General features: G+C 33.4%; 4 protein-coding genes and 1 pseudogene across 6 annotated transcripts; 2 read left to right on the top strand and 3 right to left on the bottom strand.

The window, feature by feature from the left end:
• Positions 1-39,167: 39,167 nt before the first annotated feature.
• Positions 39,168-39,789, bottom strand: LOC18593056 (Cytochrome P450 superfamily protein). The gene is made up of 2 exons (XM_007020089.3): positions 39,602-39,789; positions 39,168-39,461 (listed from the first exon to the last, which is right to left on the bottom strand). The coding sequence occupies exons 1-2, from the start codon at positions 39,782-39,784 to the stop codon at positions 39,168-39,170; spliced, it is 477 nt and encodes a 158-aa protein (XP_007020151.3). The 5' UTR covers positions 39,785-39,789.
• A 54-nt stretch (positions 39,790-39,843) lies between these two features.
• LOC148761330 (beta-amyrin 28-monooxygenase pseudogene) lies at positions 39,844-40,884 on the bottom strand (annotated as a pseudogene).
• A 2,620-nt stretch (positions 40,885-43,504) lies between these two features.
• Positions 43,505-46,063, top strand: LOC18593055 (UPSTREAM OF FLC protein (DUF966)). Its single transcript, XM_088809289.1, has 6 exons — positions 43,505-43,643; positions 43,742-43,811; positions 43,966-44,081; positions 44,174-44,759; positions 44,855-44,965; positions 45,907-46,063. Exons 1-6 carry the CDS (start codon positions 43,505-43,507, stop codon positions 46,061-46,063), a joined length of 1,179 nt encoding a protein of 392 aa, XP_088665415.1.
• Positions 46,064-46,087: 24 nt separating this feature from the next.
• On the bottom strand, positions 46,088-53,643 carry LOC18593054 (uncharacterized). 3 transcript variants are annotated; one of them, XM_018126192.2, is made up of 15 exons: positions 53,441-53,643; positions 52,942-53,108; positions 52,698-52,819; positions 51,267-51,490; positions 49,609-49,678; positions 49,210-49,406; positions 48,803-48,878; positions 48,644-48,727; positions 48,482-48,561; positions 48,259-48,385; positions 48,098-48,157; positions 47,947-47,997; positions 47,704-47,862; positions 46,649-46,781; positions 46,088-46,448 (listed from the first exon to the last, which is right to left on the bottom strand). In XM_018126192.2, the coding sequence occupies exons 4-15, from the start codon at positions 51,419-51,421 to the stop codon at positions 46,276-46,278; spliced, it is 1,365 nt and encodes a 454-aa protein (XP_017981681.2). In that variant the 5' UTR covers positions 51,422-51,490; positions 52,698-52,819; positions 52,942-53,108; positions 53,441-53,643; the 3' UTR covers positions 46,088-46,275. The 3 variants fall into 3 exon arrangements, with proteins under 3 accessions (XP_017981681.2, XP_017981682.2, XP_088665250.1); XM_018126193.2 differs by lacking the exons at positions 52,698-52,819; positions 52,942-53,108; positions 53,441-53,643 and adding an exon at positions 52,565-52,675; XM_088809124.1 differs by lacking the exons at positions 52,698-52,819; positions 52,942-53,108; positions 53,441-53,643 and having other exon boundaries at positions 49,210-49,402; positions 51,267-51,338.
• A 15,475-nt stretch (positions 53,644-69,118) lies between these two features.
• On the top strand, positions 69,119-70,880 carry LOC18593053 (beta-amyrin 28-monooxygenase-like). Its single transcript, XM_018125538.2, has 3 exons — positions 69,119-70,067; positions 70,200-70,387; positions 70,529-70,880. The coding sequence occupies exons 1-3, from the start codon at positions 69,119-69,121 to the stop codon at positions 70,820-70,822; spliced, it is 1,431 nt and encodes a 476-aa protein (XP_017981027.2). The 3' UTR covers positions 70,823-70,880.
• Positions 70,881-72,089: the final 1,209 nt, after the last annotated feature.

The raw sequence follows: 72,089 nt of genomic DNA, 5'->3' as shown, positions 1-72,089 counted from the left end.
ATGTGAGGATGAGGTTGACTTTATTTTAAGAGAATTGGGTGGAAAAATGATGAATTATGAGGTTGGAAATTAAATGAGAATTTTTAGTGCAATAAATTGAAATTTTTACCCATTAGGGGTAAAAGCGTAATTTATAGTCTAGACTGATAAATTAGACCAAATTCACAGTCATTGAGGTATTGTGGACATAATTGGATAATTGAAATTGAAATGGATGGAATTGGAGTTGAATTGGGGATTTTAGGAATTTACACCCTGTATAGGCGAGTTAGGTCGGACACTGCAATTAAGCGATTGTCTAGACATTTCAAATCCTATCTAGTGCATACGCATGGATAAGAGCCTGAAATAATTTATGATAAATTGACACAATTTATTGAATTTTGTGTCATGGATTATGGATAGGTGGTGAGTCAATTGTTTCGGGTAAGAGACTGGACTCGAAGGTGGAGGATAGGAGTATTTCTACTCCTAATACTGTGAGTAAACTTATTATCATTTAATTTATCTGAGGTAGTTTTTATGAAATTTTATAAATTTTATGAAAAATGGATTTAAAAAGGATAAATTTCTTGTTTTATAAATAAATGTGTTTTTATAAAATGGTTTTATAAATTCTTTGAAATTAATGATGAATGTTATTTTTTTAAATAGAGTACATGGAGACTATGGTTGTTAAGTATGAATTGTATTTTTAATTCAAATGGTTTATGATAGTGTGAACATGCTTGGTTGGTTTATTGTATTGAAATTACATGAATTATGGTTTGCCGTGCAAATTAGTTATTATAAAAAAAAATTACCTTGTTATGCTATTAAACGATTTTATAATTATGATGGGGTTGACCTACACTGCAGTGGCGGGTTTTCGTGGACCATCCTATTAGAGGGGCTTAGTAAACTCAGCTAATTTATTTTACCTCTGTGGGAGAGGCGCGTAGGGTAACTCTTGTGGAGGGGTTTGAGTCCACTTCACGCTTTACCACCACGTGAAAGTGAGATTCAGGCAACGCCAAGGGACGACTGTTTTATATGAATAAGTCATTTTAACTGTCTTGGCGGACTCGAGTGGATGCTTTGATGACGATCAAGTATCCCCGATGATGAGTTTTGGCATAAGCCAAATTTTATGAGAAACATAAGCCTTGAAAATCATTTTAATTGAATTATAATTGTTTTCATGGGATGGAATAAATTTCTAAGTTATGAAATGCATATTGGGATGGGATATTTTATTGTCTCCATTTACTCGGCTTTAGATAGTTTAGATGGTATCTGTTTACTCACTGAGATTATAAAATCTCACCCCTTCTTCCTATACATTTTTTAGGCTCAAGACAGTTTGTAGATAGTTGAGTAGGAGGAGAACTAAGCTCGAAACTGCATTATAGAAAGTAAGAGTTCACAATCTTACATCCTCTTGGTCAATTGGGGCCCACGTGTCATTGCAGATCAAATCTTATATTTTGGTTATCTGTATTTCTATTCATACAATTTTTACTTTACCTTCATGTGCGAAAAATTATTTACGAATATTTCTGTAAAAATTTATTTTATGAGAAAATAAAATATTTTATTTATTATTTTTTAATAGTACTAGTTGTCAACAATTTGCTTTTAAATGAACGTTTTAGATATCAAAACTTATTTCTAAGTATGAAATATGCATTTTTCACCTAATTATTACATTTTTTACCTGTCTCGAAATTTTTGACGAAAATGATAAAAACGCCCCTGTGAGGCAAAAATTTAAATTTTATTTTTTTAGACGAAAAAAATGATCTGTGTTGTTTTAAAACATGATTTTTGTAACGGTAAATCACAAGGTAGGTAAAGAACTGATACGAGAGCCTTGCGAGGTCTCGATAGGGTACTCGGAAGATGAGTGCCTATCGGGACATCACGGCGGTTGTCACAGACTCAAAGGTGGTTTCGGGTCGTGACATATTCTTTACCTCTACCTAACTTTTCCTCCATGTACTTACTAAGCAAAACCCACCTTTTAGAGGTATTGTTTACTATGAGCTTGTAAGAAAGAAAGGTTAAGCCTCAACCTTTGAAGGGTAGTGTTGTAAAGATTTTGTTTAATCCTTGAAAAGGCATATAGGTTCTGATTGATCCTTGAAAAGGTTGAGCTTATGCTTGATCCTTGAAAAGGCATTGTGTGGGCTTTGCTTGCTCATGTGAAAAGGCATTGTTGTAAAGGTTATACTTGAGCATTGAAAAAATATTTTTCATAGTGGATTATAAACTCTTTGGTGAGACAAAGGAGTGGATATAGGCACTTATGGAGAAGGCCAAACCTTTATAAATGATTTTTGTCTTTTCTCTCTTCTCTTTACTCTTAAACTGGTGCACTTTCTCTTTACTCTTCACTGCTTCTTACTTGTGCATATTACTTGGCTATGAAGAGATTTGAACATTTGTTTTTAAACTTACATCTTTTTTAACTCACTCTTTAAATCACCTTTAATTTACTTTGAAATACTCATGCATTTTACTTTGGTTTGAAGAGCTTTGAAAATATGCATTTAGCTTGCTTTATTTTTTTATTTAATCTTCAAGTTATTTTACACTTTTGGTTTATTCGCTTCACTTTGAAGAGTTTTTAGAAACTGTTTTCAACTTACTTGCTCATTTGATTTCCAAATTGTTTTGACAAGGTTTAAAGTGAGTGCAAGTTTGAGAATTTCCCTTCTTTTCAAACTCATGCTTTTTACTTTGAAGGAATTTTTAAAACTCACAGCTCACTCAATCTTCACTTTTATACATATATGTTTTCACTTTATTGTGAAGAGATTTGAATTATTATTTTCAAATTTGTTTTTCAATTCACTTTTCAAAGGATTTGAATATTTGTTTTTGAACTTATTCTTTTACTCACTCCTCAAATCCTTTTTGACATGTTTGCATATTTTATTTTGAAAAGTTCTAAATATTTGTTTTCAAATTGTTTTTTCATTTCTTTTGGTTTATTTTAAAGAGAAAACAAATTTGAAAAATTTGTCATTAAGCTTCAAAGTTCTATTTGTTTAGAAAAAATTTTTTTTCAAAAAAAAATCTAATTCAACCCCCCTTTTGGATATTTTCCTTATTATTATTGAGCTAACACATTCCTAAAAGCAAAGATTATGAAATATATGTGATGATATGAAATTCATGCTTATAAGTTATATATGATATAATTTTCCATGTACACTACGTGCTAAGTATGAAAAGGCTTAATAAGTATGATTATATGATCATGAGAAAATCCAAGGTAGTGGGGATTTTGATCATTATCCACTTAAGTTGGGGTGGGCAACACTCAAACGTGTGGGTGAGACGAAATGCCACATACAAAGAGCTCAAAGAATACAAGGTAGTGGAGATTTGATCACTATCCACATGAATGGGGCGGGCACCATTCACAATTATTAAATGTTTATGATTAATATAAAGATTCTAAGGATTTGATAATGGTATAACTATGTGTATGTTAGACAAATTAGCGTGATACATTAGAGACTAGAAAATGATTAATGAAGTCTTAGCTTCAGAGAAATTTAGCCTACAGGATAGTTCCTTGAATAAATGGACTTAAAGAACTGTTAATTGCAAGAAATTTCCCAAAAAACTAGGTTTATGCTTGATTTATCGCTACATGTTCTTCATGTATCGATATATTTGAATCTATATGCAATCTATAGATACTTTTCCAAGATCTATTGATAGACTGTTAGGAATTTGAGAATATAGTGCCTTTGAAAGCAAGTATATTCTCATATTTAATTCCATTTATTTTATTTGTAATGAAAGAATATTTTGATAATAAGACGAAAAGTTTATTTTAAGTAAGCATTTATTATTTAGTTATAAAGGTACCAAGATTCTATTGAGATATTAAAATAAATTTGTATGAAAAGTCATACATAAATGACATGTATATTAATTGAATATAAAAAAATTGTTCATAGCCATATAATAAAGCTGGTCACTTCATTATGTTAAGGTTGTAGTGTTCAGATTACTTCTAATGTAAGGAATATGATTCACATTAAGGGAATGATAAGTCCTAAATCAACAGAGTAGTTGACTTCGAGTAATGACATTATAATTTGAACTGGAATCACATGAAAATCAAGTTTAAGTTTAACCGTTACTTAAACCTTGATCTTACACTTATTTATTCACTTATGGTGGAACCCATATCATGATAGATAGTGTACTTATGTTTTATCTTCTTATAATCTTTGATACACCATGGGTATGATCATATTAAAGCGTTGATCTAGACTCCATCTGTTGGGATTATAATTGAGATGAACATTTAGGAACATATATCTAAAAAGTGGAGTTCATAGCATTGACATCACTTCTAGTGATTTGAGAAAAATTGGTGATTAATTTAGGCCTAGTGGACTGATGAATTAGCTACTCGTCATATTTTAATACTCAAAAGATTAGATTTAGAGTATTGGATTAGCTATGGGATGAAATTTGAGACTAAGAGACAAATTTGACATAAAAGGTAAAACAATAATTACACATTTTGTCATAGTATGGTTATAAAGGTTTACAACATAAGGTTTACAATTTGGACAACTAATATTGAATATTAAATATTGGATTATTTCTTCTAATTGTAGTTAACTTAAGAGTGCAACCATGAATATATGGTAGAATAATTTTATGGTTAATAAATTTAAATTATCTTAATGACATTAAGAATAATATTAAGTTTATTGGAGTTTTGAATATCTATGTAACACCCCGTACCCTCATTTAATCGTCAATAAGATCTTATCGATATGACGAAGGGTCAATTGATGTAAATTTAAGTGTCGAAGAGCGGTTACGGGTGAGAAGAATATTTTAGAATAAAATATTATTTTATAAATAAAATAATATTAAAATATTAATATTTTATTAATTACGGGAATTAGTCTGGACAAAGGATTATATGATCAATTCAAGTGGAGGAGAAGAAGTACGAATGAATTTTGGAGATAAATGACGTAAGTGAGAACTGCATGTTTTATTAAATCGAGTTAGCGCGGTTAAGTAAATATTTAAAATGTTATGGTGACACCTTGTTGAAATGCAATTTTGATATTTCGATTGTATACGTGTAAAAGAGTAAAAATAGAAGAAAAATAGAATTTTTAAATGCGTCGAAAGGATAGAATTTTAAATACGAAAGTTGGAGGGTTATTTGGTAAATAAAATAAAATCAAGGATTAAGTGCAAATGTGCTAATTGAAGTTAATAAAAAAAAATATATATATATATATAATAATATAAATATATGGGAAGAAAGAGCAGCCGCCCATGTGATCAATATGCAACAAAAAAAAAATAATAAGAACAGAAGAGAATGATGGGGGTCGGCCAAATAAAACAAAATGGTAAAGTTGATGGGCAGCAGTCCATGTGTGCATTAAAAAGGGTTCTAAATTCATTTTTAATTAAGTGAAGGAGGTAGGGGCTGGCCTAAAGGAACATTGAAGAAAGAAAGAGAAGAAATGATGGAGGGGCCGGCCAAAGAGAGCTAAAAGAGAAGAAAGAAAGAGAGAAAAGAAAAAAAAATCTGGAGAGTGAGGAACCCGAGAGAAAGGGAGAGCGGTGGTGCCGGCCAAGAAGAAAAAAAAATGGGACAAGACAAAGAGAGAAAGGGGAAAGTTGAAGAATAGAGGAAAAAAAAAAGATAAGAAGCTGAGTTTTTGGGTTCTGCCGGGGGTGAGAGAGAGAGAGGAAGGAAGTGCAGTTGGTTTGTGAGTGTAAAGAAGGAAAAGAAAAGAAAAAAAGAGATAAGGGAGGTGCCGTCGACTGACGGGGGAAGAGGAGCAGAAGAGAGACAAAGAATCGGGAAAGAAAGGAGAAAAAAAGGTAAAAAAAATATATTAAATATAAAAAAATATAATAATATATATCTATTAAAATAATAATAATAGAATAAGATGATAAGAATAAAAAAATAAAATAAAATAAAGTAAAGTATATATATATATATTAATGGGTTTCAATGTATAGGAGAAATAAGTAATGGTGGAACACTGTGGTGGCAGGCTGAAGAAAAATAACGAACGGCCAGTAGGAAGGAATAACTAGGTACGTTTACGAATTAATAGCGACGTAACATCCCGCTATTGTGAGGTGAGTAGGGGGTGTCTATTTTAAAATTTTCGTAAATATATACCTATATGTATGATTTATTTTAAACGTGAAAATTGTGGATAGCATATGTTGGTAGCAATCTTAGGAAATTGTGGTTGCAAATTATGTTTAGAAATCGTTTTGAATATATATATGTATAAATTATATGTAAAGAGTTTTGAAAATCGAGAAACAAGCCCTTCGCACTGTTTTGCCTCAAAATCTGTGCCTTATATTTGTGCAATGTGCATCCATGATCATAATGCTTATTCACCATGCAAGTTGTTGTTTCGAAATTCATGCACAAATTTTATTTTATGAAAATGATAATAGATTTTATCATACCCTGTGTTGAATACTTTGGAAATAATTTTGAGACGAGCTTTTAAGGACATAACACAATTTCAAAATGGTTTTACAAACTGAGAGATTCGAGAGTAGGCCAGTTGTCACATCGGTTAAGTGTGACCCTCATGCACGAGTGAGCTCTAGCTAGAGAACCATTGGGTCACCAACGGGCGATTAGGAGTGGCGGGAGCCACGACCTGTGATATATGTATGCGTGGCTAGGCCACCAGTAATTTATGTGGTTGCGACCGTCGGATATCTCTGATGTCGACCAACATCATGAGATTGCCATGGCATGTGGGATCCGGTGGAGCGAGGCTCCCGGAGGTTATTACGTGGTAGTAGGACCATGAATTTTATTTGATTTCCTACTCGAGACAAAAATCTCTTTGGGTTTTCAGACTCTTATTTCTGGCATGGTGAAAAAAAATTATACAGTTTCTTGTAGCTCCCTCGCATTTATTATTGTCACAGTCCAAAACTCCCCATCGGGCCCGTGAGAACCGTCGCGAGGCCTCGACAGACATTCTTCACCCTGAATGCCGATCGAAATCCCGCAAGGCTCTCGTATCAGCTTTCGCACTTCCCCGGTGAGCAATAGTTATCAAATATCATAATTCGAAGGATTACGAGTCATTTTCAAATCAAAACATAACATATTGTTTTTTGGCTCACAAGGGCATTTTCGTCATTTTTCATCAAAAATCTCAAAACTTGCTAAAAACGTAGTAGGTAAGTAAAAAATATATATTTAGTGATTTAAAAATAAATTAAGTATCTAAAACGTTCATTTCAAGTGAAAATTTGACCATTTGAATATAATAAAAATATTCAATAAAATAAACTATTTTCTGGTAAAATAATTTTCATAAAACTATCGGTACATAATTCTTATAGCGTAAAAGATAATTATATTCATATATACTGTAAAACAAATAACCAAAGCATAAAATTACTTTTACAGTGACACGTGGACCCACATCTAACCAAAATACATCGAAAGCTGAAAACCTACAGCTTTTACCGATTCAAGTCCAAATGAAGGTCCTTGTCAAAGTCAGCTAACTATGGAATTCCCCGAGGTTGAAATGTGAGGAAATGAGGGTGGTGAGATTATAAAATCCCAATAAGTAAACAGACACCATCTAAACTATCTAAAGGCGAGTAAATTGAGACAATTAAAAATAATTAACTTCAGCAAATTTTTCACATCACGAATATTCATTTCAACCAAATAATCAATATGGCTCGTGAATTACTCAAAACTTGGCTCATGCCAAATCCTGTACTCGGGGACACTTGGACCAGGGGTATCCAACCGAGTCCGCCAAGGCTGTGAAAAATTTTATATACTCATAAAACTTGTTTTTATTTTGACAACATAGCTGTTCCTTGGCGTTGGCTGAGTCTCACTCTCACGTGGTGGTCCACGTGAAGTGCACTCAAAAAGCCCACCTCAGGAGATACCCTACGCGCCTCTACGACCGAAGTAAGAATATAAAGGAGTTTACCGTGCCCCTCTAATAGGCTGATCCACGAAACCTCGCACCAGTGCAATAGCTAATCTTTTATCTACCACCTGATTTATAAAATCTTTTTCTGCATGACATGGCAATTTATCGCAACCTAGCCTATCAAGGCTGAATACACAGTACAAATAATTCTAACACCAAAAATCAGTTTAGCCATTCATGCTCATATATTGTCATAAGCCATTCAATTTAAAATCATAAATTTACAACACAAGCAGGCAGTCTCCAATTACTCTATTTTCAAAACCAATATTCGATTTTTCAGAAAATTTATAAAATCATTTTATAAAATCACAATTTCTCCTAAAACATAACAATTTACCATTTAAACCCATTTTCCATAAAGTCACACAATTGTATAAAACTACTCTAGATAATTAAAATGATGATAAGGTTACTCATAGTTTTCGAAAACTAAATTCGGGTACTCCAACTATTACTCATCGGGTGCGATTTCTTTGCCCTTGCCAGAGGATTCGTCACCTTGACAAATTGCACAATTAAGAGGTTTACTACTTTGGTACTAAACCAAAATAAACTAATTTATACTACTAATGCATGATATGAAGTGCAAAATGTCTAAATTTTGCCTAAACACGATGTTAGCCTATTTCGGTCTTTTACCCGATAAATTGATATACGCGTCCGTTTAAACTCCAAATTAATTTTTTTCAGTTTTTATACCTCAATTGCACCTGAATTGACTTAATGTCCCCCAGTGTGGTGCAAATTATCAATCCTGATAGTAAATTACGAAAATACCCCTAGTGGGTAAAAATTTGTATTTTTGCTCCGAAAATTTTTATTATTTTTCTAGGCTCATAATTCATCATAATTCCTCAAATAAACATCAAGATCAGCAGCCAATATTCCCCTAGAAAATTCGACCAATAATGGTAATGAAGGAAAATGAATTCTTTTCTTGTTGTTTTTTTTTTTCTAAATATGCTAAACTAATTTAAAACACTAACATAACTTAAAATCAAATTAATCTAACTTCATTCTCTCTCCATACCCATTTGGACAACCATGAATTCACCATGAAAACATGAAATCTAACCATGGAAAATAAGGAGAAAAGCATGGGATAGGTAGATCACAAGTCAAAATCAAGAAAATTTACCTTTGATTGCTTGATTCCTTGAAATCCACCAATTTTCCTTTAATTTTCCCACCTAGTTTGTCACGACTCGGAACTCCCCATCGGGCCCGTGACAACCGCCGCGAGGCCTCGACAAACATTCTTCACCCCAAATGTCGATCGAAACCTCGCAAGGCTCTTGTATCAACTTTCGCACTTCTCTAGTGAGCAATAGTTATCAAATATCAAAATTCAAGGGTTTACAAATCATTTTCAAATCAGAACATAACATATTGTTTTCTGGCTCACAAGGGCATTTTCGTCATTTTTGTCAAAAATCTCGAAACTTGCTAAAAATATAGTAGGTAAGCAAAAAATATATATTTAATGATTTAAAAACACATTAAATATCTAAAACGTTCATTTGAATATAATAAAAATATTCAATAAAATAAACTATTTTCTTATAAAATAATTTTCATAAAACTATCAGTACATAATTCTTATAGCGTAAAAGTTAATTATATTTATATATACTATAAAGCAAATAACCAAAGTATAAAATTTCTTTTACAATGACACGTGGGCGCACATCTATTCAAAATGCATCGAAAGTTGAAAACCTACAGCTTTTACCGATTCGAGTCCAAATGAAGATCCTTGTCAAAGTCAGCTAACTATGGAATTCCCCGAGCCTGAAATGTGAGGAAATGAGGGTGGTGAGATTATAAAATCCCAGTGAGTAAACAGATACCATCTAAACTATCTAAAGTCGAGTAAATAGAGACAATTAAAATAAGTCATCATACTGTAATTTCATTACCTTTCAGTTCATTTCAACCAAATAAAATCAATCCATATAAATCGAGTAATCAACTTGGCTTATGAATTTCTTAAAACTTTGGCTCGTGCCAAAACTCATACTCGGTGATACCTTGCGCAGGGCATCCAACCGAGCCCGCCAAGGCTGTTAAAATTTCGTATACACTTAAAATATATTTTTAGTTTGAGAAAATACAGTCGTTCCTTGACGTTGGCTGAGTTCCCCTTCACGTGGTGGTTTAGCGTGAAGTGAACCCTAAGCTTTACCCTAGGAGATACCCTACGTGCCTCTCCGTTCGAGGTAATAATATAATGGAGTTTACCGTGCCCCTCTAATAGGCTGGTCCACGGAACCCCCTTTGCAGTAAATAATTAATATATAATCCACCAATTAATAAAATTCATTCTAGCATGACATGGCAATTTATTGCAACCTAGCCTCTCAAGGCTGAATACACATTATAAATAATTCTAACACCAAAATCAGTTTAGTCATTCATACCCATTTATTATCATAAGCCATTCAATTCAAAACCATAAATTTGCAACACAAACTAGCAGTCTCCAATTACTCTATTTTCAAAATCAATATTCGATTTTCCAAAAAATTTATAAAATCATTTTATAAAATTACAATTTCTCTTAAAACATAGCAATTTACCATTTAAACCCATTTTCCATAAAATCACACAGTTGTATAAAACTACTCTAGATAATTAAGACGATAATAAGTTTACTCACAGTTCTAGGAGTCGATGTACTCCTAATCCCAGTCTCCAAGCACAATTTCTGTACTTTTATCAGTGTACTTTGCTCACCACCTATCCACAATGTACAATACATAATTCACCATATCAATGCTTGACCATTATAAAATCAATTCTGGCTCGGTATATATGCGTGATATGATATACAACTTATCCGACTATTGCTTAAATGCGGTGTTGACCTAATTCGGCCTATTATCTCCAATTTAACTCCAAATCAATTCTTCTCACTTTCTACACTCCAATTATAACTAAATTACCTCCATGACTGTGAATGAGATTCAATTTATCAGTCTCGGTAGTAAATTATGAAAATACCCCTAGTGGGTAAAAATCGTATTTTTGCTCCGAAAATTTCCATTATTTTTCTAGGCTCATAATTCATCATTTCTTAACCAATTCTCCTAAAATGAAAATCAAATTTATCCTCACTCAACGCATGATAAATTCGGTCATTAATGATTGTGGGAGAAAATAAGTTCTTTTCTTGTTGTTTTGTTTCTAAATATGCTAAACTAACTTAAAACACTAACATAATTTAAAATCAAAATAATCTAGCAAATTTCTCTCTTCTAACCCATTTTTTCAGAATTGAATTCATCATGAAAACATGTAATTTAATCATGGAAAATAAAGAGAAATGCTTGGGAATAAGAAAACTCAAGCTTAATAGAAAAAATCTCACATTTTTCACTTAATTTCCTTGAAAATTCACACTTTTTCTTTGATTTTCTCTCTCTAGGGTTTTGTTTTTGTTTTCTCTCTCTTCTTGCTGGTTTGGCCGGCCATGGGGTGGAAGATGAGCTGATTTTTGTGCCTTTTAAAAAGGAAAATAAGAAATTAATAAAGGCATGACACGTGGCATCATGTCATTGGCCCGTTTTTAAAGCTTTAAAAATTTTAATCCTTTTTATCTCCACCACACAATTAGTCAATTGTCAAAATGAGGATAAAGGAAGACCATGTGCTGGAAAAATGTCCTGGTGGTGGAAAATTACAATTTTGCCCCTGGGATGGCAAAATTACCATTTTACCCTTTTACTCCAAATTATACCAAAATTAAAATTTTTCACTTCTAAACGTCAAATCTTACTCCAATAAGTCAAATTATACTCCAATAAGTCAAATGGGGCCAAAAAAATCTTTTCTAAAATTTTCATTTTGTCCTCAGGTGGCAAATGATCATTTTGCCCATAGATAACGAAAATTCCGGTTTGACTCCAAATTGATCCTCGAACTCCGAATCACCATATTAAACCATTAGGGGACTTTAAAATTCTTAATTTCATCATAAATTCTCTATTTGATCTAGTTCGAGGCTTAAATCAACTTTATTGTATCTTTTGGTATAATACTGACTTTTGTAAATTTTTTGGGACTCTCTTAGCATGCAAACATGCTATCCATCACATGTATGTCATGATAAATATTTTTATAGAGTCGTGCTTGTCATCTTCTCCCCCACTTGGATCAACCATATGATCCTTCTTCTTGATTGACTTCGACATCCGACTAAATATTAATATTTTAATATTATTTTATTAATAAAATATTATTTTATTCTAAAAATTTTATCTTGTCTCCTTGGTACCCAAAATACCTTATTATGCCTCACTTGACTTCCAAATCGCCTTTTATCTCACAAATTCTCCTTCGATAAAATTATTATTATTTTCTCACTTGCAAAATATTTTATCCTAAACTACTCATTTCGTCTTTTATCACTTCTAAACATTTTAATTGACCTCAATTTGCATTCGATCAACTTTATTTATCACCATATCAAAGTATGGGGTATTTCAATCTCCCCCACTTAAATAGAATTCGTCTTCGAATTCCCGTCGATAATGCGTTATCAATCTCCTTCTATGATCCTACTCCTTGTTCTTTCTATAGGGACATTCAATTTATTTACCTCATTCACCTTCAGTTCAATTAAATGCTTTATTTATGGCAATTATCATCCTTTGGAACCAGATCAGTAATACTTTTCACAACCATGATCTCTTATATCAAGACACTAAGCATGCCTTTATCACCATTATTAAATTTGAACCATAACTTCATCTCAATTATACCGATTTCGATCACATATCATACTTACTTATGTATTCCTATTCATCATTTTATTAATTTGCTCCATACCAAATTTCTCAACCTTGATTCATCCATCTTATACTGGTCCAAACCCTTCCTTTAATAGAGTTCCATTAAGAACTTAAATAATTCAAGGTTTACTTTTAAAGTCATTCATAACTTTAATCATTCATTACATGTCCGTTAACACTTTAGCTCACTAACCTCTCTAGACACTATTTCAAAATCTCCCAATTACCGAGAACCATTCTTCACTTCAGTTAGTAAAATTATCAATTTCATATATACATATATACATGCATTTTCAAATGTCAACATCTCTCTTTATATATAGGAATCCATGTGTTCACATGCTTTGGACTACATTCCCCCTTTATTCATCCGTATCCCAATCCTAGTTTCAATATAATAATTCTTATAGTGCATGTCAACCTTCTTATTATACTTGTATATAACTTCATATCCTTCATATCATTTCCAACCATATGTTTGAGTTTCCTTATACTATATATCATTCATCACAATGTCATCTCCATTGAATTATAATCTATTATGCGTGTATACTTTATAATCCTATTGATGCCTCAAAGATTTATCTCAACTTGATCATTGCATCTCATGCAATACCACAATTCCTAAGAGTCATCCTTTTGTCCTTAATCATCTTTTATGCGTCTATATTACCTTGTATCTTTCTTGCATTACGATATTGATTTGTCACTTAACACTCGAACCCATTTGAATCATGTATGCCTTAAGCATTTTCGAATTCCAATTTTCATAATATATTAGGAAAGTTTCATTATCTGACTTCATTTTCAAGGTCAACTTCTATCATCCTTTGTTCCACTCCTTCATATGAACATAACATCATTCTTAATCAATTTATAAATTGTACTTGAAATTGTAAAACTTAAAACTAGATTCTCCTTAAGTATTTTTCAATATTAATACTAATATCACTCTCAGCTTACAGCTTCCTTTTTATAATCACATAACTTAGTGCTTGCTTTAACGAGATCCAGAGCAAAACGTCTCTTGAGTGTTTCCTTGGGAATATCTATCTTAAACTTATGTCTCACAACATGTGATCCCTTAACTTGTGATTTAGCCGTTAGGCTTTTCAGCAAGTTTTAAAAATTTTACGTTTCATACTTGCTGTGTATGATTAGAATCTCTTCTTAAAGATGTTTATGTATTCCTAAAACACTTACTCTTAAAGATATATAAATACGTACTCATCCATTCAATCCCTAACTCATCTTCATAGGTTTCTAGGGTGTCACACAATTAGCCTCATATTGTTTCTAACTCTTGTCATTTTACTGTATCAAAACAGATATTACAAATTCTCGTAATGATATTCTATATAAACTGATTTTCTATACCAGTCTCGTAATTCTTCCTTCACACTTCCATTATTTGGTATCTCATCTCAATATAGTCATTTCAAGAATCTTTCAAGTTTTTTCTTTTAATTATATGCCTATATATAAGGCAATAAAGAAGTTTTTCAATTCATTTAGGTAAACATTCTCCAAAATATTTAAGACTCCCAGATAACAAAACATAATGACCAACAACCAAAATTCAATTTGTAAGCTCATTATCGTGTCACTCCCATCTTACTCATGCATCATAAGCGTCAGGTATTCAAAGCAGTATAGTGTTGGACAATCAATGCTGAAGTACTGTAGCTATTAAAAACTTTCTTCATCAAAACTATTTGTCTGCATTCAAAGTCACCTCATCAATCATTCTCAACCAGTGGGTTTCCTTTCTAGACATATATCATGAGTTCCATAAGTATAGGTACCTTCTATTTTCTTGTCATACACACTAAGCCAGATTAATACTTTCATCTCATGTCATCTTTTGACGTTTATCAACATTCATAAAATTTCACCTCAAAACATCATTTCCATACAGTGTAATAAATTTAAAATACATATACCACTCCACACATAAGTTGCCTACTATCTACAACTTTCCTCAAATTTATTGTCATCCCTATCCAATTATCTTCTTTTTCTTATACTCCAATAATTTTATTGACTTTCGGTATAATTAACTACAAAAACAGCCCAGCTTTCTCCTCACTTTATTCTCGCAATCCTTACTGAATCAAAATTTTATATTTTCCATATTCCATAATTTAACTTCATTGGGGTATATTTGTGCCCAATTATTACCTCATAGTGTCATAACATCACTGAATAATCCCCTTCATGCTTAAATTACAATCATTAACTTAATCACATTATCCATTCCGAATGTCATTTATAACCTTATTGTTTCCTTCTATAACCTTCCTCAATAATTATATTACCAATTTATCCCTATCATACTAAAGATTCCCATATACATTCAGTTACTTAAACAGCCATTTTATAATACATTCTAGTCCTATACTTTAAAAGCCAAACTATTTTTAATTCTTTGTACAGATAATTATTATCTCTTTTACACAACATCTACTTAGAGTTAAGGTAGTGTAAAATCCTACGAAAATATTACATGTCCTTGGGATCATCATCTTAATCTGATCTTATTGGAAGATTCTACTCCGAGTCCTCCTGAAGATTCTCTTTCGGGTTTTCCTCCTCCTGAGATTTTTTTTTTCCTTTGCTCCTTAATCCAGGCTTGTTTATTCTCCTATATTCTTCATCACTCACCGGTACGGCATTTCTTCCACAACCGAGAGGAAAATGTCGTACACCTGACACTTTTCTAAGGGGTTTACTCACCACTGTTACTTTCTCCTTATCCTTTTCTGGTTGTCCTCTTACATTTCTCCCACAGCCTGGTGGAAAGTGTCGGACTACTGTCACGCTCTTCCTAGAACGAATACCTCCTTCGGCTATCCTTAATTTCCCCCTTTCTTTAACATGTTCCTTAGATTCTCTCAAAAGGGAACCTCTCATGCTAACATTAATATTATCACTATCTGCACTTTTTGGACTACTCGATTTGGACTGCCATCGGCTCCTAGCAGTAGAATCTAGCGATCCCTCGTTAATACTATGAGAGGTATCGAGACTACCACTTCTTCTAGACATGGTGTGTATGTCACCAGTGTATCTCAAAACCTATATGCAATCAAATAGTAATTGTTTAATTATTTATGCATCTCAAAAGTAGGTAGATTTCTATATGTAGATGCATATATTCTATTCAATCTAACCTAACTTAACTTAACTTAACTGGACTTGGGGCCACGCATTATCAATGTGGATTTCTTAAAATAATCTTAAAATCAAAAAATTTAAAATCCAAAGCTTTAAAACCAAAATCTTTGATCTTTAAACCATGCTTTGATACCAATCTAAATTGTCACGACCCGAAACTCCCTATCGGGCCCGTGACAACCGCCGCGAGGCCTCAACAAACATTCTTCACCCTAAATGTCGATCGACACCTCGCAAGGCTCTTGTATCAACTTTCGCGCTTCCTCAGTGAGCAATAGTTATCAAATATCAAAATTCAAGGGATTACAAATCATTTTCAAATCAGAACATAACATATTGTTTTTTAGCTCACAAGGGCATTTTCGTCATTTTTGTCAAAAATCTCGAAACTTGCTAAAAATATAATAGGTAAGCAAAAAATATATATTTAATGATTTAAAAATAAATTAAATATCTAAAACGTTCATTTGAAGTGAAAATTTGACCATTTGAATATAATAAAAATATTCAATAAAATAAACTATTTTCTTATAAAATAATTTTCATAAAACTATCGGTATATAATTCTTATAGCATAAAAGTTAATTATATTATATATACTATAAAGCAAATAACCAAAGTATAAAATTTCTTCTATAGTGACACGTGGGCCCACATCTATCCAAAATGCATCGAAAGTTAGAAACCTACAGCTTTTACCGATTCGAGTCCAAATGAAGATCCTTGTCAAAGTCAGCTAACTATGGAATTCTCCGAGCCTGAAATGTGAGGAAATGAGGGTGGTGAGATTATAAAATCCCAGTGAGTAAACAGATACCATCTATACTATCTAAAGTCGAGTAAATGGAGACAATTAAAATAAGTCATCATACTGTAATTTCATTACCTTTCAGTTCATTTCAACCAAATAAAATCAATCCATATAAATCGAGTAATCAACTTGGCTTATGAATTTCTTAAAACTTTGGCTCGTGCCAAAACTCATACTCGGTGATACCTTACGCAGGGCATCCAACCGAGCCCGCCAAGGCTGTTAAAATTTCGTATACACTTAAAATATATTTTTAGTTTGAGAAAATACAGCCGTTCCTTGGCGTTGGCTGAGTTCCCCTTCACGTAGTGGTTTAGCGTGAAGTGAATCCTAAGCTTTACCCCAGGAGATACCCTACGCGCCTCTCCGTTCGAGGTAATAATATAATGGAGTTTACCGTGCCCCTCTAATAAGCTGGTCCACGGAACCCCCTCTGCAGTAAATAATTAATATATAATCCACCAATCAATAAAATTCATTCTAGCATGACATGGCAATTTATTGCAACCTAGCCTCTCAAGGCTGAATACACATTATAAATAATTCTAACACCAAAATCAGTTTAGCCATTCATGCCCATTTATTATCATAAGCCATTCAATTCAAAACCATAAATTTGCAACACAAACTAGCAGTCTCCAATTACTCTATTTTCAAAACCAATATTCGATTTTTCAGAAAATTTATAAAATCATTTTATAAAATTACAATTTCTCTTAAAACATAGCAATTTACCATTTAAACTCATTTTCCATAAAATCACACAGTTGTATAAAACTACTCTAGATACTTAAGACGATAATAAGTTTACTCACAGTTTTAGGAGTCGATGTACTCCTAATTCCAGTCTCCAAGCACAATTTCTGTACTTTTACCAGTGTACTTTGCTCACCACCTATCTACAATGTACAATAGATAATTCACCACATCAATGCTTAACCATTATAAAATCAATTCAGGCTCAGTATATATGCGTGATATGATATACAACTTATCCGACTACTGCTTAAATGCGGTGTTGACCTAATTCGGCTTATTATCTCCAATTTAACTCCAAATCAATTCTTTTCACTTTCTACACTCCCATTATAACTAAATTATCTCCATGACTGTGAATGAGATTCAATTTATCAGTCTCGATAGTAAATTACGAAAATACCCCTAGTGGGTAAAAATCGTATTTTTGCTCCGAAAATTTCCATTATTTTTCTAGGCTCATAATTCATCATTTCTTAACCAATTCTCCTAAAATGAAAATCAAATTTATCCTCACTCAACACATGATAAATTCGGCCATTAATGATTGTGGGAGAAAATAAGTTCTTTTCTTGTTGTTTTGTTTCTAAATATGCTAAACTAACTTAAAACACTAACATAATTTAAAATCAAAATAATCCAGCAAGTTTCTCTCTCCTAACCCATTTTTTTAGAATTGAATTCATCATGAAAACATGTAATTTAATCATGAAAAATAAAGAGAAATGCTTGGGAATAAGAAAACTCAAGCTTAATAGAAAAAATCTCACATTTTTCACTTAATTTCCTTGAAAATTCACACTTTTTCTTTAATTTTCTCTCTCTAGGGTTTTGTTTTTGTTTTCTCTCTCTTCTTGCTGGTTTGGCCGGCCATGGGGTGGAAGATGAGCTGATTTTTGTGCCTTTTAAAAAGGAAAATAAGAAATTAATAAAGGCATGACACGTGGCATCATGTCATTGGCCCGTTTTTAAAACTTTAAAAATTTTAATCCTTTTTATCTCCACCACACAATTAGTCAATGGTCAAAATGAGGATAAAGGAAGACCATGTGCTGAAAAAATGTCCTGGTGGTGGAAAATTACAATTTTGCCCCTGGGGTGGCAAAATTACCATTTTACCCTTTTATTCCAAATTATAGCGAAATTAAAATTTTTCACTTCTAAACCTCAAATCTTACTCCAATAAGTTAAATTATACTCCAATAAGTCAAATGGGGCCAAAAAAATCTTTTTTAGAATTCCCATTTTGTCCCCAGGTGGCAAATGACCATTTTGCCCCTAGATAGCGAAAATTCCGGTTTGACTCCAAATTGATCCTCGAACTCCGAATCACCATATTAAACCATTATGGGACTTTAAAATTCTTAATTTCATCGTAAATTCTCTATTTGATCTAGTTCGAGGCCTAAATCAACTTTATTGTACCTCTAGGTACAATACCGACTTTTGTAAATTTTTCGGGATTCTCCTAGCATGCAAACATGCTATCCATCACATGTATGTCATGATAAATATTTTTATAGAGTCGAACTTGTCATCTTCTCCCCCACTTGGATCAACCATATAATCCTTCTTGATTGACTTCGATATCCGGTTAAATATTAATATTTTAATATTATTTTATTAATAAAATATTATTTTATTCTAAAAATTTTATCTTGTCTCTTTGGTACCCAAAATACCGTATTATGCCTCACTTGACTTCCAAATCACCTTTTATCTCACAAATTCTCTTTTGATAAAATTATTATTATTTTATCACTTGTGAAATATTTTATCCTAAACTACTCCTTTCGTCTTTTATCACTTTTAAACATTTTAATTGACCTCAATTTGCATTCGATCAACTTTATTTATCACCATATCAAAGTATGGGGTATTTCATAGTTTTCTTGTTTTTTCTTTTCCTCCTTTTGTTCTTTCTTTTTCTTTGTTTGGCCGGCCATATGAAATAGAATTTGCTGATTTTATGTTTATTTTAAAGTTAAATAATCAATGAATATAAACTTGACACATGTCACCTTATTATTGGTCTATGTGTCATTTCTTAACTATTAAGCTTTCTCTCTCCACCACACATTATTCAAGGGTCAAAAATGATGATGGGTGAAGACCTTGTGGTGGAAAAATGCTCTGAGGGTGCAAAATTACCGTTTTGCCCCTGAGGTAGCAAAATTACATTTTTGCCCCAAAAACTAAAAAATTGACCATAGACATATTTTTCATCCCTTATACTCATACCATTCTCCAAATTGTCAAATGTGATCTAAATTCTCTCAAAATCTCGAATTTTATCTGCGGGTGAAAAAATTACGATTTTACCCTTACACTCTAGAAATCATCGAAATTAAACTTATTCACTGCCAAACCCTCAAATTATACTCCAATACTCAAATCATACTCCAATAAGTTAAATGGAGCCAAAAAAATCTTTTCAAAAAATTCTCATTTTGTCCCCAAGTGGCAAATGACCATTTTGCCCCTAGATAGTGAAAATTTCGGTTTGACTCCAAATTGATCTTCGAACTCCGAATTACCATTTTGAGTCATCCCTGAACTGTAAAACTCTTAATTTCACCTCAAAATTCCTATTTGAACTAGTTCGAGGCTTAATCGACTTAATGGTACCATTAGGGGCAATATCGTCTTTTAACGATTCCTCGAACTTCCTAAACATGCAAACATTCTATTGAGCATATAAATGACGTCGTAATTATTTTATAGAACAGAGTTTGACAACACTACCTGAAATACCCCATACTTTGATATGGTGATAAATAAGGTTGATCGAATGCAAATTGAGGTCAATTAAAATGTTTAAAAGTGATAAAAGACGAAAGGAGTAGTTTAGGATAAAATATTCTGAAAGTGAGGCATAATAAGGTATTTCGGGTACCAAGGAGACAAGATAAAATTTTTAGAATAAAATAATATTTTATTAATGAAATAATATTAAAATATTAATATTTAGCCGGATGTCGAAATCAGTCAAGAAGAAGGATCATATGGTTGATCCAAGTGGGGGAGAAGATGACAAGCCCGACTTTATAAAAAAATATTTGTCATGACATACATGTGATGGATAGCATGTTTGCATGCTAAGAGAGTCCCGAAAAATTTACAAAAGTCGGTATTGTACCTAGACGTACAACAAAGTTGATTTAAGCCTCGAACTATATCAAATAGAGAATTTATGATGAAATTAAGAATTTTAAAGTCCCATAATGGTTTAATATGGTGATTCGGAGTTCGAGGATCAATTTGGAGTCAAACCGAAATTTTCGCTATCTAGGGGCAAAATGGTCATTTGCCACCTGGGGACAAAATGAGAATTTTAGAAAAGATTTTTTGGCCCCATTTAACTTATTGGAGTATAATTTGACTTATTGGAGTAAGATTTTAGGTTTAGAAGTGAAAAATTTTAATTTCGGTATAATTTAGAGTAAAAGGGTAAAATAGTAATTTTGCCACCCCAGGGGCAAAATTGTAATTTTCCACCACCAGGACATTTTTCCAGCACATGGTCTTCCTTTATCCTCATTTTGACCATTGACTAATTGTGTGGTGGAGATAAAAAGGATTAAAAATTTTAAAATTTTAAAAACGGGCCAATGACATGATGCCACGTGTCATGCCTTTATTAATTTATTATTTTCCTTTTTAAAAGGCACAAAATCAGCCCATCTTCCATCCCATGGCCGGCCAGACCAGCAAGAAGAGAGAGAAAACAAAAACAAAACCCTAGAGAGAGAAAATCAAAGAAAAAGTGTGAATTTTCAAGGAAATTAAGTGAAAAATGTGAGATTTTTCTATTAAGCTTGAGTTTTCTTATTCCCAAGCATTTCTCTTTATTTTCCATGATTAAATTACATGTTTTCATGATGAATTCAATTCTGAAAAAATGGGTTAGGAGAGAGAAAGTTGTTAGATTAATTTGATTTTAAGTTATGTTAGTGTTTTAAGTTAGTTTAGCATATTTAGGAACAAAACAACAAGAAAAGAATTTATTTTCCTCCATTACCATTATTGGCCGAATTTTCGAGGGGAATATTGGCTGATGATCTTGATGTTTATTTGAGGAATTATGATGAATAATGATGAATTATGAGCCTAAAAAAATAATAGAAATTTTCGGAGCAAAAATACGATTTTTACCCACTATGGGTATTTTCGTAATTTGCTACCGAGATTGATAAATTGAATCTCATTCACAGTCATGGAGGCAATTTAGTTATAATTGGAGTGTAGAAAGTGAGAAGAATTGATTTGGAGTTAAATTGGAGATAATAGGCCGGATTAGGTCAACACCGCATTTAAACGGTTGTCGGATAAGTTGTATATCATATCATGCATATATACCAAGCCTGAATTGATTTTATAATGGTCAAGTATTGATGTGGTGAATTATGTATTGTACATTGTGGATAGGTGGTGAGCAAAGTACACTGGTAAAAGTACAGAAATTGTGCTTGGAGACTGAGATTAGGAGTACATCGACTCCTAGAACTGTGAGTGAACTTATTATCGTCTCAATTATCGAGAGTAGTTTTATACAACTGTGTGATTTTATGAAAAATGGGTTTAAATGGTAAATTGCTATGTTTTAAGAGAAATTGTGATTTTATAAAATGATTTTATAAATTTTCTGGAAAATCGAATATTAGTTTTGAAAATAGAGTAATTGGAGACTGCTAGTTTGTGTTGCAAATTTATGGTTTTGAATTGAATGGCTTATGATAATAAATGAGCATGAATGGCTAAACTGATTTTGGTGTTAGAATTATTTATACTGTGTATTCAGCCTTGAGAGGCTAGGTTGCGATAAATTGCCATGTCATGCTAGAATGAATTTTATTGATTGGTGGATTATATATTAATTATTTACTGCAGAGGGGGTTCCGTGGACCAGCCTATTAGAGGGGCACGGTAAACTCCATTATATTATTACCTCGAACGGAGAGGCGCGTAGGGTATCTCCTGGGGCATAGCTTAGGGTTCACTTCACGCCAAACCACCACGTGAATGGGAACTCAGCCATTGCCAAGGAACGACTGTATTTTTCTCAAACTAAAATATATTTTAAGTGTATACAAAATTTTAACAGCCTTGGCGGACTCGGTTAGATGCCCTGTGCAAGGTATCACCGAGTATGAGTTTTGGCACGAGCCAAAGTTTTAAGAAATTCATAAGCCAAGTTGATTTCTCGAATTTTTATGGATTGATTTTATTTGGTTGAAATGAGTTGAAAGGTAATGAAATTACAGTATGATGATTTATTTTAATTGTCTCCATTTACTCGACTTTAGATAGTTTAGATGGTATCTGTTTACTCACTGGGATTTTATAATCTCACCACCCTCATTTCCTCACATTTCAGGCTCAGGGAATTTCATAGTTAGCTGACTTTGACAAGGACTTTCATTTGGACTCGAATCGGTAAAAGCTGTAGGTTTCCAACTTCCGATGCATTTTGGTTAGATGTGGGCCCACGTGTCACTGAAAAAGAAATTTTATGCTTTGGTTATTTGCTTTATAGTATATATGAATATAATTATCTTTTACGCTATAAGAATTATGTACCGATAGTTTTATGAAAATTATTTTACAAGAAAATAGTTTATTTTATTGAATATTTTTATTATATTCAAATGGTCAAATTTTCACTTCAAATGAACGTTTTAGATACTTAATTTTTTTTAAATCATTAAATATATATTTTCGGCTTACCTACTACATTTTTAGTAAGTTTCGAGGTTTTCGACAAAAATGACAAAAATGCCCCTGTGACAAAAAAATGTTATGTTATGATTTGAAAATGATTTGTAATCCTTCGTATTTTGATTATTTGATAACTATTGCTCACCGGGGAAGTGCGAAAGCTGATACGAGAGCCTTGCGAGGTTTCGATCGACATTCGGGGTGAAGAATGTTTGTCGAGGCTTCGCGGCGATTGTCACGGGCTCAATGGGGAGTTCCGGGTCGTGACACTACCCCCCTTAAAATAAAATTTTGTCCTCAAAATTTCACTTATCAAGCTCAAAGAAAAGGTGGGGTATTTTCTTCCATTATTTCCATATACTTCCTGTTTATCTCACAGGTATGAAATATCAATCTTCTTAATCATATTAATCCATCTCGTACGGCTTAACTATGCTATAGATCACATTTCCTTGATATTATCTCCTTGACTATTTCCCAGAGTCTTTTATGTTCACATAGTTCAATTTCTGATAAAATTTCTTATCATGGTACTACCTACATCACTCATCATATATTAAGTTGAATCTTAATTCACTAAAAATCATTCTTCATTTTAGTTGATCACAATATCAACCCCACATATGTGTATATGCCTTATAATCCCATTTATGCTTCCAAGATCTACCTTGATTTGATCATTGAATACGATGCAACATCACAATTTCTCAGAGTCATCCTTTCGTCTTTAATCATCTTTCATGCCTCTATATTATGTTGTATCTTTCTTGCATTACGATATTGATTTGTCACTTAAGACTCAAACTCATTTGAATCATGTATACCTCAAGTATTTTCGAATTCCAATTTCCATAATGTATTAGGAAAATTTCATTGTCTAATTTCATTTTCAAGGTTAACTTCTATCATCCTTTGTTCTACTCTTTCAAATAAATATAACATCATTCTTCCTTAACCAATTTACAAATTGTACCTGAAATTATGAAACTTGAAACTAGATTCTCGTCAAGTATTTTTCAATATTAATATGAATATCACTTTCAACTTACAGCTTCCTTTTTATAACTACATAACTTAGTGCTTGGTTTCACGAAATCCGTAGCAAAACTCTTCTTGAGTATTTCATTGGGAATATCTATCTTAAACTTATGTCTCACAGCATACGATCACTTAACTTGTGACTTAGCCGTTAGGCTCCTCAACAAGTTTTAAAATCACACATCTCATACTAATCTCGTATAATTTTATAATTCTTCCTCAAAGATGTTTAAACATTCTTGAAACACCTAATCACTTATTTGCTCTTTCATACTCCAAGTATATCATTTCCATAAAGGTATACCCAACTACTCATATTTCAATTTATCTCCAAGAGTTTCTAGCATGTCACCTAGTTTACTTGTGTTGTTACTAATCTTTTCCTTTCAACAAAGTCAAGACAAGATCAGTATATTCTCATAGCAATATTCTATATCAATTCATTTGCTATATCATTATTGAAATCTTTATTTACATTTTCTTCACTTGGTATTGACATCTCTTATCAGTATCTCATACATTCATCTAACCTTTTGCTCGCTTCCTCATTAGTCTTTAGCAAGACTTAATCTCTTATCTTCCTTATTTCTTAAGATTTGACTTCAGTCATCATATTATTCATCTTAACACTCCCCATGTTAATTTATTTTTATGTAACCATCTCAAAAACTCTCTAACTTTTCTTTCTCTTACATGCCAATATATAAGGCAATAAAGAAACTTTACAATTTCACTCATCATCTTTATCTTAATACCTCCTCAATGCACTTAAGATTCCAAACAACAAAGCTTAGCATGAAAACTAATGACCATTCCTCAACTCGTAAGTTTCATCTTCATGCCACTCTCAATTTGCTCATGCTTGCTAGCCATTAGGGGTTCTTAACGCTACAGCGTTTGAGAGTCAGTACTATGGCGTTGCAACTGTTTGATTTCACTTTATCCCAGCAACTATTCTACCTTTAAAGCTACTACCTCAATTATTCACAATCGTGTGGCTTCTCTCTGAGTCTATACCACAATTAGCAATACTAACTTTCTATCACAAGTACGCGATCAAAACATTGATTTAATGTCTTTATTTTGCCACTAACATTTAGTACGAGTTTGCTTAAGCAAAGATCTCCAAATTTATTCATAGCTACATGTATCTTAGATTGCACATCACTTATCATCAGTCAATAAATCCCACTTTAGAATACTCTTTCCATATTGTATAGTAACTTCACCATATAGTATCACGGCACTCTGTTCCTCCATTCTACTATCATGCATACTCCATAAAATTTAATTAGAAGATTTACGTACCTTAACTAATGCTAATTCCATTTAATCATATCTTAAATACTCCAAACTTGTAAATTACAACTCCAAGTGTATGTCCATATATTGATAATCCTTATATATTTTATGAAAACTACAACTTACAAACTAGCTTTCTATCATATGCACACTATTAGAACATTAACTTTAACATGTTTAATTCTCCTTTGGTGATATGTTAAGATCATTCCTGGATACATTTTCATATTAACATTGATATGCCTTTACCATAGCATTTAGTGCAAATTTGATGAAGAAATTGTCTCCAAATAACCCTTAAATACATAATTATCAAATTGTATACCACTAAACATCAAGATCTTGACTTTATTCATCAATAACCAATCACATTTATTAAGTGAATAATTTACTTAGTTATTACACCTTGCCTTTGCAATTTTAAGATCAAAGTTGTCTTAAACTTAGGATACAGAAGTTCTCTCTCTTAGAGTATACCCAAACATCAACATTTTCTAAATTCCTTACTCTGGGGAGATCACCTTTAAGACTGATCATTCGTATTATAGGCCACACTTTGAACCGAATAAACTTTTAAATTGATCTTTCGAGTAATTTGTATATCAATCTCAATTATAGAACGTCATATGGCACTTAGACTAGGTTCGACATTTCCAAGTCATTTAACCTCAAGCTGCCAATTCCACATCTAGTCCTTTAATCCCTTGGCTCCTCTTTACTATGCATAACAAAGTTCAAGCTCATCCTTAGAGCAGATTTGTTTACTAACTTCTTACTTCATGATCACACATCAATTATAGTAATCATTAATACTCACTCTCGAGTTAGTTCACGTGCTTATATCCATGAACTATAATAGATCCAATCAATTTTTGAAATCTCATAATCGCTTAATTGAAATCAACACCACTTTTAGATGGGCATAATAAGCTTAATTAACATAGTATTCTTATCTTCATGCACATATGTATGAATTTACTCTTACCTCAATGCTTAATTTATACACTCCACCAAATGAATAAATTATCACAACCTATTTGTCCAACTCCAAATTTCTCCATCCATAATCGGAGGGATATATCATTTCATTAATCTTTCATTAGAGCATTTGTTTTAAGATCTCTCCAACACTAGCTCGTGGCACGAGTGGCATCTGAAACCCAAACAACGGCCTTACTTATGACCTTTGCATGACATTAACAAGGAAGTAGATTATTGAAAACAGGAGTTCCTATAGCTCCCATAAGATCTATAAGAAGAAACAAAACGAGTCTAAACAACTCCAAATTCTATATGCAGATGCACGTATTCTATTCTACCTAACCTGACTTAATTTAACTAACTTAACATAACTTAACTTGGGCCACGCAATGTCAGTGTGGATTTTCTAAAACAACTTTAAAACCAAAAACTTTAAAATCTAAAGCTTTAAAATCAAAATCTCTGATCTTTAAACCATGCTCTGATACCACTTTAGTTGTCACGATCCGGAACTCCCCATCGGGCCCGTAACAACCGCCGCGAGGCCTCGACAGACATTCTTCACCCCGAATGCCGATCGAAATCCCGCAAGGCTCTCGTATTAGCTTTCGCACTTCCCCGATGAGCAATAGTTATCAAATATCATAATTCGAAGGATTACGAGTCATTTTCAAATCAGAACATAACATATTGTTTTCTGGCTCACAGGGGCATTTCCGTCATTTTTCGTCGAAAATCTCAAAACTTACTAAAAACGTAGTAGGTAAGCAGAAAATATATATTTAGTGATTTAAAAACAAATTAAGTATCTAAAACGTTCATTTGAAGTGAAAATTTGACCATTTGAATATAATAAAAATATTCAATAAAATAAACTATTTTCTAGTAAAATAATTTTCATAAAGCTATCGGTACATAATTCTTATAGCGTAAAAGATAATTATATTCATATATACTATAAAGCAAATAACCAAAGCATAAAATTACTTTTACAATGACACGTGGGCCCACATCTAACCAAAATGCATCAGAAGCTGAAAACCTATAGCTTTTACCTATTCAAGTCTAAATGAAGGTCCTTGTCAAAGTCAGCTAACTATGGAATTCCCCGAGCCTGAAATATGAGGAAATGAGGGTGGTGAGATTATAAAATCTCAGTGAGTAAACAGACACCATCTAAACTATCTAAAGGCGAGTAAATTGAGACAATTAAAAATAATTAACTTCAGCAAATTTTTCACATCACGAATATTCATTTCAACCAAATAATCAATATGGCTCGTGAATTACTCAAAACTTGGCTCATGCCAAATCCTGTACTTGGGGACACCTGAACTAAGGGTATCCAACCGAGTCCGCCAAGGCTGTGAAAAATTTTATATAATCATAAAACTTGTTTTTATTTTGACAACATAGCCATTCCTTGGCGTTGGCTGAGTCTCACTCTCACGCGGTGGTCCACATGAAGTGCACTCAAAAAGCCCACCTCAGGAGATACCCTACGCGCCTCTACGATCGAGGTGAGAATATAAAGGAGTTTACAGTGCCCCTCTAATAGGCTGGTCCACGAAACCCCCCACCACTGCAATAGCTAATCTTTTATCTACCACCTGATTTATAAAATCTTTTTCTGCATGACATGGCAATTTATCGCAACCTAGCCTATCGAGGCTGAGTACACAGTACAAATAATTCTAACACCAAAAATCAGTTTAGCCATTCATGCTCATATATTGTTATAAGCCATTCAATTTAAAACCATAAATTTACAACACAAGTAGGCAGTCTCCAATTACTCTATTTTCAAAACCAATATTCGATTTTGCAGAAAATTTATAAAATCATTTTATAAAATCACAATTTCTCATAAAACATAACAATTTACCATTTAAACCCATTTTTCATAAAATCACACAATTGTATAAAACTACTCTAGATAATTAAAATAATGATAAGGTTACTCATAGTTTTCGAAAACTAAATTCGGGTACTCCAACTATTACTCATCGGGTGCGATTTCTTTGCCCTTGCCAGAGGATTCGCCACCTTGACAAATTACACAATTAAGAGGTTTACTACTTTGGTACTAAACCAAAATAAACTAATTTATACTACTAATGCATGATATGAAGTGCAAAATGTCTAAATTTTGCTTAAACACGATGTTAGCCTATTTCGATCTTTTACCCGATAAATCGATATACGCGTCCGTTTAAACTCCAAATTAATTTTTTTCAGTTTCTATACCTCAATTGCACCTGAATTGACTTAATGTCCCCCAGTGTGGTGCACATTATCAATCCTGGTAGCAAATTACGAAAATACCCCTAGTGGGTAAAAATTCATATTTTTACTCCGAATATTCCCATTATTTTTCTAGGCTCATAATTTATCATTATTCATCATAATTCCTCAAATAAACATCAAGATCAGCAGCCAATATTCCCCTAAAAAATTCGGCCAATAATGGTAATGAAGGAAAATGAATTTTTTTCTTGTTGTTTTTTTTTTCTAAATATGTTAAACTAACTTAAAACACTAACATAACTTAAAATCAAATTAATCTAACTTTATTCTCTCTCCATACCCATTTGGGCAGCCATGAATTCACCATGAAAACATGAAATCTAACCATGGAAAATAAGGAAAAAAGCATGGGAAAGGTAGATCACAAGTCAAAATCAAGAAAATTTACCTTTGATTGCTTGATTCTTTGAAATCCACCAATTTTCCTTTAATTTTTCCACCTAGGTTTCTTGTTTCTTTTCCTTTCCTCCTTTTGTTCTTCTTTTTTCTTTGTTTGGCCAGCCATATGAAAGAGAATTGGCTGATTTTATGTTTATTTTAAAGTTAAATAATTAATGAATATAAACTTGATTCATGTCACCTTATTATTGGTCCATGTGTCATTTATTAACTATTAAGCTTTCTCTCTCCACCACACATTATTCAAGGGTCAAAAATGATGATGGGTGAAGACCTTGTGCTGGAAAAATGCTCTGGGGGTGCAAAATTACAGTTTTGCCCCCGGGGTAGCAAAATTACATTTTTGCCCCAAAAACTGAAAAATTACCCATAGACATATTTTTTATCCCTTATACTCATATCATTCTCGAATTTTTCAAATGTGATCTAAATTCTCTCAAAATCTCGAATTTTATCCGCAGGTGGAAAAATTACGATTTTGCCCCTACACTCCAAAAATCACCGAAATTAAACTTTTTCACTGCCAAACCCTCAAATTATACTCCAATACTCAAATCATACTCCAATAAGTTAAATGGGGCCAAAAAAATCTTTTAAAAAATTCTCAGTTTGTCCCCAAGTGGCAAATGACCATTTTACCCTTAGATAGTGAAAATTTCGGTTTGACTCCAAATTGATCCTCAAACTCTGAATTACCATTTTGAGTCATTCCTGAACTGTGAAACTCTTAATTTCACCTCAAAATTCCTATTTGAACTAGTTCGAAGCTTAATCGACTTAATGGTACCATTAGGGACAATATCATCCTTTAACGATTCTTTGAACTTCCTAAACATGCAAACATTCTATTGAGCATGTAAATGACGTCGAAATCATTTTATAGAACAGGGTTTGACCATTATTATATGAATTTTACCTTCACGTGCGAGGCGATTTGCGAACTGTGTATAAACCTGATTACTATCTGGTTTTGCGGGAGCTTGACCAACTTTATTGGTTTGATTTGAGTAAAATGTCAATTGATTTCGATGGCGAAAATCCTTTTATGTGCGGTTGTTGTAAAACAATATTTCAAATGATTGTCTTGGAAAAGGTTATTGATTTGTTTATGAGGGGAAACTTTTATTTACTTGGTTGGTTTACCACTTGAAATGATTACAATGCTTAAGAAATTCTTTGTTTTTCATATAAGGCACAAACGTTCGTTTGAAATAAATTATTTTTATAATCTTGCATTTTTAATATCAACTGATCTGTTGTTTGCTTGTTTCCCATCTACGCCCTACTCACGGAGCCGATGATCACTGAGTCTGTGAGACTCACACCCCTTTTTATTTTCCTTTTTGCAGACAGTGATAAGCCTAGTGCGTAATCATCGGTGCGTACGATCCACTGCAGATAGGTAAAGGCATCTCATTGTATTTTATCCCGAGTCGCTCCACTGTTAGAGGTTGAGTTGTAGTACTCTGGTTTTACTATGTAAACAAATATTAGTTTTGATATAAACGAAGATTTGAGATTTTTGAACTTAATGTATTTAATTGTGATGTCATGACTTAAAGTTAAAATTTAATGGCTATTCTTATTATTGAATTCATGTTATAAATATATATGGATCAAACATTAATACAGTTTAGTAAAAGTGTACAATGAGTTATTGAGAAATTTCTTTCATGCTTGTTCAGGACTTGACAAGATCTCCCGGAGGTCTCGAATGCCGGTAGCGACCGAGGAGGGGTCGTTGCAATCTAAGTCTAAGTAGATTCCTCACTTAGTTTTATACAATTCAACTTGTTTAAGTTGCAACGTGTATTTTATTTAATTATTCAAATAAATGTTCAAAAATGATAACTTTACATATTATCTTAATTAAAACAAGAGTTGTTTCAATTTAGACATGGTACATATGTTATCTTAATTAAGACAATAGTTGATTTAATTAAAACAAGAGTATATATAATGTTTTAAGATGAGAGATGTCTTAACTATATTATTTTACTTTTGGTAAAACAAAAATTATCTTGGTAAATAAATATTTTTTTAAGGCAAGAGTTGTCTTAAAATAAAAATATTTATTAAGATAATTATTGACTTGAGATAAAATAATATTGGAGGATTTTTATTATGATTAAAGAATGAAATAGTTTATTCTTTATTTATAATTAATTATAATTTCTTGATAAATTAAAGACTCCACGTTTGATTAAGATTCCTTTATTTTATTATTAATTCTTTTTTATTAAAGATAGATAATAATAAAATAAAATAATTATTCAATAAGGAATCCTATCTTGACTAGGATAAATAATTATAATTAAATAAATAAATTATTTATTTTTTAATTATTATTGGAGAAACACTTTATGGATGACCAACTTGGACTCTTGATAGAAATTTATTTTTAATTAAAAATAAAAAAAGAGTCCATTAAGAAACAATATTAAAGGGTGGCCGCACTTTATAATATAGGAAAGGGAAAAAGAAATTTTCATAATCTTTCTAGGCCGAAACCGTAAGTCCAAAAGTTCCTCTAGGAATCCTCCATAGCCACCCCCTCTTTTAGGTTTTTCTTGATCTCCAATCTTAGTATATTTTCTAAAAGCCTCTCACAAGAAAAATAACCATTGATTTAAAAAAAAAAAGAAATTCAATTGATACTATTTTGATTTTGCATTCCACACACCTAGTCACTCAAGGTTCAAGTTGAAAGCCATTCTTCAAGATTAAGTGGCAAGTTTATTTGGTTGAGAAATCAATCTTTGGTGTGGTGATGAATTTACTATAATCCATTTGGAGTCAAGAATCAAGAATCTTGCAAAGGAAAAACCTATTTCGGTAATTTGAGTATAACTTTTTCTCTAGAGGTTTTCAATGTGATTCTAGAGGCACTAGAAAGCTAAGAAATAGGGCTACAATTCTTATGTTTACCATTTTACCCAATTCAAATGGGATCAAGATGAGAAATTCATCACATGTTGCTTATCAATGCGAACCAAATTTGAGAAACAAGATCAAGGAAAGGAATGTTCATCATTCTTTTATAGATTCTTGATTTTTAAGGATGTGGTTACATAATTTTGCAATAAGTATGGTGTGTGAATTTCGCTTGTGTAGTTGGATTGCTTGCTTTCGTTAAATTTTTTTTTTGAAATCCATAGTTTACACAAACACATCAATACATACAAACATCCAATCTCCAGCATAGATACCTCACAGACCAGTGTTGTCATGACCCAACCTAGGGTCCCTAACTGACGAATGAGTCCAGCAAGCGAAGGCCTTAAGACCTGAGCAAGCCTCAGAGTTCAAAATCAAACATACATAACCAAGGGTTTTTTCATATTCTCATATATTTATATAATAATTAAACCCACAAAATTGGATTGAAGACTGAATCATTTGAATGTAAAATTGACTTAATTTCAAAATTATTTGTATTAATGGAAGGTCTTCAATACTTTGGTGCAAACCTAGCAAAAGAGGAATAGCATAATCCTGCAGTTCTTTATTTTCTTCAGGAACTAGATTAATGGCATTATTGCCATTGTTGTTATTATCCTCAGCCATTATCTAATTTAAAGTTGTAAATTGCAAATTCTCCTTTCGACTTCTATTGAAAGTTTTTTCTATCTCAAGATCAAAAGGAACAAGATTTAAATTGCTTCTTCTTTGCATACAATGACCAAAGATATATGAAAAAACAATAATATTAAAACAAGGAAAATAAAATTTGAAGTAAGACTAAATTGCTTGGTATTAATATTAGTAAAAATTTTGGATAACAATTATCTAGCAACGGCGTAAAAAACTTGTTAGTTAAAATTCTACCTATACAAGTATATGTATTGAAAAGATAATATATTGGTAAGTAGAAAATCAATCCCACAAAGAATTGATTTAGAATATTACTAAGGACTAAAATTAGAACAATTTAGTTTTATTCAAACAATTAAAAATTTGAATTCTAATTAAACTAAAATTTATTCAACTAAAACTAATCTAATTAAATCTAATTAAAAATTAAAGTAAAAAGATAATTGGGTAAAAACAAATTGAAAAAGGCCTAGGATTACAATATCCCTCATACTTCATCTAAATCTTACCTCTCTCTCTTAACTTATTCTAATCTGTTGAATTGCTAACCTATAGTCCTTAATTATTTATAATGCTCTTTCGAGTTTCTTATAAAAATATCTATTTTAATCAAAACACTATATTCCTATGTGAATTAAAATTAAAATAAACTCATTAAGTTCAGGTTTTAATCTAGCTACATATGGCATATAGGTATATTCCTATCCTATACACAAATTAATTATTATGATCATATGCTATCTCAATTTTAGCCTACACTAAACTCCCTCTCCCAAGTTTGTTTAGGTTCCTAGATCAATTTAATTGATTATCAGGCAATTAAAAGCATTAAGAACAAATTGAAATGAATAATCCAAATCCCATTGAAAATAAGCAAGAAAGAGATTAAAAATTTAGATTGCATGTTAGTTCAATTACAATCCTTGAAAAATAAAATTAGCTACTCATAAATGCAAAAACAAATAAAAATATATGAATTTCAACTATTAAGAGTACAAGAAAAATAAAAGCTAAGAAAGAAGACAAAACAATTATTTGTAGCCTTGCTTTTCAAGTTTCTACCTCAATTTCTAATTTTCTTGAATATCTTAGAGTTGTCTATTTTATTTCTCCTAAAACATCTTTTATATACTAACAATCTTAACCTAAAATTTTCTAAGTTAACCCATTGAATCTAACTTTTGGGCTTAAAAGTGTTATGAGGCCCAAACATCAATTATCACCCTTAAAATTACCATTCCCGCAGCATTACGCCTAGCCATCTTCTGATGTAATTTTCTCCATCTTTGATGTAGAATTGGGGCAAAGTGGTCTTCATAAAAGTTGTAGTTATATCTCTTAACTTTCCAATAGCGTAAGAATCTCATCATTTGAACATGGAATGCAAGTTATGGTCAAAAAACTAAAGCATGTACAAGTAGAATTCTAGATTCTTCAAACACCTTTCTTTCCAAAATTAAGCCATATTCCCTTAAATTCGACAAAAGCATAAAAACTAATAAATAATAACCAAATTAAAGTAAATCAACATAAAATTAAAATAACTCAATAAAAATAAACTAAGTATAAAAATAAATAAAAATAACTACATTATAATTAAAATTTAAAAACTTAGCTAACATTTAATAACAAATTGAGACTAAAATAATTCTATAAAATAGAATTATCAATATATCGATACATTTTCCCCTACAGGCAAATTTTCAACTTTTCTAACTTCCAAAAATCCCAATCTAACACTCTAAATTATTATTGTACTTAATCAACACCTCAAGTTTTTCATTTAACTTAAATCCATATACATACATCCTCAAATATAATGTCAAATACAAATCAAAACTTCAAACCAAAGGATTTAATCACATATTTCTCATAAAAATTGCCTAAGTGTCAATATATAAACTTTCAAACACTTTGCATACATAACATATCATCAAAATCCTCAAGACTCAATATTTTTCATAAATCATTCTCAATTAACGTAGTTCATATTGAAAATCGAGGGTGTTGCAAGTGTTTTCAAGTGTTTTAACAAAGCTTTTCTAAGGCAAATGGTTTTCAATGATTTATACAAGCTTGGTTTTAATTAAATCCTATTGAATATGTATTTAAATATCATGTTTCAAGAGTTTTAAGGAAACAAAGGAAATTTATAAATGACAAGAGGTTGCAAGTTAATGTTTACAAAAAACTCTCCCCCTTGGATTGTCCCCTTTCCCATATTCACTCATGAAGTCTTTATGACTAACACGTTAGTTTTTCTATTTTTATTGCAAATCAATTATAATAGTCTGGCACTAACGTTACGAAAATGTGATCCATTCTTCTTTTGGTAGGTGGTATAGCAGCCATCTTGAAGTTTAGGAAGTCAACTCATGATTCGTTTGGCAAGTCGGTCTTCTTATTTACTTGTTTATGAGTATTGTTATGTTTGAATGACATTTTTTCTTATATGGAAATTATGTAAATTCTATAGATGATGGCCAAGAAGCCTATATCAGCACTTAAGGTGGATTACAAAGTTGACATGAAATGTAAATGTTATAGATACGGTTAATGAAATGCGTATACATAGTTTATGTTGAAAAGTTTCATAATTGTGTATTGACGCTTATGGATGGATTATATGATTGATTTAATGAATGCTTTTATGTATGATGATGGCTAATGAGCCTAAATGTGAATGATTGATGAATGAATGTATGTAAAGAAGCTTTCTAGGATCTAGTGGGCTATACCAACACAGGATGTGACATATAGATTTGATTTGATTTAAATTTGAATATTCCTTTTCAAATTTAAATCCACCTAATCATATCCCATAAAAAGAGGGGCTATTAGCTTATAAATAGCCCATTTTCCTTATTTGTAATACACCCTAAAAAAATACAAAGCATTCTATTTCTTAAAAGGTTTTTTTTTTTTTTACTTTTACTATTTTATGGGTTTTAAGGCTTACTTAAGCTCTATTTTTAGAATTTAAAACCATACGAGGTTGGGCTTAAGTTTTAGCACAGGACAATTGATATCGGAGCTAAAGTTCCGAGAAAAAGGAGATGGCATTGATAGAGGACTAGTCTATATCAGTTCATAAGGTCAGGGAGATCAAAGGTGCACCTAAGCAAGGTAAGTCCAAGGACATGATGTCCACTTTCAAAGGCTAGGTTGCTAGAATGGAGGTGGTCATGGGAAAGATAAGGGACATACTTGAGGAGTTTGAAGCCAACATGGAGGATTTGGGGTCCAAAGATAACAAGCTTCATGGAAAGTTGCATGAGACGATGAAAATGTTAAACCATAGAGATACGGCATTAAAAGAGTTGGTCGAGTCGTTACGACAAGAGGTATGTAGGCTTAAGGACAAGCTCGTTGCACTAGAGGCAGCCGCAGGAGGTGGTGCGCTAGTCACTCAGTTGGGGACTCGTTTGAAAGTGCCTAAGCCTAAGGAATGCTAAAGTAAGATAAAAGCCAATGAGGTGGACAATTTCCTATGGAGTGTGGAGCAATAGTTTAAGGCCATGAGCATTACATAAGATGCTCTACGGATTAATTTTACAGCCATGTATTTAGTGGATATTGCTTTGCTATGGTGGACATGAAGGTGCAACAAAAAGCTTGGGCGAGCAACCATCAACATTTAGGCGGAATTCTAGAAAGAGTTCCAAAAGCAATTCTACCCTGAGTATGCAGATAATGAGGTGCATGACAAACTTAGGAGGCTTACCCAACAAGATGAGGTAAGAGAATATGTTAAACAATTCTTTAAATTATTGTTACAAATTAATGATCTTGGTGAAAGGGAGACACTCTTTTCGTTTATGGATAGGCTCAAACAATGAGCCAAATTGGAACTCCAAAGGAGAAACGTGCAGAACATCACAAAGGCCATGACCATGGCCGAATCATTGGTTGATTTGCACAAGTTCGACAATAACCCTTTTTCTCCTAGCCCAAGAAAAATGACAACGGCGGGGAAAAGAAAGACACTGGGTTAGAGGAAGAAGTTGACAAAAAATCGCCACGCCATCAAACCAAGGCAATCACCAAGTGGAAGGGCAAGAAAAAGAAGCTCCTCAAATTTTTCTTGTGCAAGGAATCACACTTGACAAAGGATTGCCCTATGCATAAAAAGCTCGCGGCCATCATGATGGACGAGGAGGATCCAGGCAACAAGAGTGACAACTAATGTGTAAAAAGACCTAATGAGTGATCACACTTGAGGAGCTTAGTGTTACACAAGGGAAAGGAGAAAGACCAGTGCAATGCCAAAGAGTCTCATCATCCACGACCAAGGAAGCCAAAGAGTGCACTAAAATTGGGCAATGTCATTTTGCACCTAAGGGAGCAACAAACGATAACGGAATGTCGTATGGTCCAAGAGAAACCAAGATTAATGGTGACGGGACTACCACAAACAAATGCTAGGAAACCCAAGACATGGGTATGGAATCTTTGAGACTAACCAAGCACTCTTGAGACCAAGGGGCAGAGGAAAAGGAGGATTGGTCCACAACAAGTGTCCAAGGAGACAATAAATTCCAAAAAATGTGTGGAAGCCAAAAATGCACAAAACTCGAGGCAATGATGTGCGAAAGGATGATTGTGACGTAAAAACGCATCTCTCAACAACGAGGGCATTACTGGATTGAGTGCAGGAAGATGTCATAGTCTAAAAGTTTAGATCAGGCCACACAACCTAACAGACAACAGGTTAAGCAACGTAGACAGGTCAATAAACAACCCAGGCTAGTAACCTAGGTAGTCTAAGCAATCCAATAGGCCAACAAGCCCAATAAGAAGATCTAGTCCAATCTAAGAGTTTGTTCTAATTTGAATAATTGTAAAATCTTATGTATTTAAATTTGAATAGATATACTTAGGATATTGATTTTATTTTATTTAAATCTGAATATTCATTTTCAAATTTAAATCCACCTAATCCTATCTCTTAAAGTGGGGCCATTAGCTTATAAATGGTCCCCTCTTCTTATTTGTAATACGCCTCTAAGAAATATAAAGCATTCTATTTCTTAAAAGCTTTCTCTCTTTTTCCTTTCTTTTGCTTTAGTTATTTTGTGGGTTTTAAAGCTTACTTAATATCTATTTTCAAAATTTAAGGCTGTACGAGATTAGACTTAAGTTTCGGCACGTGACATTTAGTACTAAGGTGTCAAGTGCATCATCAATTGATGCAACTCAAATGTCTAAGTCCGCTTGTGGTCCGACTCCAATTAACAATGTTGTGGCCCTTCCCAAGTGCTATGACAATGGACGAAAATATGGACATTATGAATAACCACATTATAAACTTGGACTCGACGCTCGCACAGATCCTCCACTACATGAAGTAGTAAAACGAACCTATGTCTTCATCATAATGGTCAATCCCTTCTAATATTGAGGAGTCGCTACCAAGGGATGATGGCACTAGAAACATATATGTTTTTGTGTAGTGATTCTACGAAAAATATTACAATTTGTTAATTTTTCTAATATTAATATATTATATATAATTTTTATAAATATTTGCAATCTCTACACTAATATTTATCTGTATATGTGTTTTTTATTTGAAATGACAGTAAGGAGCAATCAATTTTGTTTTTCATAAATAGAAATTGTTGTGTGTCATTAAAATATTGATGGAATTATCAACAAATTTTAACAATACTGACGGATTATGGGTCATTCTTTACCAACGAAATCCTGGTAATACCAATGAAAAATTCATCAACAATTCTATTGAATAAGTGCTGACGAATTTATTCGCTTACTGACTAGTCGAAATATTTAAGGATTCACTCTTTCCCAACAAAATGTTCCGTTAAAGAATTGCCGAACCAATTCCACCTTCATGACGAAATGGCCTTTATCAACTAGTGTAATTCCAACAGATTTTTCCCCTGTAATGACGGAATGTCACCATTTTTGCAGTGTTCATCATATTCTCGAGGATTATAACCTCTAACTGTTTTGCACACTAATAGTGAGGATGAATAAAACTGAAATAAGGAACTGGTGTTGCTATATAATAAAATTTTAACAACTTCTCGTCAATGAGGACAACATATTGCTATGTATGGCCATCGGAAGGCTTTTGCAAATCCAAGCTTGGGGCAAAAGGATTAGACTAATGAATATATCAATTACAGGAACGACTGAAATAAGATGATAGTTCAACTTATTTTAAAAACTTATTGTACCATGCATAGTTATGGAAATTGAATGCTTATAGAAAATGGGGGAGACACCAAAGATTAATTTATTCTATTAATGCGTCGGCCATGATGCTCATGCGGCTTGGAGCTTGATGGGTAGACCCTCCTCTGGAATGGGTGAAGGAATGTAGGAAATCTTCTCATTGGGATTCAGTTTCTCCCATTTGAATCTGGTGACCAGGTTGTGTATGAAAGTGAGGATTTCCAGTCGGGCATACTCCTTCCCAGGGCACATACGAGGACCTCCACCAAATGGAACAAACGTGTAGGGTGCAGGACCATTTCCTTCAAACCTTGAAGGATCAAACTTCTCTGGATCTGGGAAGTAGTTGGGATTCTTGTTTGTTGAATGGACAGTCCAGAAGGCCTGAAGCAATTAAGAAAACAAATAACCGTATGGGTAAGTACGAATCAGTAGATAGCTAGAAAGGAAGGATAGATTCTTAAGAATTACAAAATCATGAGAATGACATGATGATTTTTGCAATGGAAACATAGAGGTATTACCTTCCATCCCTTTGGAATCGTATAACCTGCATAAGTAAAATCGGTGATGGCTTCTCTAAAAGCTCCATTAGCAGGTGGTGCCAGCCTCATTGCTTCGCATGCCACGCACCAAGTGTACTTCATCTTCTGAATATCTTCCCATCTCAATGGTTCTCCAGGCCCTTTGGTCCTTAAAATATCCATTTGTTCTGCAATTAACCCAACAAGATGAAACATTAATTATTGAGAAAAAAGAAGAGGCATTAATTAATTCCCCGAATAGAAATTTTAAATATATATTGGTAGGAGTCGACGAGCCTGTCGAGCCACCTGGTGCTAAAATCCAAATTAATACCTTCCAACACCCTGTTATATATGTCACGATAGTCAGTAAGATAGCTAACGATGAAGGTGATTGCGGTACTTGTTGTGTCGTGGCTTGCAATAAAGAAGCCTACAATCTTGTTGCCAATCTCTATCTCAGTCATACCGTCCATAAGCATGCTATCCACTAAGTCTGAAGCAACCGTTAGTCCTTTCTCCGACAGCTCGTTTTTCTTCTTGGTAATGAGGGCTAAAAGCTCTTGGCGAATCAGTTTGCCTGCTTTCACTGCGCGATTGAATGTTGATCCTGGAAGATCAATGGGCACGGATATGAGACCAGCAGTGGCAAGAGCAAAAGGCTTGGCAAATTTTTCAATCTCTTCCTGATCGTGAACACTCATGAATAGACGACACGCAAGTGAGAAGGTGTACTTCTTGGAAAGTGGGAAGACTTGGACCTGATTATAGGGGGACCAATGTTGGTCTAGGTGCTCCTTTGCCATGATATCCATGACGGGTATGTAATGTTGAAGGGACTCTGGCTTGAGGAAAGGAGGCAGATAGGCCCGAAGTTTAGTAGATTCTTCCTTGGAAGAATTATCAACACTGGATGGATCCATCAAAGCTTTCTTGATGGAATGCGGCCACCAGGAGGTGACATACTTGTTTTGGCCAGAGAAGAGGAATTTGTTGCCAGCAGCACCGCAAAAGATAGCCATGTCCTCTCCTAGCAAAGATGTACGGAACACATCTGGTGAATATTTGGTAGTTCTGTCAGTTACGAATTTCTCAGGAGTTCCCCTTCTCGAAGCCAGCACATAATCCAAGGTTTCGCCGAGGTATGGTAGACCCTTTCTACCCGGAGGAAAGTTGGGGGTGGCGGGCCTGGATTTGTACTTGTAAACCAAGTAGATGACACCAACAGACACGTATAAAACTACCAAGTGGACTAAGTATGGCATCAAAAAATCGATGTCCATGTCTGCTTAATTAACCTTTCACCTTACCTTTGCTACTTCAATTAATAAAGGTGTTATCACACTGGAACTAATGGAGATTCATCTCACATCTGGTTGCCATATTTATAGGCAACGGCCCAAGAGATCCATGGGGCTTAACTAATTGATTTTACTTGTTTCCATCATACTTCGTCCGTATATTTGTCTTGGTCGATGAACCCTTTCAGCTCCATCCAAGTCTGGAATCTCTACATATTTTTATATCGAAAATCTTCTTTTATTGTCCGTCAATTGATACTATATTCTAATTTGTTGAACGCCTTCTTGCTGTTTGGTTTTGGATCAACTCAAACTAGCAGATGAAATGAATGTCAGCCATATCTTAATATAAAATCAAAGGCCAGATCATTCAAAGAATCACTTGACGTTTTATTACTTCTTTTTAGTTTTTTTTTTTAGTTTTAATCTCTTAATTAAAGGAATTCAATTTCCTTCAAAAAGAAGGCGATGGTAACAATTAATTGAACTTTGTTTCATCCATAAAATAAGCCAACACCATAAGAAACGAAAACAAAGAGCTGAGAATGTAGATGCTATCATAGTGTCTCTGCAAGCAACACAAGACTATTAAAACACTTTGATTCCAAAATATGCTAGCTTTCAAATTTTTAAAGAGCTACCAAGTATGCAGTTAATTATGCCATTCTTCGTCCTCCTTTAACATTAGGAATACATACATATATGCGTAGGAGTTGCTTTTTCTAAACTTGACCCGAGGTGAATTCATTTGTTTTATATTATATTATTTTATATTATTGTGTTATGTTTGATTTTTTTCAACATAACACAATTTTTGATATACCAAGTTGGAATGGGTTCAATTTCACCTTTTTCGGAAGATTGCTATCATTGGTGGGAAAGGAGACCTTAGATTCTGTTTCGGATCTTGTAATGTGAAATTGACTACTGGTGGAAAGTTATTGGAGATATAAAGTCTTTAATTAAGCATACCTTTTGAGAAGTTAAGGCTTTTGTGAACTCTCTTGTTTAATTTGAATTGAATAGAGTTGAGATGTTTTATGCATGATAGTAGAATGAGGTAAATTTAAACGGTATTTGTTTTATAGAAAATAAAAATGTATGGTCTATTAGTATGACATAATAAGTCGACAAGGATGCTAATATGATTGTCACATTAGCATTTCCATCTCTCCAACTTAACAGAGTATTCAATTTAAAATTTTATTGGATGGCTTTTTTTAAAAGAATAATAGTATTTTCCCTAGTTAAATATTAATAATTAATTTTAGAAAGAAGGAAAAAAATCATGTATCATCCATTTTAGATTATCTTATAATTTAAACTCTTCAATCTCTGAATTGAAAGCCTTTTATCATCCTCGTGCATAAGTATTGCTTCAAGCATTAAATGTTTAAATAATTACCCCTCTAAGTGTTTATAAGTTCCTTTTTATGAAAAAGAAGAAGAGAATTTTATATGTTCTAATAGATGAAATTAACTAAAGTTTAAAGATGACACTAGAATTTTGACAAAAAAAATTGTATTTTTTCAAATTTTGGTATTGTCTTCTCATAAATCTTTTTCTATAAGGATGTAGATCTCAAATACACTATTTTGTTTTAGTAGTAAACGATTGATTAAATGCTCATAGAAAGTCATTGTTGCTATCACGGATCCCACATTGATAAAAAATAAGATGTATTTTAGACTTAAAAATAACGGTTTTCTTTTATCTAATAAACATATCTTTTCAGTTGAAACTATAAATCGTTACAAGTCGTATTAAAACCTACTTAACTCTTTACATCAATACTTATGAATCTTACATCAATAAGAGATGGGATAGGTTTTGAGCTTATACAATAAAAACGATTATAACCGTATACATATTTTTACATTAAAATTGTAAATCCGTTGCACTATCGAATGTAAGTCAAACTTATACTACAAAACTTGTGTAATACTTAAAATTGTAAATCCGTTACACTATCGAATGTAAGTCAAACTTATACTACAAAACTTGTGTAATACTAATATAAAATAGTGTGTTTGGATTGCAAAATAAAAGTGTTCATACAATACAAAGGAGGATGCCACCAAAGGGGAATGTCAAAATAAACCAGAATTGGGTTGTGTACTAAGTACAATGATCAGTCTCGTTTAATTGGTCTGAACTAACCCCCATTATAATCGCGAGTAATCTGTTATAGATTCCGATATATATAGCCCTAAATCTGGTGAGCATCCTCATCTTCCAAACCCACCCAAGCGCTCTGGTAGCAGCTCCATTACCAAGGCTTCTTTTCTCTTCCTGGATCACTTATTCCATGTTCTATTTTATACAGGATTCTTCTATGTTTTGGCATCTATAGGTAGGCCTGCATACACATTGCACTTTAAAATATCAAGCATGACGATTTGGGAATAGAATATATGATGATGATGATGATTTCGTTCTCGACTTCTTGTGAAGCAGGCCGGCAGCGCATCTCTCTCGACTTTTAGCGATGCTTTTTGTATATAAGAATCTTCATGATGGCATACTGAGAGTTTTGTTTTTGGCTGTTGTTCTTCAACCTTGGTAACAGGAACCACTAGGACTAGAGGGAGCAGAATAGCAATGGAAGCTGCGGGTAAAGGCGGAGGAGGCCAACTGAGGAGACTTCACATCATATACTTCCTCAGCCGTATGGGTCGCACCGAGCACCCCCATCTCATTCGTGTTCACCATGTCAATGAAAAGGGCGTTTATCTAAGAGGTCCAACATCTTTGCTCTGATTCACTGTTTCATTTCTCTTTCTGGTATATAGCAAACCATTCCTTAACTAGTGTGTTTTGATTGATCCATTGAAAAAGATGTGAAGAGGTGGCTATCAGATTTGAGAGGAAAAGGCATGCCGGAATCTTTTTCTTGGTCCTATAAGAGGTATTTTTATATACCTGCCTGATCCCTACCTCTGTAAATCTATGCCACAATTCACGAATAACTTTATTACTACTACAATGATTGTGCAATGAAGTTTGAATCTGTCATTTCTAATGGGCCATTACATTTCCATTTTGGCCAAATTTAATTGCAGGAGGTACAAGACCGGTTATGTCTGGCAAGACTTGATGGATGATGAACTAATCACCCCAATCTCGGACAACGAATATGTCCTCAAAGGCTCCGAAATCATGCCCTCTACCCCATTTGGTTATTACCCTATTCATTTCCATTTCAATATTTGAGACTGTGCTTAACAGTTGAATATTTGGGGCTCATTATACGTTTTCTTGGCACTGTAGAGGCTACTTCACAGGGTGAAAAGAGGGCCGTTGAGGTTGAAGAAAAGGACCCCCGGAACAAGCCGCTACCTAAGGAAGCAATACAAGAGAACTCAAGTTATTTTTTGCCCGAAATCTACCAAGAATCACCTCAATTTGCCTTGGACCTAGAGACGAAGCTTGACGACAAGTCTCACCAGACGCAGCAGGGCGACCAAGATGAAGACCCATCTTCCTTTTACTCCGCCATGCAGAATCAGAAGAACAAGAGAGGGGCGAAGACAAAAGACAAAAGCAAGGACAATAACGTGGACAAAGTAATGGATATTCCAAGTTGTTCATCATTTTCATCGCCGCCATTTTCACCGTCACTACCCTATGCAAAAAGCAAGACCTATTCGAGTGGAGCACGTCAGAAGCTTCGGAATTTGTTGAGCTGCGGTGCCGTTGACACCGACGATGCTGTGCTAATCATGCTTAATCGAGCGGGAAAAATCAAGCCTACCCATTTCGACTATTCCGGTGATAAAAGCGTTAAGATAAGTAAAGGAGACAAACTGGGTGGGTCTGCCAGGGTTATTGGAACTCCATGGAATGAGCAACAACAGTTCATTGCTCCGTATGTCGTTACTCCCCAATCATTTTACCTTTTTACTCAAATATTATGTATGAAGGGTACTGATATTGTATGCTTCCATGTAGAAGGAAAAGCTTTGACGAGGCCAAGGATTGCAAGAAGAAGCAGAGGGCTGAATTTGGTTGCTCGAAAGTGGTTTCGGCTGCATACAAGCCAGTGGGAGGGCCAACTTGCTCGTAAGTGCCCATATATCCAATCTATATATTTAGATATATTGCTGACTGCAAAATGGAGGAGATTGCTACGAGAGGAGACCAAACTCAACCGCTTAAGAAACTAAAATGCAGAAAGGAAAAGGAACCACCGCAGGGTGCCGACGACGAACTGATAAAAAAGTTTAACAAAAGTACAAAACGCCAAGAGAAAATGAGATTCGTAAAGGTCTTCTATATTTCCCATTAGTTTATTCCCGACTTTATACTCCAATTTTGATTGATGAACTACTTGAATTAGTTTTGCAGTTTTACTTTGCTTATAGAGTGAACTCACAAACAAAGTGCAATCAGCAATCATGACAAGATGATAACACAGATAGCTGCCTGTGTGACAGGTTCCAGTCAATAAGAGATAAGTAATAGGATGGTCTCAAAGTTTTAACTAGAGTCTTCCTCTATCTAGTACATATGTTTCATAGATTAAATATGTTGATCTCCAATAAGTAATATCAAAATTTATTCAATTTTTTATTGACGTGAGACTGTACCCTAAGGTCTTGTAAGCTCGGACGTACACTTACACAACTAAATAAAATAGAAGGTAAAAGATTAGATGTCACTAAAAGATTAAATAAGTCTTTGAACTTGTAATTAAGAACTTTTTTTACCTACCAAATATATTTTTTGGATTAAAAATGTGAGTTCATAACACCTAACCATACCTAACAGACAAATCTAAAATCTTTTTTAGATTGGATTTAATCTCATTGAAACCTACGTTGCAAGTTTGTAGACATGTTTTCAAGCAGGAATATTATCCTAAATTAGAAGAATTCATGGGATGTCAGTAATTATGATCTACAACCGAACCTTAATTATTATCCACTTCAGTTGCCTTGTTTGAATAGAGCTTTTAGTTGCTGCCATCAAACACTAATCGAATCTTCCCCGATATAATGTAGGCAATGCGGGAAATTGTTCAAGCCAGAGAGGATGCACAGGCATATGAAGAACTGCAAAGGAACGAAGGCCTCAAAAAGATTACCGTCGCTTCAATTGAGAAACTGGCTGAATTCCTCCCACAAGGAACCATCTCCTAGCGTTTTCCTGACCATCTGAATGTTACTGCTAGCATTATGAATGTCAGGGAGAAATGAGAACAATTCATACCTGCCAGGTTTTTTAATGTGAATGAAATAGATAGCTTATCATTATCCAAAAAATATATTTTGTAAACAGATATCTTATGTACAATTACATGATGTGAATAGAAAAAAATACATCTTAGAATCCTTGTCTGTTTGAACATGGTGGTTCTTTCTTTCCCAACATCATTCCAATAAGGGTTCCATCAGCGGTTTTGACAATGGGGTTTGTAGTTCCATGGTGCATGTGACAGCCACTGCAAGAGCTGAACAGAATGCTGGTACGAGACCTAAACCATATCTCGTAACTGAAAAATTAAAGTTTGTTGAATAGTTTCCCACAATTATAGGTGAGTTACCTGCATCAAAGAAGATTATACCATTCACACACATTAAAGAAGATTCTTGGATATCACCTTTGATTCCAAACTGAGAAACAGGTATAAAGAAGCATGTCAAGTTCCTCTTCTTTTCATTGTTCTTTAGGTACAGATGGAGAGGGAGGAAAAGTGGAATTAACAGAGGTTGAACATGTATTCAGATATGACAGAAAACTTACTTTGATAGGATTGAAGAACAAATAGGGCAAGCCCACATGAGATTTTGTCCAGGAAGCTCAATGATCCACAAACAAATGCACAACCATTAAGATCTTCACCAATTACAATACTCTGCATGCTGACTGCAGTTACCTACATTCATTTACAATTGGAATAAGCAACAGGAAAGAAAAAAAAACTAAAGGACCATAAGAAAAGGAAAATAAGATGAATAAAGTTTGCTGCATCAAAATACTAAAACTTTATATTGATTTAAGAAAGGAATAAATAAATCATATTTTAAACATATAAATACGAAACAAATGTCTTGACTCTAATGGGCCGAAGGAAACACAAGGAATAAATGAATCATACGCAACTAACCTATACGACAAGGTTTTATCTCCTCAATTGAATGAAAGCAGATACCGTAACAAAAATCACACACCAAATGCTGGATGTGATATAGGAATCATCTTAATAAGCTGATAAATAAAACCCATGTATTGTTATATTAGCAGTGTGCCTGTGATTTATGAATACGTTCATCATCACATCCAGAAAACTATACAGTGAACCAACAATCTGGCACATGGCCAAAACATCTATCTACAAGAAATGTCATTGACCCCACTTTAAATGTAATACTTCAGCTTTTTTTTCAATGAAATTGCTACTACAAATGTACGGCCGGACAGTGACTAGATTCACATCAAAGCTTCTGATACAATGCCAACTGAACTTACAACCATATATCTGCATGACGCATTAAATTTTGGACAGCATTTTGCTATCCTGAATAATTCAGCTTTTTCTCAATCAAAATTACTACTAGCAACATATGGCTGGAAAGTGGCTAGCAGGTTAAGGAAGGTTTTTAAACTAAGATTCTGATTCAAATGCCACTTCATTTTAACTCCAATACATTGTCAACAGACGAGTACACTCAATTGAGACAATCAACATTCAAGACAGCATTTTGCTTAGGTCACAGTATAACTTGTCACCGGTGTATGTCCCAATTTTACATTGCATGGAAGTAAATGAAGACAAAGGCACAGGGTTTCTAACATACCGTCATTAATGCATTAGCTATTCCAATAAATACCGATATGGCATACATGAATAGACTCATGCTTCTAGGTAAGAGAAGAATCCCTACACCACAAAACATCCAAAGAATTCCTCCGGCTGCATAATAAGCCTTCAGGCGTTGGCCATTCCATGCAATCTCCTATAAGGTTAATACTTTAAACTTAAGTATTAAAAAGAGTGAGATGAAGCTTTTCAAAGACAGAACAAGTTTTATGAGGCAGACCTGAAGAAGAACAGATACTATGAAGCTGCAAATATAGATAATGGCAGGAACCTAACCAATCAATAACAGAAGATATTAGGCCAAACATTCAACTCCAAAACAAATCGAAGACAGGAAATAATTCTAATGATGACAACTGCTATTCACATACCAAAGCTTTAGCAGACTGGGCCATCAGCAAATCATTAATCACATAGAATGCAAGATATGCCTTCACAAAAAGAAACCATCTTTAAGTTTAAAATAATTCCTTTTGGGCGATTAGTGAAAAGTATATTAAGCCACAAATCAAAGCAAAAAATTTATGCTTACTTGTGAAACATTGAGCACTAGTCTTGTAAGCACGTAAACAAGAGCAACTTGATAGTATAGAATTTTGCGGAACCAATATGTCCATGAAATCCTTGCATGAATATTTCCATGTATACCTTTCTTTGATCTACATTAGAATATAAAATTCTTGCAATAAGGAACAAGCTACAATTGCGTAACCTGCAAAACATGCTGGGGAATTCTGTTCAAAGCTACAGCTCACCTTGGTTCATTTGTTCCAAAATGAAATATGCCCACAAAGCAGCATCCTATGAATATTGATAAGTATGCAATCCAGCGGTACTGCTCAGTGGAGGCCAAAATAATGATTATGCCCAAACAAAAACACCTAAATTCAGGATCACATCTTCTGTAAAGACCATACCTGATTTTCAATATCAGCATAAGTTTTTGCTATGCTGATATCAAATACTATTAAAGCAATTCCATATAGGCTGAGATTTGCAACCTAGATTAACAGGAAATTTAATATCAGCCATGATACTCAAAAGCATGCATAAAGTCAATAGGTAAGGGAGTTGACCATAGTAAAGGCATTCCGACAGCTTGCTAGCACTACTCTGCTAGTTGAATTGAGAGAGATGCAATTCACCATGGACCTGCAATAGAAATATTAGAACCCAGGGAAATGTAATTGGATACCAAGATCAAAGGAAAAATATAAATGATATCCTGTCCCAAGAATCCAAATTAAAAAAAAAAATTGGTAAGAATTTAGAAGGAAAAAGAAAAAACTTCATCCCATCCAATCCAGTCATTCATTTTTGGAAACTGTGAGCTTTTGCCATGAACTCCTGCATTTTACTAAAGCTTTTGCTTTTCTATCTCTGACATTAAAACCATGTTCCCTGCCCCATTGTCCTGCTTTAAAGAGTTGATATGATATCGTGCACATTTTAACAGGCCAAAATTAGGCTGTAGAAACATTACATGTGTGAAACCTGAGTAGCAGCCCAGCCCACGTTAAAAATTGCAGCAAATGTACTGTATGAAATAGTCTCTACTGTTGATGAAAACGTAGCAAGGGCTTTACAAGGTAAACAACCACCAAAAACAGAAGAAAATGAAACAGCAACCAACATAGATCCTGCACCATGCCATATTTTGAAATGTCCAAACCTGTCTATCTATCAAGTAAATGAACAAAAAATTTGGGAAAGTTAATGCCACAAATCATTAGAAAAGAAGGAGATAAATCAAAAAATCTTGCTTGATATTAGAATTATAGTACTAATTTCAATCATGCTGCACATCACAACCAAGCATGTAAAGCATGTATTAGTGGCTATCAGATAACAAGTATAAAAACAAAGATTCAACATCAATTACCAGTTCACCAACAAAGATGGTGGCTAAACCGTCAGCTATCTGGCCGGAGAGCATGACAGTAGCAGCATCCCTACAAAAGAACATACATGAAATATTAGATTTACAAAACGAAAAAAAATAAATGAAGACATAATTTACATCAATGATTTTCAAAGAGCTCATCATACAATTTAGCTAAGTTCAAGTAAATAATAAGCCAAAACCAAGTAGATCAATTTTAGAAGCTTTTTATGTAAAAAAGAAGAAAATCATAAAATCTAAAACGTTTAGACAGTTCTTCTTTTCTGGTAACATAAGATCTTGTGTAATACTAGAATGACATCTAGCAAATTTGCGCTTTTATTTTCCATGATCTCAAAGGTTATACTGGCATCCACTGTGTCATACTCCCACATAGGTAGGATGAGATCCAATAAAGATGTGTTTTCTTTTGCATGGCTAGGGATGGAAAAAAAATATTTCCCTAACAGGTTTTGACCTGTATTCCCATGCAAGGATGGCTGTTGTTTTGAAAACAGCGTAGGTGGGTTATATCAGTAAAAAATCAAGGTAGGGGACTAGGAAGTCACTGCTTTACGTTGTCCTGCTGTACCCCCGCATCAGGATATAAATAAAAAGTTATGTCATTTTTTAATTTTTTTAATTTACATCATATAATGTATTACATCAAGAATTTTGTACATCGATACTATACGAGAGACTCTTTATATCATAAAATATTTAAAAATGCAATCTATATTAAAATGAAACATCTTTTTATGAAATAAACAACAATAGTAAGTTCAGAGTAAAACGGTAGAATGCGAGACATAAATTTTTCTCACATGGCCACGATGAGTATTGCAAATGACAACCCGAGATTGCAGCAGAGAAGGTTCCAGGTAAGGTATTAAGATATTGGGTTACAATTATGGGATGGAGGTGGGGACCCCACCTCTCCCACCCAACTGCCATCCCTATTCATGGTGATAGTTTTAAAAGTATGAGGGCATCTACTATTCCAACATAAGACCAAAGAATTCGAAGTCATTCTACTTCTGGTTACCATCTCTATCATTGTTGTATATAAAACACTTCAATCATCATAAAATTCATGTCAATGGGGTTAAACACAATCCTTCCCTAATTCTAAAACTTGATTTCTATCTTCTGCTGCACAAAAACCCGAGTCCTGGACTTCATTCCTAACAAAATGTGTATGTTTGTGAACATGACAGATTTAACATGCTTGCAATCTTAATTCTCCATTGACATGGATGCACCTACTGTTGCCAATTGGAGTTTTAAGAGCTTATACCCTTTTTTTCCTCCAAATGGTATGAGTTTTTTGACTGGATTTTAATGAAAGAATGAAAACAGGGGCATAAATAGCACCTAAATTCCTTTGAGACTTATACATATGTGAAACAATCACCAAAAATCTCACTTTGTGTAAACAAATGAAATGGTGGGATCATATCTATATTACTAGATTAAATTTTACTGATACCAAACTCAACATGAGATAGGTTAAACAATATGCACTTACAGAACCATTTTTAATTCAAAGCTATTAGGATAAACACACAAGTTAAGAGTCACAATTAGAAAAAAGAGGAAAAATATATTTCAAATCTATCCTGAAGCATGAATTTCAGACAGAGTACTAAGATCTATACCTTTGTGAGAGCCCAATGTCTGTTAAGAACAGTAAGAGATAAGTAAACCAGCATGCAGCCGTGATGTCATTTAGCATGTGACCCACACCATAATAGAAAACAGACCATCTTCCAACAGGCTTAGAGAATGAATCATCTTCAATCCTGTTACTCATTACAGTCAAGGAGGTGATGTAAACCTCTTTCAACTGTGTAAAGAATTGCAGTTCCTGATCAATCCAAACCTACAAGGAGAGCGGTCATGGTTGAGAGTAACTATTAAACTAAAAAACAGTACCACAGTATTTATATGAAGAAGCAAAGGAGAGTCAAGAAAAAGGCCAAGCAAGAATATTCACAAGAAAAATTTTGATTTTTTTTTTTTTTTGCTAAAATTAATACAATTCATTAGACTTTAGTATTACTAAACTCAATGAGATCACAAGACCTTCTTTTTTAGCATTCGGTGCAGTGACAAAAAGCTGCAAGCTTTATGATGTGGAATTTCTAAATTACATACAGTTACTTATAACTAATGCAGGACAAAGAGGAGTTGATTGAAGAATTTAGTCTTTAGGACTTTAATAATCACTTCATTTCCATTGTCTTTTACCAAATCATACAGAACAATGAAATAGGGGCTTTTTATATTACTATTATTTTCGGTATCTAAAGAGTGAAGTATTGCTAAACTTAATCCTGTAATCATTGACCTGAAATTCATGATCCCGATCCCAGCCATCAAGGTTTGTGTGTTTTTTTTTTTTTTTCTGCGGAAAAAGAGATCTAATTCATTCAAAGATGGAGGCAAGCATGCTACAAATGAAACAAACTGGCAAATAACTAGGCAAACATATGACCTTTTAAATCCCAGTTTTGACAGAGGGTTCTGTTAATCATATCCCCTGCTATATTCTCTATATCATGAAGCCTGCTATGAACCACCTCCTAAATGCAACTCAGAATGGCAGTATCACTTCTAACCTTTTTACCATGAATCCTATTGTTTCAATCCAGCCACATAAAGTATAGCACTCCAAACAATTCTAAGAACAACAGCAATCAAACCCTTCTTCTTAAGCTTCTGTTTTGCCATTCATCTTACAAGTCACATAAAGAACCATGAATCAATTACGGTGACAACATAAGACTGTTGATCCAAAGAGCAACATATAAAGAAGAAGAGAACAACAAGAAGGAGGACTTGCAGAAACCAAGAATATTATATAGACATATGAAATTAAATGCAATACTAATCAGATAGAACATGACAAACATCGTTTGCAGAGAGGGAGGGGAATACATAGAATCAGTAGTACCTTTACCCACCGAAGCAAAGGAGAAGAAAGAAAGGAGTCGAGGTCTATGTTGTAACATACAAGAGCAATTATATAAAGGGGAGCAAGCAAACAATGATTGAAAGCAAGAGAGAAGAGAGGTAGAGATGCTCACAATTGAAGTACAAGTCCTGGCGTGCAGGAAACCCGTAGGAAACCCAAAACAGAAACAGAAACTCTTCCTTTGTCTGAATTTAATACTATTAAAAATTCCATGGAAACCACGTAAAGAGACAACTGAAGGGTAAGAGAAAAACAAAGCAAAGTTGGAAAAAGAAAGAGTTAATTACAGATTTAGTGCCGAACTATATTAAAATGTAGAAATTAGTCTTAAAACTATAAAAACTGTTCAATCCCACCCCAACTGTCAGTCTGACACCGTTAAATCCGAAGAACTTGGGTGGCAAATGTTGTATGCCACGTGTACATGTGAAAGGTTGATTTTTTTTCTAGCGTCCTTTCTGTCTCTCCTTCGACTCCCGACTTCCGACTCCCGCCACACAGTTACTCATCAACAACCTAGAATCTGCACATGGAAAAAATTCAGTCCACAATCAAATGCACACAAAATTCAAGATAAATTTCAATCCGTAATCAAATTCATCCAAAATTCACAAAAATCCAAACGTCATAATCAAAAATTCACACAAAAATTCAACCAAACCAAACTAAAAATCCAAGATTGCGGTGTGTATGTGTGAGGAAAAATTAAACAAAAGGAAAGTGATTCTCGGAGAAAATTTTGGCTGTGAACAGAGGGTGGCGGGAAAGAGGATCCGCCGCCGAGGTTGAGGCTGTGAATCACGGAGGAGCAGAAGAGAAAAAACAGTTGGAAAGAGAGAGAAGTAGCCAGCTCACCCTATATAGGTTGCCATATGGCATCCACGTGTTCATTATGTAAACGGATTCAATTGACGCCGTTAAAAATATCAAAATTGAAGTTGCCAATGTCGTTCCAGAATAGGTGAGGTGGTAGAAATATTGGTAATGGAGCCAAAGTTCGTCGTTCGGCGCTTCGGCTCCGGGTTTCTGAACTCTGACTGTTGATCCTAAAATTCAGATACATAAGGGACCAACGTAACCTAGGAACAAGGGCGAAGGCTAGATTGTCAACACGGCCTCCCTAACTACCAGTCATTCCTAATCATACGTGATCATCATCATCGTCAATTCACCGTGTTACCACATATAATAAATTTGGTAAAGTAATATAAAAATAAATATATTCATAGTTAATTAAGGAAATAAAATAAATTAATGCATTCATAATTTAGTGAATAATTGCTATTTTATCATATTTAAAAAATATAATTTGTTACTTATAACCATGTGAAATGTGTTATTAACTAGTATATTTATTTTGGTTTCAATATATATATATATATATATACACATTTAGTAATTATTTCATTGAATTTTTTATTTTTATTACAATTTTCATTTAGCTTATTTAATATATTATTATTAGTTAACATTAATTGTTATTTTATCTAATACTACAATATAGTTGTAAAATATAAAAAAATAATTTTTGTTCCTTATGCATATATGTAAATATATTATTATTATTTTATTCAATTTTTTTTTTAATTTCAAATATTAAATATTTTAAAATTTATAAAAATATTCTATTTTTACCGAATACTTTATGCACACAACTATCACTATCTTTATCGAACAAATTTTGTCCTATTGTTAATTTCAAACTCACCGACTTTAATAAATTATCAATATCACTGTCATCATTGTTATTAATTTCGATATTTTATTAAATAATTTTTTTTCTTGTATCCGAGTACAATACGAGCTAAAGTTTAGTGAAATTAAAATTCAAGAATTAGTGATAAATTTTAATTCTATTCGCTTATTTATTAGTTAATTAACTAATTTGGTTAAATCAATTAATTCTTTCAGTAATCAAAATTTAAAAATTTTAATTGAAACCATTGAACAATGGACTCTTGAATCATATATTATTTGAAATATGAGATATATATATATATATAAAATAATTTTTTGATTAAATCTTAATTACCCTCCGGAAATCCGGACTAGCCGTTAACCAAACACGGGGCCCTCCCTGCCGTTGTGCCTCCTGTCTACCTCATTCCCAGAAAAATCCTACTGATTGATTAATCACCACCGCTTCAACGTGCAGTTGGCGTATAAAGACAAAAATGGCAGTTTCCAATCTGCCTGGTGCCCAATCTCCAGATGACGGGGACTCCCGCTTTTAGAATACAGCTGCAACTTGGGTTTGAAAAGTGGAAAATATTATTAAAAATTGTTAAAAAATTTATTAAAAAATTAAAAGAAATCACAAACGGACCGAGCCCTCACTCTAATAAAAGATAAGATAAAAGGGGTATGGGCGGGATGGAGTTTGGTTGGCGGCGAATGATCCATTGTGTTGCGTGACATTGTTTGCCACCTGGTTCAATCGATTAGATTCAAAGGAGTTTCCAATTCCACATCCAACAAAATAGGCCTGCTTTTGTTTTCTTTCTCCTTATTAGTAGTTACTATCATTCACACCACCTATTCGTAACGGACGAGAGACAATTGGTACCATGTAGCTGGCTACAAGTCCGGGAAACTAAACCTGAACCAAGAAAAATACAACACATATATGAACTAGTAGGACATAACAATGTCAAAAGAAATAGATAGCAAGTTCTATATATATATATACTTAACAGCTAACACTCATTTTATAATAATCTAGCAAAGCAATGTTCATGTTGCAGCACTCAAGATAATTATATGTTCATAAGATCTGAACAGTTAGCTGATCCTAGGACTTATTTCCACCTAAAATTTGCTATTAAAGGCAATTTGACAGATCTTTGAATGTTAACCATTTTCAGATTATCTAGTCCATAACTTAGTTTGAGATTACCAAGTGCTCAAAAGCATGCATTCTCTGTGTTGATATGAACAAAGGCATTAATATTGTGCTTCATGCCCATGCAATAATTTTTCGACATCCCAATTTTGTCTGTTTTCTTTGTTATTTACTCAATTTTGAGCTTGATTTGTTTTTTTTTTTAACTTAAACATTGTTTTCCATCATGTTTCTTAGGCTATCTCCATCTAGTTAATGATATATCCATCAGAATAAGAGATGGATTTCTTACTTATCAACAACCTTTTCGCTTTGTCAAATATGTAATCATTAGTTATAATTTAGTCAGAAGAGTTCTGCCAGTACATGGAATTATGTTAATCGAAACTGTTATCCTAAGAAACTGGCCATTTACTGGATACACCTCCAGCAGCCAGAAGAAGCAGCTACCACAAACTGGTTATTCTGCTCTAGAGTTTCACGCCAACCACTTGGAAGCTTTTCCAAACAGATTTAAGTATTTTCTTACCTAATTAAGGGTTTTGATCTCTTGACACTCGAGTATTTGACTCATTAATTAGTGTATAATTTTTTTATTTAAAGAGTAAAATTCGAATATCTTCTCACAATTTCAAAAAAAAAAAAAAAACTTGTCAATAATGATTGACTTAATCAAAATGTCTTTTATCATTTTATATCGCGTGTTATTAACAGGACATGTTGATATTATCATGTGACATCACCATGTGACATTTTTCACATTTCACTTTAATTTTATGACAACCTCACATAAATATAAATGATAAGTGGTATTTTAATTAATATAGTTATTTTGATTTCAATATATATACATTTAGTAATTATTTCATGGAATTTTAATTTTATTACAATTTTTGTTTAGTTTATTTAGTATACTATTGTTAGTTAATATTAATAATTATTTTATCTAATACTACCATATAATTGTAAAATATAAAAAAATAAATTTTGTTCCTTATGCATATATGTAAATATATTATTATATTTATTTTCTTTTAAAAAATATTAAATACTTTAAAATTTTAAAGATATCTTATTTTTACCTAATGTGCTCTCTATATATATATTTTAAAAGTTTTAAAATATTATTAAAAATTGTTAAAGAATTATAAAAAAAATAAAAAAAAAATCATGAAGGAGTATCGGCGGAATAGAGTTTGGTTGGCGGTGAATGATCCATTTGCTGCCTGGCTCAACGGGTTAGGTTCTAAGGAGTTTCCAATTACATATCCTACAAAATATGGCTGCCTTTATTTTCTTCTCCTTATTAGTTATTATCTCGTCAACTATTTGCTGTGTGTTAATAATACTATATGCTATATGCTAATTGATACATCCTCTCTGTCACGGACGAGCCAATTGGTACCATATAGCTGCAAGTTAGGGAAACTAATAGTATATGCTAATTTTGCTACATAAAAAACCTGACCATGACCGTTTAACACCCACCATCCATCCAAGCAAAACAATCAATTTGGAGAATCAAATAGCATATGAACAATAATGTAACACATTTCTTAATTAGTAGGACATAGCAATGTTAAAAGAAATAAATAGCAAGATTTATATATATAACTTAACAGTCAACACTTATTTTATATTACATGAATGAGAGTTACTCAAGATAATAAACAAATGCTCAATACCAAATTGTAATTAATAAAAATCAGTTATAGCACACAGCATAAGCCACTCAACATATACACCTATTTGAATTAAAGGATGACTATTGTGTTGGGTGAGGGCTGATCATGCATCAAATGCAAATAAAATGCAGCGAAAATAAATTTATAAAAATTAAATTACACCTCACTTTTCTAGGATCTCTTTCATGTCAAATTGAGTACAAAATTAAATTAAAATAAAAGTATATGATCATATCACTTTACCTAAATAACAAAGGTTGATGAATTCTTTGTTAAACCACCAAATCAGCCTTCAAAAAGCTCAACCACCTCAGCCCGGTTGTTGCAAACCAAAGCTGTTCAAGGAATCCTTGTGCAACCTCTAATGGTGATCCACACCAATAAATGAGAAAATCCTTTTTTAAGGATTGAGAGTGCTATGCCTTGACAATGTGCTAGCAAAGATGAGTTTCATAAACTCATAATCCACACAAAATTGTGCGGCTGAACACACAAAAATGAAGTGAATGAAAAACTATTTTTCTTCACACAATGAACGGCAAGATAAAAGAATTTCTAATGTGCCGTTCATTCTTTTTTTTTTTTTTAGCCATTTTCACTCACTTTGTTTGGAGGCTATAGCAAGGTATTTATACCTTGGATTAATTTTAAACCCTAATTACAAAACTATTTTGTAATTGCCAATTAATTCAATAATTTGATTAAATATTTTAATTAAGTCCTTAAGAAGTCCAATTAACTTAATTGTTTAATTTAATTGATTAAGCCCAATAACTTAATTAAACAATTTAATTAATTAAGCCCAACAATTTAATTAAACAATTTTAATCAATTAGGCCCAATAATTTAATTTTTTAATTTAATTAATTAGGCTCAATGACTTAATTAAACAATTTAATTAATTAGGCCCAATGATTTAATTAAACAATTTAATTAATTAGGTACAACTTAATTAAACAATTTTAATCAAGTGCTTGAGAAGCTCATAACTTCTAATTTGATTAAGTCCAACCTAATCACCTCTCCCATTTTATTTTCGACATTCATTTTAGGTGTGTGACCCATTAGACTTCTAACATATTGGCAATGAACTCAACATATAATTCTTAAGTTAAACTTAGAATTAGATAAATTTAAATTTATCATTAATCAAGTTAACTACCTACAGTTTATAGATCAAGATTGGGATCTAGTAATCCATCATGGCCACCCAAATGTTAGAAGAGTGAAAATGGTTTGAATCAACCTTTCAATGTAATTCATTCATTCATCATATATCTCGGAGATGATAAGAGCATGGTGCAGTGTCTACTCTTATTGATCTCCATATTATTTCTTAAAGTTTGATCATCAGCTTTATAAAGATTTATGAAACTCCTTTCATAATCTTCAAGTCGCCTTGGCCAATGACTTCAATAAGCTAATATCAACCAAGAATAGCTAAGATATGTCCCCTGCATCACTTGGAGTGATGATTCCTATTTTAACCACTCATTTGCCTTCACATGCTTCATGCTATACCCAAAAGCATCCTATTTTGGCATCCTTGGTTAGGCACCCGTAGGGATGAAATCAAAGCATAGCACTCCACACATAAGACAACCTGGTGTCTCAAGTCTAGGGAGTATTTACACAACTGACACATGAGAAGCATTGCATAGACACTTAAGTGAAATACCAAATGCACTTCTCATGACGGGTCATGTTCAGTGAACTTGCTCTCGTAGGCAAGCACCTACATTCTAGTTCCAAGTATCTCTATACTTCAATCTATGAGATCGATTGCTTACTTCTCAAGTAAGAAACATAGAATGTACCAGTCTCTAAGTATCATTGATATCCAGTCTCAATGATACATTGACCATGAACATTTTGAGATTATGCTTTGATGCATAAGGATCTCATAACTACAACCCATTACAGTTCCCTTGCAAGGCATATTAATTTCATGGACTTCATCTAATTAGACTTATAACTTGTTATAATTGATGTCTTATTGATGAAAGAAAACCTTTAACCATTCAACATGAATGATGTTGTTGCATGATTGGAATCAAGCCTTAATCAATCCCAATTGGCTGCAGGGCTCATCCCAACATATTGCCATTAGTCAAAATGTCATTTTATGTTACTTGTCATTTTGGGTTAAAAATTATCATATTGTCATGTTATCATGCCACAATAGTATACTATTATGATATGTCAATATGCTACATCAACGTCACATGGTATAAAATAACAAGTAAAATTTTGATTAACTATTAGTTATCATTTATTATGATATGCCAATATGACACGTTAGCGCCACATAGTACTTCGGCTTGGCTGCTAAAAAGCTCTTGGAGGATTAGAGAGGAGTATCAAAGCCTCGATAGATGACAGACAAGCGATGAAAAAAGGACCTTAGCATGATGGTTGATGGGCTCGTTGAGGATTAAGGATGCGTGATGTAGCTCCGACAAACGATAGACAAAGGATAGATAAAGGACCTCAGCTTGATGGTTGACGAGTTCCCGGAGGACTATGGATGGTTATGGGAGCCTTGATGGACAACAAACATGGGATAGATAGAGGACGTCAGCCAAGCAACTGACTTGCTCTGGAAACACTCGAGATGGGTGCCGGAGCCTCGAAAGGTGATGAATAAGGAAAAGACAAAAAACCTTGGCTTGATGGTTGATGGGCTTCTAGAGGATCAAGGACGGCTACGGGGAGCCCCAACGGACGACATATTGAGGACGTCAACTTAGTGGTTGATAAACTCCTGAAGCACAAAGGATGGGTGACGGAGCCTCAATGGATGATGGACAAGGGATGCACCAATGACGTTGCCTGGTGGTTGATGGGTTTATAGAGGACTAGGGATGGGTGATTGAGCCCCGATAAACAACATACAAGGGATAGATAGAAGACCACAACTTAGTGGTTGACGACTTTTGAAGGAACCAAGACGACTATCAGAGCTTTGACAGATGATGGACATGGACGAAGAGAAAATGTTAGCCTAGTGGTTGTTGGGCTCTCGGAAGATAGGGACAATCACCAAGGACGAATGGGAACGGATAGAGGACGTTGGCTCGGTGGTTGATGAGCTCCCAAAGGACTAAGGACGGGTGCTAAACCTCGACAGATGATGGACAAGGGACACGCTGAGGGCATTGGCTCGATGGTTGATGTGCTTTCGGAGAATTAAGGACAGGTGTCGTAGCTTTGTTTGATGAGCAATATGGACAGACAGAAGATGTTGACTCAGTGGTTGATGGGCTCTTAAAGGGTTAGGGGCTGTTGAAGCCTTGATGGATGATGGATACGGGACAGAGAGATGACCTTGGCTTAGTGGTTGATGGGTTCCAATAGGATGGAAGATGATTGTTAGAGCTTTCATAGACAATAAAGAAAAGATGGACAGAGGACGTGGGCTTGGTGGTTGACGAGCTCTCAAAAGATTGAGGATGTGTGCTAAAGCCATGATAGAAAATGGACTAGGGATAGACAGAAGACGTTGACATGATGGTTGATGAGCTCTTAGAGGATTGGGGAAGACTGTTAGAGCCTCGATGAATGACAGATAAGGGACGGACAAAAGACTTCAATCTAGTGGTTGAAGGGCTCTAGAAGGATTAGGGATGGCTTTAAGAGCTTTAACGAACAATGGACATGGGATGGACAAAGACGTCAGCTCGGTGGTTGACGATCTCCTAGAAGACCAAGAACAGGTGATGGAGCCTCAATGGACGACAAGTGATAGAGCCCCGTCGAAATTCGTAGGTAACAAAGGACAAGTAGACATATCCATCCCGATATGTTCTGCATATGCTCTCATCATTTGCTTAATTGCTTGATTTTGCCTTTAGTGGTAGTCTAGATGACAATCAATCTACTACATCCATTGAGTTACATTACGAGTTGAAGCTCTTTGTGGAAATTGTGGAGCAACTTGAGAAGAACTACTAGCCACTATGCAAACTCTTCCAAACGCCTTAAAATTCCAATAGTGATTAGAATTTTTGGTTACTACAACTTTTCCCTGTCATTCCATCGCACACCAACTTTCCCACACAAAATAGTTATCAAAGAAGGAAATCTGATGCCATCTTTTTTGGTTTAGCTTGTGTGAAGTATAGCATGAGAGATAACCTTATCAAATCTTGATGGATTTATGAGTTAGAATCGCATAGACCAGAATTGCTCAATCCTTGGTAACATCATCAATGTGGGTGGATGGGAGCAATCTCATCACCGCAAAATGTAACCATACTTTCAGCTCATTTTCCATTGCACTTCATTTGAATGAGACAGGCTTTCTATGAGAAGTTTTTCGTTGGGCTTCCTTAACACAAAGCTTTAAGATGATCCCATTACAATCTTGATGATCTCCCAAATATAGCCCCTATTCATCATTCTCAATGTTTAAAGTTCCAAAAAATTCATTGATGATTTGACTCTAGAATGGTACTTGTTTGCCATGTACAAAAGCAACACTATGAACATGCTCAAATACATTTACATAGAACTCCTTTACCACTGGCATAGGCGCAGCTTCAGGTTGGTCACAAAATAGTTACCAATGTCGTTCTTTAATCATCTGATGTATCTCATCATAATGGATTATAGGAATATTTAACCCTTATTTGGGAATGGACATTTTGTTAATCAGCGAAGTATAATATTCTGTTGAAGCATCAGTTGAGACAAACTTCGTTTGATCGAACACTTCATTTGAACTAGGCTTTGAATGCTTAGGGGCCATTACTGCAAAAATTCAACAAAAGCCAACCCAAAATAACAAGAGTTTAGTAAATTTCATAATCTAAAAAAAATAGCACAAAATATAATAAGTGCATAAAAAAATAAACCAAATAGTTTCTGCATAATTTATTTCCAAAATCACCAATTGTGTAAATGCCATAATCCAATTGTTTCCCGAGCCAAATTTGCAATTACTGCAATATACCCATCATCCACTTAGTAATGAGGGATGCAAAAATTGAAATTCTTTATTTAAGGGTCTAAGCTAAAAATTAAGTGCTCAAACAAAGAAAATGGTTAAGTTAAGCTCGAAAATGGTAAACTAAGGATAAATTATGTAAAGATAGGCTGAAAAGGCTCAATCGGTCTAAAGATGACCTAAATCATTTCTTTAAACATGTATAGCCTAGGATTTCGCCTCGAGAACGAATAAAACAAATTCTAGAATTCTAGACATAATTCAAAATGTTACATTCACATAAACCTTCTCTAGATATGCATAATGAATTTAAGCAAAAGACATGGTGCTTAACTTGAGTGAAAATCTCATCCTAATAATGAAACTTAGCATAAAAATTTACATAGCACTTAAACAATATTCACATGCTTCAAAGAATCAAGATAGAATATAACTAAGTTCTCATCATTGGATAGGTAAATTAAAAGAAAATGGCACAAATAAGTCTAGCTCAAGTTCTTAAAACAAGCATAAAATTAAAAAAAAAATTAACGAAACTAAACTGACCTAAAAATATCACAAAAACTAATAACAATAAAACCCTCCCGCAAACTTAAATTGCACATTGTCTTCAATGTGAAAAGCTAAAAAGAATAAGGAAAATGAACTCCCCTATTAATGATGGTAGTGGATTGAAGGTTCTAATTTTCTTTCTCTTCATGTTCATGCTTTTCAAACCTGTATACTCAATAAAACAAACTAAGGAGAAGTTATAGCTACTTATTTAAACAAAAAAAAACTAATTAAAATAACAACTAAATCGAAATGGATATAGCTTGGGTTGCCTCCCAAAAAGTACTTTTTTATAGTCAATAGTTGGACTTTGGTTGACGTATTCATTCACCTTTTAAGAAGGATTGAATTTGCATGGATAAAATTTGAGGTGAGAAAGTAACCTCTTCTTAAGATGAGGATGTAGTGGATTTAACTTAAGTTTTGGTGCTTGCTCAACCCAAGGTGGTTGAATAGGTTGACTTTTACTCAACTTCTTAAATCGAGTTCTTCTTGAATAATGCACTTTTGGTGTAGCCTTCAAAACATGTGTAACATTTGTGAGTTCTTCATTCTTGTCCTTTGTTGTTGCATCTTAAACCAAACCAGCTTCGAGGAGTTTCGTTGGATTTTCGATATCAATAGCTTCCTTAGGTGACTCATCAACTGTATCCAAAAAGGAAATGAGAGGCACATATGACTGGACTTGTAGTGGTGTAGATACTTCTTTCTCTTACTTAACTTCTTCATTTTGAACTTGATTGTTGGAAGTGTTCTCTTGATCTACTTTATCTTCATCAATTACCATATTCTTGCCATTTACCTTATCAAGATGCTTACCATATTCTTATCTTCTAAGATTAAGCTCAGTGTTATTTGGTAAGTTTCTTGAGGCCTATTGTTGATGTCATTAATAAGGTGACTCACATATGTCTCAATACTTCTCATTGAAGTTTCATTGCTTTGAATGACTGCATCCATATTTGCCATGTACGCATTATTCTTGGCCATGTATTGCATTAACATCTCTTCCAAAGTTGGCTTGTTCTCAAGTACAAGGGCTTTAACTTGTGACTGACAACCATTATGGAAAATAAGTTATGATGAATAAGTAAGATCTTGATCATTACCCCATGAAAAATTTGGGTGATTGATAACTCTATGATATAGAGTTATTTGGGTTTAATTTTGATAATAATTTAGCTTAGTTCTTGTGGTAATGCATAGAAATTAGTAAGTTTTAGTTAAATTATTTAAGTTAATTAATTTAGATGAGTCAATCTAATTTTAGTTAATTTTATGCTTAATTTAGTTTTAATGTGATTAAGATAGGTTGTTATTGATATTAATTGTGCTTTTGTAGGTGTTTAATGAAGGAAGAATTTTAATGGTAGAAGGAAAGCAATTTGAGGTGCAGATTTCCATTGCATATGTTCGGTATTTCAACTATAACTTTCTCCACAGAGCTCTAAATGAGATTATTCTTAGACCATTGGAAATATAAGAGAAAAAAAATGCAACATTTATGTTTACTACTGCATCCAGGTCAACTTGGAAGATGGTCAAAAATCTTGTCAAAGTTGAAGCACTGCAGTAGTCTTTTTGTAATTGCAATTTCTGCTAATTAATTGGTTGAGGCCACGGCTTGGTCGAGGTTGGCCGCGGCTCACATAGTCTAATGAGGAATTCCTAGTTGGAATTGATTTTTTTCTTCACCAAACTTGCCCTAACTTCAAAGCCTTATAAGAACAATCTTTCGGAGGACTTTTAGAGAGGAATGCAACACTAGATTAAGAGCTGAGAATCAAGCCATAAAGTCATTGAAGTTGAGAAGAAGTTAAGGGATTTAAGAAGATTTGGAAGATCAAGATTATAATTCTTGGGTTCCATTATCTTTTTGTTATTCTCTTATTTTCTTAATTTGATTTTAATGTTTAAACTTAATTTGATGATGATGTGTGACTTGATAGGAAACTAAGTTATTTATCTAAGACTATGATTGAACTCAATACGTAGTTTGATTTATTTTCCTCTCTTTTGCTTATGCTTGATGGATTTAAGTTGTTTATTTTATTCTGTTCTTAATGCTTCTGTTTGATTGGCCACCAATTAGATTAAATTGGAAATTTAAGTTAAACCATGACGAAGGAGATTTAGGTAGACCTTGAATAGAATAGCGTATGATCGATTACACTTAGTTGATTAAGTGGTTTGATTTGCACATAGGGTAGACATACACCTATAAGCCATACATAGCTAAAATTAGAGCATGAACTTAATGAATCTTTCTTTAATTTAATTTGCATACACTTAGTAAGTTAGTTAGGAAAGATATTTTTATGAGAAATTCGATAGAGACTTGTAAATAAACTAAGACTGTAGGTTAGTAACTTAATCTATTAAACTAAGTTAAGAGAAAGAGACAATAATCAAATGAATTATTGAGGGACATCATAATCTCAAGTCTGGTAGTCATTCGAATTTAATAACTAGCTAATAAATTTTAGATTAGTTTTACTTTTAATTTATTAGTTTATTAGTTTATTAGTTTTAATTTTAATTTTAATTGTTTGGATAAGATTAGGGTGTGTCTATTTTAGTACTTAAAAAAAGAATTAAAACAATTATCTGTGGGAACGATACTCTACTTTATCACTATATTACTTGTTAACGATACATGCACTTACGTGAGAAACCAACAATAGTGATTCTACCTGGAGTTGTAACTGTTGGAGTATGAATTGTTTTGCCACCCATTGAAGTTTTCATCAAATGGCATTGATTCATAATAGGATGAATAACAATCACTTACATGCCCATCTCCACAAAGCTCGCATGTCACAAAAGGATTCTGAAAGACATTAGTACCCCTTGTGTCAATTCTTTGAGATAAAACATTTACTTAGGCAGTCAAAGCATTGATAGTCAATTTATAATCACTAGCAACCCTCATAGGCTCTAATTTTTTAGATGGTCATTGATAGTTATAATAATTCATCACCTTAACTAAAAGTACATGAAAATAAAAGAAATAAACTCGAATTAAGATTAATCTGTGAATATTAATATTAGTCAAATAAATAGAAAACACAAATCCCCAACAATGGTACCAAAAACTTGTTGTCGATTTTGCACATGCAAGTATGCATATTGAACAAGTAATATAGACAATAAGTCCAGAATCGTATCCCGCATGGATTTGCTCCTAATTCTTCACTAAGTATTAAAATTATGACAAATTAATCTTATTCAAGTAACTTGATGTTTTAGACAATTAATTACAACTAAATTTAAGGAAACACTAAACTAATGAATAAAAATTAAAAATTCATTAGAGAAAGGCAATAGATTAAAACCTAGGATTATGGGTTCATTCAACACTTCATTTAATACTAGCTTATCTTATTATTTACATTCATGGGTGGTTCTACTAACCTAGAATCCAAAGCTATGTATAAGTCTTTGTTGAGATGCTTGCACAAATACTTAACTTAATTGGGTCACTATATGTCTATATCAATTAAATAAGGTTCATTAAGCTAGTGTTTTAATTTGGCTATGTATTACAATTGGCGTATGTCTATCCGAATCACGAATCAGATTACGTAAGTAACATGTACATACACTATTCGAACCTTAGTGCAATCTAAAATCTCTCTATCGAGCCTCAGTTAAATTCACAAATTAGTTAAATGTTGGCTAGGCAATTAAAAGAATTAAGAGCAAATTTGAATAAGCAAAACTATATCCGTTCATAGTAAATACAAGAGAAACAACTATTCAAATTACATGTTGAAATTTACCACAATCCTAGAAAAATAGTTTAGCTCATAGTACCTAATAAAAACTTCATCCAAAGAAAATTAGCCATTAATCCAAGTCAAAGAAAATAAAAAAAGCACAAAAGTAGAGAGAGAAAATTAATAGTCGAAGATTTGTGATCTTGATTCTCCTTCAAGTTGTCTTGCTTTCTTGCTTTGTTTTTGGCTCTTTTTCTCCAAAAAAATTGCTTGCTGTTTCCTCCCTTCAAAACCTCTGAAAAAGATCCTTTAAATAGGCTTTAAAAGCCCAAGTTTCCAAAATCGTGTCAAAAATAGATTTTTGCCACGGCACCCTACTGTCGGGTGCCACTATGGTGCTCCTCTCTTATGTTGTCTCTACTGCACTACTTCTTATTGTGACATGATTTCACCTTCTTTCAAGCCGAACTGGGTAAAGTGGTAAACATGAAAGTTGTAGCCTTATCTCTTATCTTTCTAATGATCAAAAATCACGTCATTTGGAATTATAAATTGAAAGATATGTTTAAAATACTAAAACATGTGCAGGAGAAGCATTAACCATACTTGCACAGTTCACACCAAATAAGGCCTTTTCATCAATTTTCATATGAAAGCAATCAAATAGATTAGCAACAACTAAATGCAAAGTAATTTAAGGCAATTTAACATAAAATTAAACTAAAATAACTTAAACTAAATTCATCAACATGCAATTGAACTTAACAAAGAAAAATAACTAAAATACTTAATTCCAGATCTAAAATCTCAAAGACTTAGCTACAAAAGCCCCCAAAATGTGACAAAATAACTTTATAATTTTGTCACACCCCAATAATTTTGTTGTATTTTCAAATTCGTTGCATGTCAAGTCCTTTGTATTTGGAGACAGACTCTAACCTTTAAGCCGGTAGGTTACCAATGGCATCTAATAGGTGTCTCCTTTTTTATGGGTCCACTTCGCTGTCCATCCATCTATCACACTCTGTATATGTATTTTGTTTTACTGATTTTGTAAAGGATATATACATATATGTATGTATGTATATGTATATATATTGGATTAAGCATGTGTAGCGCGTTTGAGCTTCATGTTGAGGCATAGAGCATATGATATGGTTTGTTTATAAACATGTACATAGGTTATAAATGTTAGGTATTCTGTACGTCTATTATCAGGTTCTAAGGCTTGCTTAGACTCAATAGACTTACCTGCTCGATCCTCGTGTCAATCATGGCCTGGTCGTGACATTAACCAATGTAATAGTAATAGCTTGAGCCAAATGCTTGTCGTCATTAGCATTATTAAAACAACCCCTTCTCTTGGCATCAAAAATAATCTCGGATTCCTTCCTTTGAATTTTCAGCATTAACAGTAACAAGATCCGCAATAGTTTAATCGAAATTTCTATCTTGCACAATTAATGCAATAATTTCTTCCAAAACACAGAATATTGCAACAACGGTAATTTTGATATTCTACTGCATTGCATTAAAATGCATTTTAACTCATAAAAGAGAGCTGGCAAATCATGAAGAACAATGTATGCAACTAAAAGTAACCATAAAATAAAAAAAAAAAACATCACTACAAAATTAGCACATCAATGTGAAAACAAATCTTTGCGGAGGACTGTAGGAAAGTAGCCTCCCAATGTGGTGTCGTTGCGGGATATCATGTGATAGAGATCTGAAAGAGAAATAAACATGATTTTATTTATTTTTTATGTAACTAAATTTTAAGAAACTTATCAATATTTATTTTTTAAATTCTTAAAAGTTTAAACTTTACGTTTATAATAAACTGACACTTTACGATGACATGATAGGGTATGAAAATTATACATTATTACTGTATTAAATATAAACGATGAAAGGACTTATGGTATATAACTCTACCGTTTAAACTTGAAAGTGAATAACGTGCAAGTGTTTAGAACTAGGAGCGTAATTAACCCGTAAAATATAAGCTCTTATTGTATTTTTGAATAGAAAGATCCAATACAGACTTTACCAACCTTATAATTTTCTTAACTTTAATATTCACTTATCAAGTTTTACGTACTCTAATGTGTCATTCATAGGGTATTATATAAAAACTATATTAATAATTCATGAAGCATGCAACATGAACATATTCTAATTATTATTAATATAATGCTCATAAATATAACAAAACTATATTAATAATGCATTAGCCTGCAAAATTGACCATTATACTAAATTATTATTAAAATAAGCAAAAGGGCATAGGATCAAACAGAAATATTAAAGATATAAAATCAAGTACATTTATCACTTCTAAATCAAGAATCACGTGTCACACGACATGAGGTAAAATTCTAATGAACTACAAGTTGCAAAAGTAACAATTTTTCTTTTTTTTTTTTTATAATTGGGAGAAGACGAATTTAAATTCTACTTTTAAGCAAGAGGATTATACATCTGTTAAAGTAATAACTTAGGGTGGGAACAAGTTGCAAAATTTGACAGCTGTTAAAATTCCGAATCAAACAACGTTTTGCCAACTTTGTCAAAATTTGAAAGCTGATAAAATTTTCGTTTGTTATACTAACTCAATCCATGGGCAATTGACTATAAATATGGCAACCAGATGTGAGATGAATGTCCATTAGTTCCTTCTTATATATATTTTGTAGCTGATTCTGGGCTCATTCGCCACTCCAGTGTGTAACACCCTTGTTAATTAAAGTAGCAAAGGTAAGGTGAAAGATTAATTAAGCAGTCATGGACATTGCTTGTTTGATGCCATACTTGGTCCACTTTGTAGTTTTATACGTGCCCGTTGGTGTCATCTACTTGGTTTATAAGTACAAATCCAGGGCCGCCACCCCCAACCTTCCTCCGGGTAGAAAGGGTCTCCCATACATTGGCGAAACCTTGGATTATGTGCTGGGTTTGAGACGGGGAACTCCTGTGAAATTCATAAATGACAGAAGTACCAAATATTCACCCGATGTGTTCCGTACATCATTGCTCGGAGAGGACATGGCTGTCTTTTGCGGTGCTGCTGGCAACAAGTTCCTCTTCTCTGGCCACAACAAGTATGTCACCGCCTGGTGGCCTCGTTCCATGAAGAAAGCTTTGTTGGATCCATCCAGTGTTGATAATTCTTCCGAAGAAGAATCCACTATTCTTCGGACATATCTGCTTCCTTTGCTCAAGCCAGAGTCACTTCAACGTTACGTACCCGTAATGGATGTCATGGCAAAGGAGCACCTAGACCAATATTGGTCCCCCTACAATCAAGTCCAAGTTTCCCCTCTTTCCAAGAAGTACGGCTTCTCACTCGCCTGTCGTCTATTCATGAGTGTTCAACAAAAGGAAGAGATCGAAAATTTTGCCAAGCCTTTCGCTTTTGCGACTGCTGGTCTCATTTCCGTACCCATTGATCTTCCTGGAACAACATTCAATCGCGCCGTGAAAGCAGGCAAAGTGATCCGCCGAGAGCTTTTAGCCTTCATTACCAAGAAGAAAAACGAGCTGCTAAAGAAAGGAATGACGGTTGCTTCAGACATAGTGGATAGCATGCTGATGGACGGTATGACTGAGATAGAGATCCTCAACAAGATTGTAGGCTTCTTTATTGCAAGCCATGACACAACAAGTACCGCAATCACCTTCACCGTTAGCTATCTTTCTGACTATCCTGACGTATATAACAGGGTGCTGGAAGGTATGCAAATTAGTCAGTCATTATTTTAGATTTTAGCACCAGGTGACTCGTCGACTCCTACAAATTACTAATATACTTAACATTTATATTCGGGCAATTAATTAATATTTCATCTTTTTGGGTTAATTGCAGAACAAAAGGATATCTTAAGGTCCAAAGGGCCTGGAGAACCATTGGGATGGGAAGATATTCAGAAGATGAAGTACACGTGGTGCGTAGTATGCGAAGCGATGAGGCTGGCACCACCTGCTAATGGAGCTTTTAGAGAGGCCATCACCGACTTTACTTACGCAGGTTATACGATTCCAAAGGGATGGAAGGTAATACCTCTGTGTTTCCATTGCAAAAATCATCATGTCATTCTCATGATTTTGTAGTTTTAAAGAATCTATCCTTCCTATCTAGCCATCTACTGGTCAGTACTTTCCTATACCCTTATTTGTTTTCTTCATTTGCTTCAGGCTTTCTGGACTGTCCATTCAACAAACAAGAACCCCAAGTACTTCCCAGATCCAGAGAAGTTTGATCCTTCAAGGTTTGAAGGAAATGGTCCCGCACCCTACACATATGTTCCATTTGGTGGAGGTCCTCGTATGTGCCCTGGGAAGGAGTATGCCCGACTGGAAATCCTCACTTTCATACACAACCTGGTCACCAGATTCAAATGGGAGAAACTGAATCCCAATGAGAAGATTTTCTATAGTCCTTCACCCATTCCAGAGGAGGGTCTTCCCATTAAGCTCCAAGCCGCATGAGCATCAAGGCTGACACATTAAATAGAATAAATAAATCTTTGGTGTCTCCCTATTTTCCGTAAGCATGCAATTTCCATATCTATGCATGGTAAGTTCTTAAAATAAGTTGAACTGTCATCTTGTTTCAGTTGTTTTTATAATTGGTATATATTTTTAGTTAAATCCTATGCTCCAAGCTAATTAGATTCCGAAATAACTTCCAATGGATATACATAGCAACGCCTTTTCTTCATCGATGAGAAGTTAAAATTTTATTATATGTCTTTGTTGTCGGATTACTATACGAAAGTGCATATGGTTGTACAAATAATATAAAGGTAAGTTGAATATTATTTCCCATAGAGATTCGTACTTATTTTTCGGTAAGTATTAAATTTATAACAAAGTTAGTCTTATCTAAACACTCAATTTCAAATGATTATTTAAACTAAAAGTGGTTAATTAACTAAGTAAATAACGAACAATAAAATTTCACTAAGAGAAATATTAATTCAAAACCAAGGATTATCGTATTATTCAAATTTTCACTTGAATTAAATCATTCTTCTTAACTTAGAGTAATGGGATACATAGCTAACCTAGAATCCATATTATATACAAGTTTTTATCGAGATTGTGCATACATACCTTTCCAAAACTAATTAGAAAAAGATTCATTACGTTCGTGTTATGGCTGCTTAAGATATTTAGGTATATGTTTATCCTAAATACGAAACTATCACCTAACTTAGAAGTGAATCAAATATAGGCTATTCAAAACAATGGTTTATTCTAAATTCCTTTTGTCGAGTTGCATTTAGTGACCCAAGACATTTTAACTAGTGATCAACCAATAAAAAGCAAAAAGTACAAAATTGAATAAACCACGCATCATCTATCAAAACTAAGCAATGAGAATCATATGTTCAAATTACATAAAAAAATAACCCCTAATCTTAGAAAACAAATTTAGTTTATCATTGTTTCTGCAACAAACATAATTAATTCCAGAGAAAAGATCATTTCTACAGCAAAAGAACAAGAAAGAATTGAAGAGTAAAGGAATATCAAAACCTTTTTTGATTCTTGATCTTCAGTTGCCTTCAATTTCTTCTCGTTTCTTTCGTTAGAGAGCCTTTTTTTTCTCTCAAAAACTGCTATTCATTGCCGCTCTTAGTCTTCTCTTTCAGCTACTAAAAATCACCTATTTATAGCCTCCAAAAAACCCTAAAAACTCATTTCCTAATTGGCTGCACTTTAATAATCCATGTCACAGCGTCGTGACCTT

Source organism: Theobroma cacao, chromosome 8 (genome assembly GCF_053813885.1).
Source record: "Theobroma cacao isolate CCN51 chromosome 8, ASM5381388v1, whole genome shotgun sequence".
In the NCBI taxonomy this organism is placed as follows: Eukaryota; Viridiplantae; Streptophyta; class Magnoliopsida; order Malvales; family Malvaceae; genus Theobroma; species Theobroma cacao.
This window is presented reverse-complemented; position numbering and strand designations above follow the sequence as displayed.

Excerpts from the sequence above, each read along its gene's own strand:
- LOC18593054 (XM_018126192.2), bottom strand. The coding sequence starts at position 51,421 with ATGAGTAACAGGATTGAAGATGATTCATTCTCTAAGCCTGTTGGAAGA. Across the intron at positions 49,679-51,266 it reads GACATTGGGCTCTCACAAAG|GGATGCTGCTACTGTCATGC; the intron begins GTATAGATCTTA and ends GTTCTTTTGTAG. Across the intron at positions 48,386-48,481 it reads TTTGGAACAAATGAACCAAG|ATCAAAGAAAGGTATACATG; the intron begins GTGAGCTGTAGC and ends ATTCTAATGTAG.
- LOC18593055 (XM_088809289.1), top strand. The coding sequence starts at position 43,505 with ATGGAAGCTGCGGGTAAAGGCGGAGGAGGCCAACTGAGGAGACTTCAC. Across the intron at positions 43,812-43,965 it reads TTTTCTTGGTCCTATAAGAG|GAGGTACAAGACCGGTTATG; the intron begins GTATTTTTATAT and ends ATTTAATTGCAG. Across the intron at positions 44,760-44,854 it reads CCATGGAATGAGCAACAACA|AAGGAAAAGCTTTGACGAGG; the intron begins GTTCATTGCTCC and ends GCTTCCATGTAG.
- LOC18593053 (XM_018125538.2), top strand. The coding sequence starts at position 69,119 with ATGGACATTGCTTGTTTGATGCCATACTTGGTCCACTTTGTAGTTTTA. Across the intron at positions 70,068-70,199 it reads ATATAACAGGGTGCTGGAAG|AACAAAAGGATATCTTAAGG; the intron begins GTATGCAAATTA and ends GGTTAATTGCAG. Across the intron at positions 70,388-70,528 it reads CGATTCCAAAGGGATGGAAG|GCTTTCTGGACTGTCCATTC; the intron begins GTAATACCTCTG and ends CATTTGCTTCAG.
- LOC18593056 (XM_007020089.3), bottom strand. The coding sequence starts at position 39,784 with ATGGATATTTTAAGGACCAAAGGGCCTGGAGAACCATTGAGATGGGAA. Across the intron at positions 39,462-39,601 it reads CGATTCCAAAGGGATGGAAG|GCCTTCTGGACTGTCCATTC; the intron begins GTAATACCTCTA and ends TAATTGCTTCAG.